The sequence below is a fragment of the Alosa alosa genome, chromosome 5 (assembly GCF_017589495.1).
Source record: "Alosa alosa isolate M-15738 ecotype Scorff River chromosome 5, AALO_Geno_1.1, whole genome shotgun sequence".
Taxonomy (NCBI): domain Eukaryota; kingdom Metazoa; phylum Chordata; class Actinopteri; order Clupeiformes; family Clupeidae; genus Alosa; species Alosa alosa.
Genome location: NC_063193.1, coordinates 19,974,512 through 20,035,459, shown reverse-complemented (window position 1 = coordinate 20,035,459; position 60,948 = coordinate 19,974,512). Strand labels below are relative to the sequence as shown.

Genomic DNA, 60,948 nt, shown 5'->3' with positions numbered 1-60,948 from the left:
AAGCTCTCAAGAACCTTTATCTACAACTCCATCTGAAACCACTCATGAATCTCCATCTTCAACTCCATCTAAAAGCACTCAAGAGCCTCCATCTGCAACTTCATCTGAAAGCACTCAAGAACCTCCATCTGCAAGCTCTCAAGAACCCTCATCTACAACTCAATCTGAAACCACTCAACAACTTCATTTGAAACCAACCACAAATCTGATTCTACTAATCCAACTGACACCACTCAAGAATCTGATTCTACAACTCCAAGTGAAAACATAAAAAAAATAGCTTCAACAACTTCAATGGACACCACTGAAGCATTTACCCCTACTCAAACCGAAAATACTCAAGAACCTGCATCTATAGCTCCACCTGAAAACACTGAACATTCTACTTCTACAACCATGCCTGAAACCCAAGATTCTACTTCTACATTTCCAACTGCAACCACCCAAGGCTCAATAATCTCCAAGGAAGGAAGAGATGTCCCTTCTGCCAATAGCACTTCAGCCACTGGTGATTAAAAGTTTAACAATGGCTAAGCATAATATGCTGGTATTTCCAAAAATAGATTTCAAGATGGATCACAATAAAGGTACCACATATATGTATGTATAGTACTGTGCAAAAATCTTGGGCACCTATTATATTAGTTTTTTTAGCAATGTTACACGATCACATATATTTATTTCTCTTTATGTCCAGAAGATACAGGAAACACAAAAATGCATACTTTTGGTTTTGGTTCCAGTCTCTACCATTAGATTTGTACTTTTTGCAGTGTTATAATGACTGATCACACATGGGGAAAAGTGTTAATGGAGCTGGTTGGTTCTGGGTCTAGCCGGGACACATTAGAATCATAATTAGGACGGAGATGATGACAGTTTGACACATCGAAGACCTTATCCCCTTGTCATTCTGTGGCACAAGCTGCAAGCTGCTCTCAACACCACAGGGTCAGCTTTTGGGTAAAGACTTTTGCACAGTATTTTATACATACATCCCATAAATTCCATTCCAACACAGAATGCGATTGAATACACTGTAAATATACCATGCAATTCAATACAATATTGCATAAAATCTTTATTTAATTTTAAAATCTTTCATTTGTTACATCTTCTAGTTGCTATCAAAACTGAATTCATGTTGGATGTTTTGCCATCTTTTATTAAGGCAAATACCTTCAGATTCAATAGCTCCTGTAGACACCAGGGGGAAAGCAGCAGAGACATTCTTCAATAAAGAAATTCAACTATAAACAACTGTCAACGGAAATGCATGATCACAAGTCCGGTTCCTTCATTATTGTTACTTTTAATTGTGACATCACTGTACTCTGTGACCACTTTCTTTATGATCAATATTTGCATTTTATACACTAAACCCTCTAAACAAACAGGAAATATGGACTGATGTTAACATTTTGTGATGGGGAGTACAAACATTTGAATAATTCAGACAAGGAGACATGTGCAGGTGCTTCCCTAGCAAGAGTACTGAAAATAATAAAATGCTGTCATTGTCAGTATGTTTCACAATAGTATTAGTGGTTTAGAGACTGGATTAAATTAGCCATCTTCTCACTTTTTACAGTCATCACTTCTAGCTGAATGTAGCTTGTTGGCATTTAATGAATGCTACAATTACTGATAGGTTTTTTTTTTAACATATAGAAGTATATTAACTAAGGGGGAAATGTTCTACTCACTTTTATCATGGGCATGAATTCTGATAAGTGTCCTGAGATTTTGATCACAGCAACTGGGTTTCTCTGCATCATCTCAAACTTTATATATGACTGTGAAGGGAGTGTGCATCCTTGCATTCAGAGTCTGACATGGGAGGTAATGAGGGAAATGGGTCAAGGATCGGGAGGTGCATCCTGCTGTTGAGGCTCTTGAGGCTCTGGTTGTGGAGGCTGGATCAGTCCCCCATCCTGTGCTGTGTTGTACGATCCACAACCGCTACACTTTAAACCCAGGACATGGAAGGGCACCGTGCAGTGAGCTTGGCAGTCATTGCAAATGATCTAAAATGGAACAAGAGAATCAGCCATTTTACATTGACAGTTTTTTTTGTCATTCTGATTAAACTATTCCGATTGAAAAATTTGTGCCATCTGTTTACATGGGGTACGTTCTATTCCAATCAGGTGCTCTCAAGCGCTTTCGAATCTTTGATCAGAATAGCCGTTGTTGTTACATTTCCTTAAGAAGATACAGCAGTAAATCCGAATGACCGTATACATGGGTGTTCATTTGGAATAGGAGCAGACTACACCACCTCTTTCATTCCAATTCAAATTCTGATCGGATCAGGAATTTTCATTCCAATTGAGGTGTTTATAAGACAATTTTCACTCCGATTGAGTCGTTATTCTGTTTCTAATCGGAATAGAAGTGTAAACGTATAGAAAAAAAGGGCCAGAAAGAGTTAAAAAAAAATCAAGTTTGTAATGAGCGACCGGATGAAATAAAGAAATGCAGCGTTTAACAAAATAGACTGGCCGTATACTATATTACGACTATATAGACCGACTATATTATGACCCGATAAGATAGATAAGATCAAATTGGAGTACAATGATTGTGACCTAGAGATTAGTGGAATTTCTAGTTGATCACGGGTCAGTGGTGTAAACAAAGCCTGAGCATTTTTTTCAGACTATCATGTGTATAGCAGTCAATCATTATATGAATATAAAATACCTTGACAGTAGCATCCTGGTACTCAGTAGGCATTGGTGACTGGGCAATTTCCTTGTCCCTCTCTTCCCAATAAGCCTGCATATCGCAAGCGGAGTGCATACAGAGTGGGCAGCGGTAGGCACTATATATAGGGCAATAGAGAAGTCATGACTACTTACCATTCACCTTTTATTGGCATGCACAAAGAACATAATACTTGTTAAACATATATACAACTAGAACGACAACTGCTACTGCTACTGAAGAACTGATAACAAGACACCACTTTTCATATTTTCAAAGAAATATCCATTACCCTGTTTTGCACATCTCTATGAAGCAAGTTCTGCAAATGAAAACAAATGTTGGTATTTTTTATGCTGCATGATGTTATATGATATGTTATGTTATATAAAATTGGCAAAACGTATAACACGTACTTATGAAGTAAATGACCACAAGGAAGCACATCAGCTCCTATCCTAGATGTATGAATGTCCTGAAAACAATGCAAGATCAAAAACACTTAATTCAAGAACAAATACCCAATAAAAAGTAAAATAAATAAGTCTCAAGAGCCAATATTTTATTACCGTATTTTCCGGACTATAAGTCGCACTTTTTTTCATAGTTTGGCTGGCCCTGCGACTTATAGTCAGGTGCGACTTATATATGAAATAATTAGTGCTGTCAGTTAAACGCATTATTAACGGTGTTAACGTAAACCTATTTTAACGGCGTCAATTTTTTCAATCGCGAGAACCTATTTTAACGGCGTCAATTTTTTCAATCGCGAGATTAATGTTCTTTTTGGTGTAACAAACTTTGTAGTTTTTTCACATGCTGTTGCAACAACTAGTAACGTTAGAACAACTACAACACCACACCGGATCTAGCTAGACCGGAAACTAAACAATACGCACTGACGAATGGAATGGAACGTTGTATGTGCTGCACGTACACACCCCCTTTTAGGGGAAAGATGACTGATATAATGGAAATCTATGCTGCATCAAAGTGGGGAGCGAAAAGGGCTTATAGTCAACTTACTAAATCTTTGTCTTACAACAAACGTGAATAAAATGCACAAAATAAGGTTGGTATAAGAGTTTATCTGTGTGTTTATGGGATTAATGTAACCATGTTCCTATGTTTTGCTCTTTCCAGTTTACTAACAGGAGTGTCACGAATGTATCAAAAGCCACAGTCAAACTGCCCGTGGCTGACTATAATTAAGTTCAGCAAGCTTAACTTTACATGTCATAACATCAACTAAACATAAGTCACACATTCATTCTATCACTTGTAATATGAACGTATTTCCTACAACTAGGTGAGATAATTGTGTTATACTGTTTTTAGAATTGATTTAGATTAAGTGTTAGTTAGTATAATTTGTATTTTTGTCATTTGTATTTTAGTATATTTTTATATATTGTATTAAGTGTTAGTTAGTATAATTTGTATTTTAGTATATTTAGCATATTCTTTATCTTCTACTGTCCTTATTAATTAGTTGTGTTTTTATATTATATACTTTAATTACTCTTTCTGCTGTTAAAGAATGTGTTTGTGTTGTATGTATGCTGCTGAGACCTTGAATTTCCCCTGGGGATCAATAAAGTATTTATCTATCTATCTACTGAAGTTCCACAGTTAGCTAGCCAGCAAGCTAACTGTTTTGCATGGAATATTATGGTAAGTGTAGCTACATGCTAAATGTGTACAATACATGGTGTATTGCAAACGAATTAGGTTGGTAATGTACATAGTTTCGACATGAGCAAGTTACATAAACATAATTCTTCATAACTGCCGTGTTAGTAAAATGATTGAATGTCCTGTGAATTTATAACTAGATGTAACGTCAACGTGTGATTACTAGCTATCTTTCCCATTGGATCAATAATATAATTGACACTTGCACACACTTGGTTGGGCTTACGAGCCGGCCAAAGAGTAGTAGCCTAGGCTGACGCATTAGTTGTGTGCCGCCAAAGATTTTATCACCGTCACTTGTTCTGTTATCAACATTCCTCTTTGGCTGCTACTATTTGCGATGCACTCTGCTTTCGACATTTATTTACATTAGATTCCATTCTTTTCAATACAACTCCGTACACCAGCATCGCACTTTGCCGCAGTGTAAATCACGATTCAGTTATATTTGGTCGACGCTGCTTCATAAAATCCATGGTTCATCCAGTGTTTGCCTGTTAAAAACTTTGGCGTTGATGTGTGTGGCAAGTGACAGTGCACCATAGACTGTAGGCCTATAAAATGGCAATGCACTCATGTTGAAAAGTTCCTTATTTTCAATTGAACTCAAAGATAATGAATATAGTATGAATATAATATTTTCTGTTTGTTATGCCCTTTATAATGTGTGTAGGCCTACATTTTGTGCATGTGTTATATCAGCTATATTTCTGAAGAATATATTGTGTTGCCTCAGGTCTGCTGCACATCTTTTGAAATTTGATTTGAAATAATCAAATAGACCTACGTCTTAAAGTTAAGTTAATAAAGTAACTTGCTTTGCTTACATTTGAATCCCAATCAAGATACACAATAATTGCTTTATTGTTAATATGGACTCCTGGAAAGTTCAGAAATGCAAAATAATAGAATTTTAATCATATGATAAAATATGTGATTAATCGTGATTAACTATAGGATTCAGCGATTAATTGTGATTAAAATTTTTAATCGTTTGACAGCACTAGAAAAAAATACATAATTTAACATTTAAATGTTTTTAAATGTTAATTCATATTAATTGACATGAACCCTACATGAAACATTATTGTCTAGCGCGAGAGAGCGCTCTCAAATGCACAAGTTCTGTGCACTTTCAGTCAGAGATTAGTGGTAGCGCTATGCCTGAAGCACACATGCATACCTAAATCATCAAATTATGGCCGGGATTCTATTTATAGCCGGGCCTCAGATTCGGACAAATAAAGGCTAGTAATAATTTTGTTTCAATTTAACTCATAAAAGAGCTCTTCTTAATATTTTATATTGTTGGTTGGTTTAATATTGTTGCCAATGAAAAGTCATTGTCTTACACCACGAGTCTCCAACACATTGCTCTCAAGCTATCAGTTGCATGCCGTAGTGTTAATTTCGTCAGACGAGACGAGAGGAAATATGTTCGTCAACAACCTTTTTTTTCATGACTAAGACGAGACGGCACTAATGTCCTGAAACACTAACTATCTTAAGATGCATTATTGTTGACGAAAAAAGACGAGACTAAAATGTTTTGCATTAAATAAAAACTAAGATAAAATCTCTCTTCATTTTCGTCTACAAAATGAGAAGACAGAATATCTAGCTGTTACGTTTTCAAAATATTCCGAATGAGTTCATGCTCCTGTAGGCTAGTCTACGTGCTGTTGCTGCAACCCTGTGGCTGCAACACGAAACTACATGGAACAAGAACACTGGAGATTTCTGCCAGAGTTAAGCTAACTACCTAGTTTTATGACACAATGCTACATACCCAGAAGTTGAAGCTTCTCTCATACAAACTAACATCCCCCAGAATGTCCGTACGAAAATGTTTAGCATGTAATGTCAACTATTTGACTAGTTACACTGATGATGCAAAGTTTGCTAGCAAGTAAGCTAATATGGAAAGTTCGCTAGCAAGTTAGCTATGGATAAGATGGAGAGTTTGTTTGGGGAATGTGTTGCCTTTGGGCGCATATCGCCATCTAGCGTGGCGGAGTAAAACATTAATACTTGGGTCTACGACAGTGTTTCTCAAACTTTTTCAGACGAAGGACCACTTAACTAACCCTAGCTAAAAAAAAAAAGAAAGATTAGACCTACTTCACCAGTATATTAGTCTACCCAATAGGCCTACTCACTGAACCACCTTGCTTATCGTCTTTGCACTTTGCTTATTGTGTCAGAGGATTCATATGATTTAAACTGGCATATCTTACATAGACAGTGTTGCAGAACTGTTTGGATTTACATACAAGTTGGTTCAATATTGCAAACCACTCATCTATATGATATTTTACCACGTCTGCTCGTGGACCACTTGGGATAGCTTGCGGACCACCACACTTTGAGAAACACTGGTCTACGAATATCATGACAATGGTCCAGTCAAATCTTTTACTGTCTATGGTCAAATCCCAGCCGAGCTATAATTGTAGCCTGACTTACCTGTGCATGTAAACATACTGACTGACAAAAAATCAGAATGAGTAATTATAACAGACGAGTAGCTCTGTGGACACAATATTGTTGGAAAATTGAGATGTGTGAAACACTATTTGACTCAAATGGTAATCAGAAATAATTTGTTATAAAAAAAAAAAAAGACTAAACTGTTTTGACTAAAACTGACTAAGACTAAGATACCTTTAGTTTTCATCTGACTAAAACTAGACTAAAATGACGAGACTTAGTCGACTAAAACTTGACTAACAAAAATCATATTTGAATGACTAAATATGACAAAGACTAAAAGGACATTTAGTCACAAGACTAAGACTAAGACTAAATTAAAAATAGGTGACAAAATTAACACTACTTTGGCTATACGGAATAAGGTTTCCATTTCAACACAACACATGTCCCATGAAAACCTTTCAAAGTTTTGTGTCTCCTGTGTCTGCGTCGCTCACGACCGCAACGGTTGTTAGAATGTCGAACTCCTACTGCTGCTCGTTGCCGATACGAAGTGTTCATTTCAAAGCGTTACTGACAGATAGACAGTTTACAATCGGATAACCCCGTCATTGTAATCAAAATATGTCTGAGTTTATTGGCAAAGCTTATGTTAGCGAACTAGTATGATGCTACTACCCACAGGTTGCTTGAAGCAGCCGGCTCAACACACAGGGCGAGTTGACCAATCATAGTTTTGTGAATAAAGTTAAAGCAAAAACAGCCTACATTTTCAAAATAGTTTTCTTTGTGCATGTTGATTAACTAATGACAGCCTACTATTGTCTGCTCCACATTTTCATAGTCTAATTCTGTATAGAGTTAATTTAATGATGGTAATGATTTAATATTGCTGAGTGTTGATGAAATGGTGGCACAGGCCGATGGTTGTACTGACTCCTTCACATTTTCATGGCCTATCTAATTATATTGATATTGTACTACTTTTTTATATCAGTCTTTGAAAAAAAAAAAAAATCATGTCAATGTCAAAAAATCATTTTCGAGAATGAGGATTAAATACTGGACATATATTAAATATTGCCGTTTTTCCTTTGTCTCCCTCACATTTTCATCTGTTCTTACGAGTAGTAATCAAAAACGATTTACTTAATGTTATACAAGAACAGAATAGAATTGAACAGAATTGAGTTCAGACTTGAGTAGGGTTGCAAAATTCCGGGAATTTTCAAAGTTGAAAACTTTCCATGGGAATTAACGGGAATATATGGGAATTAACAGGAATAAATGGGAATTAATGGGAATAAACTGGGAATTTTTAATATGTCAAGTTAGTCTATAACAGGGAACTTAAATGTAGTGGACAAAACCCCATCTTGCAGCATACTATTAGATAACAAACCTAATTTAATGCAATTTCAGTCAAATTTCTACCCTGCACATATGTCAATCACATGCACACAGCAATCGGCATAGACTGTTAGACATAAAGGAAATCTATGGTGCGTTCATATGCATGGGGAAAAAATGTTCCAACCAATCGGATTTTGTTGTTGAGTGGTGTAGTGTATCTTGGGCAGTTCAGTGTTGCTAGTTTAGAGAATGGGATCCCTGCTAGCATGCTAGCTAGCTTTGTATGCTAAGCTAAGCAAAAATCCGAACATACAAATCATATTGCTTATTACGAAACAAAATGTTAATGTTTGTATATGAAACAGTTTGTATGAATTACCCAAAATTCCATGTTAATTTCCGTAAATTCCCATTAATTCCCATAATTTCCTTTAATTCCATGAAAGTTTCCAATTTGGAATATTTCCAAAATTCCCCAGCTTAACTTCCCATGGTAAGTTACCGGAAAGTTTCCAGAAATTTACTGGAAATTTTCAGCCCCTTTGCAACCCTAGACTTGAGTTTGGTATTTTGGGGCCAGCCCCCCCCAAACAGTCCCAGTTTGTCATGTGGCCCCTTGGGGAAATTAGTTGCCCACCCCTGCGTTATCTAGACATGCATGAAAACATTTGAAAACAAAACTCACTGCAATGTAGGCTAATATTTGATCACTGTTTTGCTACTAATTATGACCGCCACTAGCGAAGCGGTCAAATAGGGATTGTCAAAGTTCCCCCCCCCCAAATACATGTACTGGGCTGGGACATTTAGCTCAAAGTCTCAAAAAGCATCTGAGTCAACGTTCATTCCCAAACACCCATAGGCTACTTCAATCCTCTGTTTTCAAAGGTGATTCAAGTAAGGAAGACTGTAACCTGCGTTGTGTTGAACCTGCGCGATTCAGGCCTGCACACGCCCGGACTCGAACCCGCGAACAGCAGCACCTCGGATCGGGAGGCGAGCGCGCTAACAATTGAGCCAATAGCCCAGGCTACTGGCTCGCATGCCAGCAGCACTCGAGGCGTCGGGGAGTGAGCTTTACCAATATTTCACAAGCACAGCTAAGCTAGCTGGCATCCGTTACACTCACCCCCCTAAACCTCACTCCCGATCCGGGTCACGGCACCAATGTAACCTGCGTTGTGTTGAACCTGCGCGATTCAGCCCTGCACACGCCGGACTCGAACCCGCGAACAGCAGCACCTCGGATCGGGAGATAGCCCAGGCTACTGGCTCGCATGCCAGCAGCACTCTTGAGGCGTCGGGGAGTGAGGTTTACCAACGTTCCACAAGCACAGCTAAGCTAGCTGGCATCCGTTACAAGAGCATGGCTCAAAGTAAAGTAACTAGGACTGAAACTACATAAATTCGTCAAAGTGAATAATTTGTGTCAACTCGCCGCAATGTAGATTTATTAACGCACCCGTGATCTACATCTCCATTTAAACCAACTGTTTTAGAGCGCACGTTGAGAGATGTATCCAGGGCAGGGCTGTAGCCCTACCTACACATATTTGTTACACGTGCTACAAAAATCACTCTTTGCGATGGATGATTTAGTACCAACGTTACACCGGTCCAATACAGTTTTGCCTATTGTCATGTACTGAATAGAGAGCTATCTCTTTAAGAGGAACTTTATGTTATGAAGTGTAATTGGGGAACCTGTTTAATGTTACACTTGCCTTTGGAATTGGGAGTAAAACGACAAGCAGTTGAAACCGGTGTCCGAGATTTAATTCTGTGAATGTGCAACTATTAACAGTTTAATAGTACAACATAAAATATAACATTGGCGACGAGAAGTGGGCGAGCACAAGTACGAGTGAAAACGTGAATTTTAATATGGATAAAGTGAGTATCCCGATGTTTGAGTGCTTCAAAGACCCGGCTACATTAGGTCGACGGTGGACTGGATGGCTAAATTCATTTGAACTTTTTGCCGACGGCAAAGGACTTTTAGTCAATAGAGATACACCTGCTGCAACTTTACAACGCAGGAGAGCTTACTCCTACACCATGCAGGGCCTGATGTACAGGACATTTTTACTACCTTGCCTAATACGGGTGGTGTGGCTGATTACGGAGCTGCAACGCAAGCCCTGAATGATTACTTTGTACCTCGTGTAAATACTGGAAGAGTAAACTAAACAAGGAGAGACAGTGCAACAGTTTACAACAAGGCTCAGGCAAGAGGCCAGAGATTGTGCATTTGGTGCCGATATGAACAATCAGTTTCGTGACGCAGTCGTGGCACGATGTTCCTCCAGCTACGTTTGCCGAAAACTTTTGGAAGAGGGACATGACCTCACTCTCGCACGTGCGTTGGACGTCGCATCACTCTGCGAGAGGATTGAGGAGCAGTTGTCTCTAACAACGGGAGGAGGAGCTGCAAGTGCAAATACAGAAACTGTGAATAGGGTAGGATCAAAGCACAATCAAGCTAAATTTAAGAGACTTCAAAATCCACAGAAAAGTAAGTCAGAACTTCACCAATGCTATAGATGTGGAAATATAGATCACTTCGGCAAAGATCCAAAATGCCCAGCTAGAGGACAGAAGTGCCATAAATGTAATGGAAATGACCACTTTTCCAAAGTATGCAGGACCAAAAAGAATAGGAAACAAACTGTAAATAATGTGGAAGAACAGACAGACTATGCATTTTTTGGTGACAGACAACTCCATGCAAAATAGGCTGAACGTGTGCCTGGGAGGAGTAAACCTGAAGATGCTCATAGACCTGCAATATAGTTGATGAGAACACATGGGGAAAACTGAAAAATGAACACATAAAATGCCATTCCTATCTCTCAGCAGACAGGAAGCTATATGCTTATTCGTCCAACCAGCCATTAACAGTAAATGGAGCTTTCAAGTGTGAAACTAAGATTGGAAATTCCAGTGAATATGCTGAGTTTATTGTCATCAAAGGACATGGAGAACCATTATTAGGAAAGGACACCGCAGCAAAGCCTGGAGTACTAAGAGTTGGAACGGATATAGCAGCAATAGCAGATCTAAAACAGTCTGTACTGGCACAGTATCCTGATGTGTGGACTTACATTAAATCCTGCAAAATGTGAGTTTAATATGGATCGCTTAGTCTTCATGGGAATCCTGCTGACAAACAAAGGAATTGGGCCTACTAAAGAGTGAGTTAGGGCAATAGTGGAAGCCAGAGAGCCAGAAAATGCCTCAGAGGTGAGAAGCTGTCTGGCTGCCTGTTACAGCAGCCAGTTCATTCCAGAATTTGCGACTCTGGCGGAGCCATTGAGACGTCTAATCAGAAAAGAGACTCAATTTGTGTTTGGTCCAGAGCAAAGAAAAGCATTTAATGCACTCAAAGATGGACTGGCGAAAGCTGGAACCCATGTACTCACGATAAGGATGCACCAACACGAGTGATAGCGGACGCCAGCCCAGTGGGACTCGGCGCTGTGCTTGTGCAACGCCAGCAGGGCGAGATGGTTCCTATCTGCTATGTGAGCAGAAGCTTGAGTGACTGCGAGAGAAGATACTCTCAAACAGAGAAGGAAGCCTTAGGTTTGGTGTGGGCCTGTGAAAGACTTCATCCCTATGTATATGGCAGACAGTTTGAGCTTGTCACTGACCACAAACCATTGGAGGCAATATACAGCCCGCGATCGAAACCCTGTGCCCGTGTGCGAACATCGCTGACCCATTGTCACGATACCAAAATGATGACTTCAATACGATACCTGCCATAAATATCACAATGCTCGATATTGAAACGATACTACGGCGAAATCCTAAGATATCTGGAAAAGAAAGGACTCATACCTCCTCCAAGTGTATTGAATCATTTGTGTTGAATTCGGTGCACTTTTGTAGTGTGCAGGTCAACTCTGGGTTCTAAACTTCCTACATAATTATCATTTTTTATAGTCAGTAAAATAGTAGGCCTACTTTGTGTGATTAAGTCATAGCCAAACTAGGCTAGATCAAGGTCAGTGTTGAAATTACTGCATGCAAATCACTGAATGCTATGCAGAGGGGCCTAATCTTTAGGCCATCTGATGTACAGTATAGGCTACCCTAGGCCTTCCCGTGTTCATGGGATTTCTTTGACATTTGCAAAGGTAAAAATGTGAGGATAGTCTTCTTTGCGCCCAGTGTACAAGTATGACATTCCAACCACTCAGGTCTTCGTCAGATAGGCCTACACCATTAGCCTACCTGTTGCAATATATCTGTGTGCATTCCTACATTACGTCTATTTCTTTGATAACATTTGCTACCACGTCACAATAAGCCGCTATTATTATTAGGACTCAACACGCTTTGGTGGTATTATATGCCATGGGCTTTAATTAGCGCATTTCGGGTATCCTATCTTACATCTGGCCAATAATTATTAAACAAATTGCAGTCTACATGCCATGACAAATATTACCAGTAGTACTGACCGAACATGAAATAGATTGTTTACAAGTTATGGTAATGTTATTCTGGCGTGAACATTGCGCTTTCATCATGTTAGCACCCTATGATTACAGCTCGTTATGTCTCGTCAAAATGCATTGATGAAGGAAGGTTCGCTTTATCCGAGAACCATATACTCGTTTCACTTAGGCTAGACTAAAACAGAAGAGAAGAACTTGGCACTAACCATGTAGTCGTGTTTTCTATAGCATATTCGTTAACCTGTCATTTTTTGAACTCTTTAAAAATGTTGGGATATGTCTGCCAGGTGTTTAGCCAAGTTCCATGCGTAGCCTACTGCTTTTAAATGACTTTAAAAAATATTTTACAAACGGGCCTCTGTGTACCTGATGGCTTGCCTTCACTATTCGCGATGTATCCGAAATAGTTGCAGATTTTACTTCACCTTTTGTTTTATCCACAAGGCCGAGGACTGTCGGCAAAGAACTAGGTTGACGTTGGCTGCGCACTCACTCACTCAGAGCTGCCTGCTTGACACGCCCACTTGCCTAGATGCGTGCAAGGAGCAGTGAGAGCAGCAGTTCACAAAAACACAGAACGTTATTATTTTAATAAAGTATCGATTCTAAAAACGTCGAAAATCGTATATCGTTTTTTGCGTGAAGGCATCGTGATACCTTTTTAGTATCGATACACCGTGCAACACTAATTGTCACGCATGTTAGGGAAGACCGCGATAAAAGAGCAACATTCACATGGATCTGAAGAATATGTGCGGTTCATTGCTGTGAATGCCACTCCTAAAGCTCTGACAACAAGAGAGGTGGAGGAAGCCTCAAGGAATGATCCGGAGCTGATAGAGGTGAGAAAAGCAATAGAGACTGGATGTTTTGAAAAATGCATGGCATACGCACCTACAGTCAATGAACTCTGTGTTATTGGCTACATTGTGCTACGCGGTACACGTATTGTGTTACCTAAAGCCTTTTGGCGAGAGCACTCATGTCGCATGATGAGGGACATTTGGGGATTGTTGGAACCAAACAACATCTGAGAAGCAAAGTGTGGTGGCCAGGTATAGACAAAGCTGCAGAAAGACATTGTAGAGCATGTCATGGGTGTCAGATAACATCAAGACCTGATGCACCAACCTCTATACAACGCCACTGCCAGATGGGCCGTGGAAATATTTAGCCGTGGACTTACTTGGACCACTACCATCAAAACACTCAATCCTAGTTGTGGTAGATTACTATAGCAGATACTATGAGTATGATGTACTCACTTCCACAACGACTGAAAAAGTGATTGACAGTCTTGAGTCGATATTCAGTCGACATGGACTACCGGTAACACTGAAATCCGATAATGGACCACAATTCAAGTCAGATGAATTCAGAAATGATTATACTGAGAACGGAATTACACATGTGAGAACAACGCCAAAGTGGGCTCAAGCAAACGGTGAAGTGGAGCGCCAGAATGCTTCAATCATGAAGCGCATCCGAATTGCACAGTCAGATGGACTTGACTGGCAGAAAGAACTTAGGCGATACGTCACTGTGTACAGAGGAATCACACACAAAACAACAGGGAAGAGTCCAGCGGAACTCTTGTTCAATAGGAAGATGGGAGGCAAGCTGCCGGAAATCACATCCGCTCAAATGGATCTGGAAGTAAGCGATAAAGATGCAGAACAAAAAAGGAAATATAAACTGTACGCTGACTTTTTCAGAATACTCTGATGTGGATGTTGGAGATCAAGTGCTGATGAGACAAGAGAAAGTGGATAAGTTCACTACAACATTCAGCAAAACACCACATACAGTAGTAAGCAAGTACGGGAACAAAGTAACTGTGGAATCACCTGCTGGAACTCAGTATAGCCGAAACACAACCAGTGTGAAGAAATACATTACAGACCTACAAGGAACAGAAGAAGTGGGAAATGGGGAGACTGGGTCAAACCCAGAGCAACAACCAGCTATGGACACTTCCAGTAATCCTGTTGTGCCAGCTTAATAGAGCAGCCCTCCTGCACTTCTCCCGCACTAGGCCTCAGCGCCACAGAAAACCACCTGAGAGACTAAAAGACTTTGTCATGACTTAAGTCACATGTTTTTATTGAGAAAAAAGAAAGAATTGACTGTTCTTTGTCAATGTAAATGTTTGCTGTACTAAAGCAGATGAGTTACATATGAGTTCTGATAACCAGTGTTTGAATGTTACAGATGATTTATGAGTAACCAGTTTAAATGCTGTGGGTAACTTTAAAATGAGAAACAACAGTAAGATTTGAGAAGACATTTTAGTTGTGTTTGTATTCATGACAGAGAACATTGCCCTGAAAGAAGACATGTTTATTTCGTAAGAATTTATGTAAAAGGGGGGATGTCATGTACTGAATAGAGAGCTATCTCTTTAAGATACTGACAGGGATTGTTTTGTTTAATAATAAATAAATAAATACATTATGCTGCTACCTTCTGCTTTTCCCAAATACAATGTAGCCTACAGGTGTACCTTTCATCAGTCCAGTTGCAAAGGATGGACTGTGATGAACTGCCCTACTTGTGATTGTTTAGATATTTTAAAGGTTTTAACAATGCTACAAATGTTTTGGCAAGTGCTACAAATCTATTTACCTTTGCAGCGCCAGTAGGCTACTTTGCGTGCGGCCCGCAAACACACATTCCAAACAAGCATACACAAAAGTTTCAAGAGTGGGGGATGGAGTAGAAGATGGAGACAAATTCATTAATATGATTTATTTTCGTGGAATGGATGTACAGGACTGAGCGGCGGTCATATTTTTTGACTAATGTGACTTACTCCGGAGCGACTTATAGTCCGGAAAATACGGTAATACTGAACTCTGTGGGATATAAAACACTGCTCTTTATATTTCTCTATGGCAAGTCAAATCATTGGAGCACAGAGGTCATGATGCAGTCAAATCTTGTATTCACTCAACATACACCCACCAACATTTAAGAGCATGTCTTCAACTCAATTGCCCTCCAGATGTTAACTAAAATCCCAAGACAGTCCCAAGATAGTAGTATTACAGTTTTAAAAGGTGTCACCTTACCTCCATGCAAACTGGGCAATTCTGTCTGGACACATTCTCCACACACTAAAATCCAAAGAAAGATCAAATATTACAGGTGCTCTAAGCGATGTTGCGCGGTTTCTAAGATAAAGCATTTTTGTCACATACAGCAAACATCCCCTTACAGAATTTTCAGGTCTCTGGCAAACAGTTGCTGCAAATTTGCGGCAAGGTCATATTTTCACATGCAAATTAGGTTTCTGGCAAACAGTTGTGGTTAACGTTTGGCAATGTTGCAGCAAATTTGCAGCAATGTAATATGCAAATTAGGTTTGTAACCAGAAGCTCACTGGAAGTTTGCCATTATTGGCTAAGTGTGGTGGCAAATCACTGGCGAACACGTTTGCCACTAGTGGCTTGGACATGAAGACCTCAATACCTTATGATTGCCTTGAAGATTACAGGCTAAACACAGATTGCACTTCTCACAGTGAAAGTACTTCTCCCTTGGTCCAATCCTGTGAAAGAAAAAATATGGTATGCTATGATGAGTCTCTAACAAAATCCAGGTTACACATCTGACTCAAAATCAGGTTTTATTGAACAAGTGTGTTAGCACACATGAGGAATGAATACGGAAAATGTCTATAGGCCAGATAGCTTAAATTATACACAATACAATACAGATAATATACTGACAGTGTCCAATATTATTACTGTACATATTATACTGTACAAGTAACATAGACCTCTACAAGCCAATTAATGCACAAAAAACCGCAATATGAAATCACGTATGGGGAATTAAATGTATGAGTGAATGGCATAGTAGACAATGCCATCAGATAATTATGAGTCTGATAACAAGAGGGAATAAGCTGCTATTGTCTAATGGCTCTGATATATTCTCTCTTTCTTTTGGTAGGCCTACTTATCTTAAGGACTACAGTGATGGTGTGTTCCATGATCACTTATACTAGCATGGACAAGCAGGATCACAATCACATCTCAATCAAACGTTACCTGCATATTCCACAAGGTTTGCAATGATACTGCTTCTTATCCTTGTCAAACAAATGGCAAATACCGCAATAATATTCCCCAAATTCCACGTTACACTCCTTGCAAGAATGTTGCGCCTGTAATGAAACAACATTGAGTAATTTACGTCCGATGTGTAATAAGACATAACCTTTTGGAAAGTAATACTAACAACAGCAAGTTACATGAACTTAGAATGAAGTTACCTCTTGTATGGCATTGCACACGATGCACTGGACCTCCTTAACCTGGAATCGATCCATTTGATGGTCTTCTTCTACAGCATCATGGCACAATCTACACACGTAGAACTTCCCACAGCAAGGTGCCTATGCCATGACATGATTTATTGATGAGAATGGTTGTGTAACAACATACAAACGGCACTGTAAACTGCAAACCCACACGTTAACCTCTTTAACACATTACATGCGCAACCAACCACTGAGAACCATTATGACAGTGAGGATAACTAGCTAGTTAGCTAGCTGACCCGTTGTCTTGCAGCTTCAAAGTCTGATGTTAAATCTCAATGACATTTCCCGGGCACATATCTATCGTTTTTCCGTTGTTATTAAGAATGTAAATGCAGATGAGTTTCCTTACGAACAACTTCAACTAGCTACTTTACAGGACTAATTTGGAACCTTGCTCATGCCGCTTTACTTGATTGTTAGCTTGTAGTGTTATCATTTCGCTGCAAGTTGACTGCTAGTAGCTAGCTAGCGATAGCACGTTTGTTTCCATTGCATGGTCACCTAACCCGATCATTGAGAAGTAATTTGGCATTAAACAGTGGGCACACACAATTGTCTGTTCAAAGGTTAATGTGTAACACTGTAGTTTTGGTAAGTAAATGAAATCTCACTTTCAGCCGACAGCTGCGCACGTAGTGTTCACACCCCACTTCGGTGGCAGCCATATTTTGTGTTGATAGGCTACGAGACTTAACTTTACGTCGGGACAAATTGAGGAACGGCAACACATCCCAGAGTGCGCAACAACTCTAAAAGAAAAAAAACGATATAGGCCCATGAAATTAAGAATAGCCTAGTCTTTCATACTTCTTTTCCTCATCTGATACCCTGAATCCCTGATACCATGGACACACCGGTGTAGCCTAAAAATATAGACTATGACTGATGCCAGAGATCAGTTAGATAGATAGATAGATACTTTATTGATCCCCAAGGGGAAAGTCACCGTCTCAGTAGCATACAGACATGAGACATCACACACAACATGAACTTACAGCAGAAAAAGTAATAAAAAAAAAAAACTCCACTGTAGGCTACAATAGAGACAGTAGAAGATAAACATGATACTAAAATACTAAATATAGGCTATTATATAAACTAAATCAAATATCAACACAGTGTACTTAAGGATGATCAAGCATGACAGGGCAGGATTGAGCCTGTAATTCAGTGTGCATTGTAACTCTATGAGAGTGAGTTGTCAGTTGTCAAGTAGCCTATAGGCTACAAGGTTCAGAGTATAGCCAGATTGTAGGCCTACAGTGCAGAAACATTTACACATAGGCTACCAATCTGTTGACATGATTTATTTATATCCACGTTGGCCCAATTTCTTTAGATTATTTTTCTCCCACACGCTAGCCTACACACAGGGGCCTATTCTCAGCCTCATCAGGTAGCCAGTGTTGGAATTGAATACCCTTTTGCACCTCCATGTGAACCCTCCCCCCTACAAGAACAAGCAGCATTTTAAGTTTGTCATATTTCATTTAATTTTCTGAAATGTGTAGGGCTATTTTCTCTGAACAATCCAGATTGACATTCAAAATAGGCCTAGAACAGATTTTGTTGCATTTTATAGTGTGTTTATAAATTCATATATGTTTAAGTAATTGTAGTAGCTAGTAGTTGTAATGTCCCTAATAAAACAATGTCCCTAATAGGCCTAAAACAAAACCCTGACCTTCTACAATCAATTACTAGACCATAACATCTATCTATAACTAAGGCACAACCTAAGCATGACATTTTACAATCACCAATATAGCAACAAGGGGAATGTACATCTGCCACACAGAGATTAGAAACATACATTGTTTCTGTTGTCCTAAAATGCTAACTGTCTCTAATCTGATCTATGGGAGGAGTTAATCTGTTAAGCATGCCTAAGCTGCACACAGGACAATGCTCTAGATTCACAAAATAGCTGAAAGTTTCAGGATCCGACTACGAGCATAAATGGACATTCTTTTGTTTTGCAGGTTGATTGATAGCTTATTAATATATGTGTGGCAGATCAAGACCATCCATATTAAAAGTGAACTAAGGAAGTTCTTTGAACCTGACTTGAAATCTAATCACACCCCACTGAGTTTCTGAACTACTAACACACATAGCTAAGACCTCCCCTGAAAGCCCAAATCATTTGGCAAGTTAAACTCATGTGCATTCTGATTCTGGTCATGGCATTTGCAGATGTATTATGTAACAGTTGTCTTATTTGTTATTAAGCTGTTAATATGATTTCTCCAATACCTTAATCCTATTTTAGTATTAATTTATGTCAGAGTCATGTACGAAAATGATTTTTTCATATCTCCTCTTTGACTTGTGGATTCCGTGACACATAAGACCTATTTTTCTGTGAAGAGATTTGTTTCTTCTTGAATGGAATTACTGTACATTATAAATGCCCCCTATCCTCAATACTCTCCATTTATTTGGGAAATATTCTCTTATAGTTATGACATGAGCTACATGGAAGTTATTTTTATGTTTAAGAAAATATTTAATAGCATTGTTATTACTTTTGAGGGCTGAATTTAGTGAAGCATTATATACAGTAGGGAACATTGTAAGCATGAACATTCATCAGTGTTTTAGCTAACAAAGGAAACGAATAATGAACTCCTGTGTTTTGTCATCAGCATATTATCTTTAAAATTGAACTTGGAATGAGCCTAAACTCTAACGTCAAGACCAAAGACATTCATGGCCACAAGACACAGCTAAGACGTCACAGCAACAGCATGAGCTTAGGGGGGGATAATGGTATTTAAAATGCTCTATAAGCACATGGGTCTTCCCAGAGAGCCCTGTTAGACATGCAACCCTGCATGAAACATCCTCAGTGCTTAAATAAAGGGTGTGTTCACATAGAACAGGCAGTGAGCTCGTTGTGTAGGGAGAAAACTAGTCGCAATGTTAGATCCAAAGGCCAGAAGACCGAGTCTCTTTCCAAATTACAAAGTTGGTGGACTTTCATATTCCGCCACTGATCCTGTGTACAGCCCACTACCATTTGTGAAGGACAACTTGATCAAACAGTGGAGCTCCTTGAATGACATAGAGGAAGATATTTATGATCCATATGCTGGTGAGGATGAAGAAGATGAGGTATTTTCACCACCACCAGTGTTCTCAACACCAGTCAAGAACTGTGTGCTGAACATCAACGTTGGTGGCAAGTCCTATCAGATTGCTCAGGGGGTGGTTGCCAGATATCCAAAGACTAGACTTGGCATGCTTGCTACCTTCAAGGACCACTGCAAGAAGCTAGATCTCTGTGATGATTACACTGTTACAAACAATGAGTATTTTTTCGACCGGGACCCAAAGCGTATTCAACAGCATCTTTAATTTTTACAGGACTGGAGTGCTCTGGATTAAAGATGAACTGTGTACGCGGAACTTTCTGGAGGAAATAAACTACTGGGGAGTTCGTATCAAGAACTCCCATCGCTGCTGCCGCATCATGTTCGAGGAAAGACAAGATGAGCTCAGTGAGCAGTTGAAAATCCAAAAGGAGCTTCTGGCTGAGGTAGATGTTGAGGAAAACGAAGAGGCATTTCAGGATATGATAATGGGATCCCTGCGGCAAAAGGTCTGGAATTTAATGGAGAAACCCTTCTCTTCAGTGGCTGCCAAACTCATTGCAGTAGCTTTAAGTATGTTTGTGCTGATGTCGCTAGTAGCAATGACATTGAACTCTGTGGAGGAGATGCAATACAGGAGCCCAGCAGGCCAACTAAGTGGGAAGACTCATTGTGAATACGTTGAGGGTGCCTGCCTTGTCGTTTTTACCATGGAATATCTTCTACGTCTAGTGTCAACACCAAACCTGAAACACTTTGCCAAAAGTATACTGAACACAGTGGATCTGATCGCCATACTACCACATTACCTGCAAATTGCCCTGGAATGCTTTGACAGTCAGGACCTGGTCAAACCTGGCACTGACCTGAAGACAGTGGGTCAGGTGGGCAAGTTAGGTCAGGTTCTGCGGATTATGCGGCTAATGCGCATATTCAGGATCCTCAAACTTGCTCGCCACTCAACAGGGCTGCGAGCTTTTGGCTTCACCCTGAGGCAGAGCTATCAGCAGGTTGGGTGCTTGCTCCTCTTTATCGCCATGGGCATCTTTACCTTCTCCGCTATGGTCTACTCCGTTGAGCATGATGTCCCTCGGACTAACTTCACCAGCATTCCACATGCATGGTGGTGGGCTGCAGTAAGTATGCAAATACAAGCGGATAGTGTAACAGTATCAAGAATTTAAGTATGGCTTTTAGCTCTAAGATATACAAAAACACAAAGCAGCGCACATGAGAAAAGAACTTATGTTGAAGTCTGTTGACTGTGTGTGAGTACACTTAAAATAGTTCAAATTTTAGTTCAAATGTATTTATATAACACAATATTATACCAATATCAATATCATGCTTTACAACTTATGCATATGACACGAGATCTATCAATATAATAATACATATATTAACACAGCACTACAAAGACAAAATTATATTAAAAACAATTTTATGATAGGCATTATTCATACTCATGTAAATTACATCTTTCTTATAAATAAATAATTGAGATGCCATACACGTGGAATGTGAAGAGAATTTCACATTTGCTTACTGGTGCTCCTGTATGAAACTAAATGTCTTTCTCTATTGCAGGTTAGTATTTCAACTGTAGGATATGGAGATGTATACCCAGAGACTGTGTTTGGGCGGATCTTTGCTTTCGGCTGCATTTCTTTAGGAATAATATTGAATGGTATGCCAATATCTATGCTTTTCAACAAGTTTTCAGACTACTATTCAAAGCTCAAGTCCCACGAATACACCACAAATGAAAGGAACAGAGGGAAACTGAGGTTTGCCAAAAGGGCAAGAAGAAGAAAGGCTGAAATATGTAAAAACAGCATTTCCTATAACACCATCTAAGACATGGCCTCACAAAACTAGGCTACTTTACCTTGAAATCACTCTCTGACAGAGTGTCATGTTGCTGCATAGCCTATTTTGCTGATATGCAGTATTAAACAGGAACTCCAACTCTTGCAACTATTGATGCTAATGGAAAATCCACACGAAAAAAGGCCTATGCTTTTGTAAACATGTGCTGACAATGATGATATTGTTTCCTTTATTCCATTCATTCCATGTGTTCTTTCTTTCCCTATTTCGTTTTTTGATATATTGTGTTGTACATTTGTGGTAAAAAAAAACATGTTTACATTTATGATATTAGGCCATATTGCCTTTTTCAAGTACAATTTAACACAGGATCCCAAAATAATATTACTTGTACCAGTGTTTGACCAAACGTGTTGCCTACATCCACCATTTTGTGAATACATGTGACTTAATAAAATGCAGTGAAAAATGTGAGGTGTTCTGTGATACAATAAAGCTATATCTATCTGATCATTCTGCCTACCTTGTGATAGTGCGTCCATCCCTGAGCTATACCTTCAGTCCTGTAGGTGGCACTGGCAATTTCTAGCTATATATATTTCCATAATGCCTCAACACCACAAAAGAAGACAGCTGCCTACTGGCTCAGTGTGCTGTTTGACTGCTGTACTGGGCTTCTCTTGACCTCTACTGAGCGTTAGCTGGATAACGTTAAAGGGTACAATGGTGCCTCCAGTACAAGTTTCACCACTCATCAAGGTTAGTAAATTGTGAACGCATTAGAATTCATCGCTGACCTTTTTTGACAAATATCGTTTTCGGCATTGCAATATCTTTGCGAAAGCTTAGCCCATCAGTTGTCTCAAGCTAATGTTGCGCACACGAACCTGATGAACGTAACGTACCCGAATGAATAATTTAACGTTACACACTTGAATGGTGGAGATAATGTAGCAGTAAATACATTGCAAAATAAACTATCCATTACTATAATACACAGATTTAAAATTGCGATCTGTGATGCATTTCATACTCAAGTAAACACACGTTAGAGTTAGCTATGGATGTTACGGTATGGCTAGCTCAGGATGAAGTGGTGTTTACACGTCGAAAATGTGTATCGTTATGTACTTGCCTTACAGACAGCCCGGTGGTCTGCATTACTCGTAGGAATCATCTACGGAAAGAGGCGATATGGTGAGTCGCTGTTCTCGTTTCAAGAAGTAACCATAGTGTCCACAGGCCCACGGATAGTTACGCTAACTAGCTGCTGCCATTGCCAGCGACATTTGAGACCTTGACTTGAAGGGCTCAGTTAACTTGCATAATTTAATGTAGATCTACATTCTATAGAATATTGAAGTGGACAAATAGGATAATGTGGTTTCATCAGTTCTTCATCCTACTCCTTAAACTGCCATAAACTTGACGTGTAGAAATGTTAAGATATCCTGAAAACAAGATTGTAGTGTTACATTTCGGATAGTACTCAGTATATTCCCAGTATAAATTTGCATGGCATGCTATGAGTTTTGATAAATGCATTTTAAGTGAATGTAAAGGTAATATGGGCAATACGAACCCTCAGGGAGATCCAAGAGAAACGTGTATAATGCGTAAGGCTATAAATGAGGCCTACCTGATCTCTCAAAATCGGTCTCAATTATGTGATGGATAGGGTAAATGCAGTCATGGTTTCTAGTCATTAGGGTAACACCTTCAAATGTATTGTTCTACAGATCATCTAAAGCCAATTGCTGCAGAAGAGAGGAGAGTTGAGGAGGAGGAGAAGAAGATCCGTGAGGAGAAGGAACGCATTGCAAAAGAACTTGCAGAAGGTAAACATTTAAATCTTTGCAATATGTTGCATACATTTTTCTGAGGCATATTGTGTATGTACAAGATCTGACATTTGGTAGACTAACCTACTACATGTGATTACAATGCCTCCACTATTAAGAGGGTAAAAGTTATACACCCATGTTAAACAAGTTGAAAGTTACACTGTTTACCTGTCTGTGGATGCACTATAGAGACATATGCATGTGAGTGCATTTGGATTCCCCTTGTTGATAATTCCATGTTCTTTTTGTTGTTTTTACAGCAAGTCAAGAGACCATTCTGAAATGAAGTGCCCCAAGGGAATCTAAACCTCTTCTTTCACCATCTATTGTGGTGGTCTTCTACACACCGGCTAGAACAGATGTATTCCAGAATGATGGATATATTTAATTTCATACACTTTTCTCTGTGGATATAGACAGAAGTTAACAGATTTCTGCGCTTTAATGTTTTTCCATATTTTTTTCCTGTTGTGTACCCACCATGTGGAACTTTTCGCATACATTGAACCTGCCTTTGTATTCAACAATAATCCAGCCCCTGAATAATTCATAGGGCATAAAGAAAAAAAATGTAAATGACATATTAAAAATAATTTGAAATCCTAGATATCTATTTGTTTGTTATCTACTTTGAAGTCTATTTAGCAATACTTGGTACAACATATATTAGGAGGTCAGTGTTTTGGGGTAAACTGATTTGTATTTATATTCTGTGGCGAATTGTCCAAGTTACAGTAGAGAAATAATTGACTTTGTGAGGTTTTGGTGTCCCTTTAAGACCACATTCATGATTTCCATGGCTACAGGTCAAGGTTAACTGCCTATCTAGTTGTACATTTCAGTTGATATTGAAATATATGCATTTTTAAGTGCCAACACTGTCAAAAACGTAAAGGAATTTTGGCATGTATTATACTTGTACACCATGGTCCGAAGACTCCAAACAAGTCTCTTTTACCTGTAAGAGCTTATGGTAATCCCAAACATAACATGGCTACAAACTCGATTGAGCATCATCTGTTTTTACTGGCACTGGATTTAAAACTTCTCATGATTAATTCCCTTGTTACTATCCTAATCTAAAATTGTTGTGCAAATACATACAGTACATCATGTGTGCAATTGGTAGAAAAATACATTCAAGTTCTAATCAGTAACCAAAAATAAATGCAGCAGCAATGATTACAGTTGTGGTCACTGGTCCTCCACATATTTCTCTGTTAGTGAAAACTCCCCAGATCTTTCCCAGTAGTCCACTGCTCGTACTCGGTAGAAACCAGACACGTTCATGTTTTCTGTAACAGAAAAAGGAAGCAAGGTAAGATGGTTTGATGGATGGATCTAATTATGCACTCATTTGTAGTATGCATTACAACCGGTAACATTTTCTTGTGCTGGTTTCTTATGAATGTCATATAATAATTGACATTTCAATAGAAGATGTATATATTCTACTCATCTTTACTGAAATAATGTGGTTACCTGGTGAATACACATACGAAGTAAAGATGGTATTGTGATCATTTATCCTTTGGAATTTGACCAGGTCCCTGGAGAACTCTATCTCATAGGATTTAATGCACCTAGGAATGAAAGCAAAATAGTTTTAACAGGATGAGGCAGTTCAATGGTTTGGAGACGGCACAATGATCAGCTAATCAAATTTTTTCGGACAGACATTCTACATCCATCCAGAATCCATTTATGAAGTCCTGGGGGGCATCCAAGTATGTGGTTAAGTGACAAACATGGGTAAGTTACCTACTGTAGTGGTAAACCTCCTACAATAAGAGCCCTGTGCCATTGTTTTGTTAGAATTAAGCCATACAGCTCTTCTATTAGGAGGTTTACCACTTACTCTTACCCAGGTTCGTCACTTAACCACATACTTGGAATACCCCCTGGACACTTCTACTCAAAACTGCATGATACAACTTACTTGGAAGTAATACAGTGGTCCTTCCACACAATAAGAACCTGGCCTTTGGTGATGGAAATGAAACGCAAGCCATTTACCTAGGAAAAAAAACCTCAGAATAAAAGAGTTTCTCACGATTACCACAACAGAGCAAAATAATGCATAAATGCAGATACTTTTGGAACCATATTTTCCATACTGTAAATGACACTTGCTATTCATTCATAATCTGTCAATGTTGTAGGCAAAAGTATGAATGACAAGTGTACAAATTGGACTCAGTTTGGCAGCCAGAGACTGGTGTAACAGACACAGACCTGGCCTGGAACAGCGCTGGTTTTGGCACACACATGGATCAGGAGGACAGATGGGATGGGCAGATTTGCCTTCAGGGTTAGACCTCCCCCATCAGGAAAAGGTAGGGGCCCTTGAATCACTGGGTCCTTATAATCAACAAAGCGACAAAGCAAAACATCATCAGAACCCTTATCAAATGACTGCCAAGGTAAAGTTGAACATTTCACATTTCTAAAGATAAGCAACATGCCTCTAGAAGCCTCAGTTGCCTGAACTGCTCCGCTGTGGGGAAATCCGGGCTTCCCATGCTTTGCCACAGCTGGTGAGGATTTGTTGAATTATTGTCCAGGTAGTATGTGACATACATAAGTCCTGTAATTAGAATTAGCCAACTTTATATATCACTATATCACCATCATGAATCCATTATTTCAGCCAAAATCTAAGTACAGACCTTGCTGAATGGGGAAACCTTTGAGCTGAATTTGGATCTGATCTACATCAGAAGAGGTAATGTTGTCCTTGCTGCTGTAGATGACAATGGTGGACTGCCAGCTGTCAGAGGTCCCAGGAATCGAGGGTTTATGGATGCTTGCAAGGACTCCAACAGTATTATTCTCAGATGCATCATCTGACAGTTGAGCTAGTACTTGAGTTTCTCCTGAAGCCAAAATAATTTTTGTGTCATACATTTGAAGGAACCTATAAACCATTTGAAAGATACAATCATGGGAAAGGACAGGTACATTGATCCACCACTATGCTACATTTAAATATCGGAAAAGACTAAAGTACCTAACAATGCCAGCAATCCCATAACAGTCAAAACAGGTTTCCTTAGCAACTGCACATGTGGTGGCTTGGTGTTGTTGACCTGGAAACGGGCTGTGAGCGTGCGCTGCGTGAATGGGTAGGGGTGGTAACTAAGGAAGGCGTTGTCGTTGCTCAGGAGAGTGTAATTGATGTTGTTGTCGGGGTCGGCTATGAGCATGTCCTGATGCTGACCGATCACCTATGTGACAAAGTTTCCCATAGTTCTTCACAGGTAACGTCAGTGTATTACTGGATTAAAACTATTAGGGATACTCAATCTCACAGTATGTGTGTACATACTACCCATAGTTTAACATTCCAAAAAATCTGTAAATTTAACATTAATTTAGTTTAACTGGACAATTTTGAATCTCTTCCTCTACCTTTATCACCATGGCAGCATAGGTCACATCCGCTCTCCATAACTGTGGTTTTGACCAGCCCACAAGAGGATCAGCCTCATCATTATATATAGGTTTTGATTGAAATAATGGGAAATGTTGCTGAATTTCTTTCACTGTATCAATCTCCTGTTGCAATATTGGTAAAGAGCATCCCCCACCCTGTAAAAAAAGGTAATACATTAAGCTCTTAGTAGGCTATTCACTTTTGACCACAAATGTAGACAATTAAAAATGTAGATGGTATATGGGTCTGCAACAAATTATTTGTTAATTATTATTATTATTATTATTATTATTAGTTGTTTAGTCTATCAATAGAATGTCAGAACATATTGATCAGTGGTTCTTAAGAGCCTAAGATGACATGCTAAATTGTCAAAGATACAGTCTGAGAGAAAATAAATCAGAAAACATATGTTTTAATTATTAATTTAATTGTTACAGTTCTGGTGGTAGACACATTTCAAATTGGCAAGACCAAATTCTACCTTTTTGTGCAGGGCGATGTAATCAAGACGAACCCCCCTCTCACCAGTGAAATAGTTTGTCCCATTATGACAGTGCTCCAGCATGGCCCAGCAGTACGGGGAGTGGGGAGGGGAGTGGCAGGAGTCTCCAGGACCCCCAAACTTTAAGGCAGGGCTGGCCGCCCGGAGGCCCTCAGAACAGGCATCATAATAATTCAGGAACCCTGGATAATTAAAACAATTAAAACAGTATGTTTTAGAACATAAAAACTTTTACATATATATACATTTCATATATAAAAGAATACAGCATAACTACATGAAGGAATATATAAATATAAATATATTGAAGTGTAAGAACAAGTTATTGTATAAGCTGCGGGAGGAGCACCATCACATGGATGCCTCACACATTTACCTTGTATGGAAACCGTGACATTGTCAAAATCATGATTGTTGGGCTCATTCCATGTCTCAAAATTCCACTGTGAGACATATCCCATGCCATACTTCCCTGTAAAATACAGAAAAGATTACTCACAGGCAATCAAGTAGAAACACTTGAAGTCAAATGTTACCTAGTGTCTGGAAGGCACAAATGTATTATCTAACTCACCGATGTACCTCATAGCTGTATGATAGACCAGGTTACGCCATTCCATTACTTGCCGTTTGTCCTCAAAGTCATGAAAAAAGTTGGACACACTTCCCATCAACTCAAATCCTGTAATAAACATAACACTCTGTTTGAGATTATGTTTGGATTAACAATTTCTTGACATTAACTTGACCAAAGAAAGACAATTTCCAATGTCTTAACCTGGTTTAAGACCATTCTGCCACAGCTGATCCATTAGTTTATCCAGATTTGTGAAATTGTACTTTGCCTCTCCATCCACAACACTATTGAATAACACAAGAACAGATCATGAGAACGATAATAGACAACGTTTCATCAAGAAAAGTTCAGATAAGAAATGATTCTATCCACACCCCTGACACTCACTGTGCTGTAACAAGCTCCAGGAGCCAGTGGATCCGCACCTGCTGAATTCCACTGTGGGGAACTGAGCCAACATAGGCCAAATTCAACTCCTCATCCCTGCTCAGGTCATACACATCTGCCTCGGTATGAGGAAAAGGTGGGCTAAGAGTGAAGGGTGTGTGGAAAAGGTAAAGTAGAAGTTAAGAATACCTGAACAATTTCAAGAGTGAGAAAATATACTGGCTGAAATGCAGACAAGATTGTTTGCACTTTCACACTTCTGAGTAGCCTATACTGGTTGTGCTATTTAGGCCTAGGAGTTCTCATAATATCGTGAAATGAAAAACATTGTAATACCTACATACGATGTTATATCTGTTCTGTCATCTTTCAAGATAAATTGTAACCTCGTGTGCCTGATGTTGCTGTCTCTGTGCTGGCACCATCCTGATCATCTCTGTAGTCATAAGCATAACAGTGTAGTGTTAGAACACTACAGATAGAAAAGCCCTTCCGCTTACCAGTACCCGGTGCTCCTCCAAAAATGTTTTAAATTCCTCAGCGGTGTTTGGACATCCACAGCTATGTTAACATATTTACACAGAACATCCTGACTCATTACAAGAACTACACAAAACTTCCACAAAGTAAACTTATGAGGCGCGACTTTCATTTTGAGGGCATTGCAGCCAAAACAGTGAAACAGTCAGTTACAAATAGTTAAAACTGAGCATTTTTGTCGTGATAGACATTGCTCAGACGCTCAGACCGTTGTTTGGTCCAATTTGAAATAAGAGTCAACTAGTTAGCCCTAAAGTGAGTTCACTTCCGCTCGCCAAACCTATAGTGGCCTGGAATGACAGTCGTCTACAGGTTACATATGTGCTAATTAAATCTGCGTGTGTCGAGTTAATTGTATCGTTCTTTTATTAGGTATTTACGTAAATGCATTTTTAAACTGTGTGAACCGTTTACTTTAAATTAATGCGACATGGACTTTTAATTTGACTATGTCTCATCTTTGTCGCTAATGTAGCCTATTGTCGCTGAAATCATACTGCATATGGACATTGGGTAAAATCTCTCGAGGCTCTAAGTTTGACGGTATCAAGGTGTGTGTGTGTAGACAACCCTATACCTGCAGAGGTCTATGTAGACGGTTAACTAAATGCATCATCTATTCATTTTATAACCGGAATATTATTGACACATAGGCAATATGCAGCCTACTTAATATACACTATCTGCAAACATGATGTTGTGTTTTTAAAAATATGCAGTTAAGTCAAACTGAAATAGCTCAAGCAGAAATCAATACTTTCACACCATTTGGAGTAGAGCTGTAATTTTAATGTGCATTCAATAGTAACCAAACATTACAAGCCATAGCCTTGGCTAGACCTATGTATAACTATCATAACATGCAAGATGATGGACTAAAATAATACAACACCCTCTAAGATCTCTCCACATTGCTTGCTGTTATTGGGCTCTTGCTGGACCCTCTCTAAAAATGATCGGGGGGGTTATGCTCAGATTTGGGGTCATGCCCTGATTATGCCCAGCATAGGGTTTAAATTGGCTATAGGGGTTGTAGGGGTTAACCTGTGGATTTATGGGAGAAACACCATAATTGTACCCAGCTCCTCCAGTGTTGAGGAAAGTTGGGGAATTTAAAGGATTCATGAAAGAGCCGAATGGAGAAGAGGGGTATGTAGGATAAGGATAGTACTGGGAATATGGTCCAAGTCCTGGTTGCTGCAGACCATAGGGAAGATAGCATGGCGTAGCCTGGGCATTTGGCTGATTTTGTCCACATGGTCCAACAACCAAGGTGTTGGGATCGCTCGTGGCCTGAAACAGATGGGTAATTGGTTGGTCCTGTTGCGGTCTCTGTAGGATGTCCGGCTGTGGCAGTGGCTCTGGCTGCTGTGGCTGGGTAGAGATGACCAGGTTAATGGTGGCCGGGCCTGCTGCAGGATTGGCCTGTGGGTCGTTCATGGGAGGAGGGGGTTCCTGAATGGTAATACCTGGAGCGGGCTGCTGCGGGGCTATTGGGTTTTGGTTACGGTTGGCAAGGGTATCTCTCACTTCGGTCAGCAAGGTCCGCAGGCCCTATAGGGATATGGACATTTGAGGATATGGGTAGAATCTTGACAATATACACTGATGATTAGAGGGCAACATAAACTTGTTTGTATTTTTGGGAGGAATTCTCGAGTTGCAACCTAACTGAAAAGTGCTGACTCACCGTTTCCTCACTGCCACTCAATGCTGATCTGGCCACTCTCTCATGATGTTCTTCAACCTGTAACAAAATAGAACAAATGGATCAAAAAATTCTTCGAGCAAAGGAAACATACAGGGTTATAGAAATTAAATATAAATAAATACTGGATGAAAACTTACTGGTGCTGCAAGGCAAACACAAAGACTTCCTAACAACAAGGTGATTGCCTTCATCTCTACTTTGAACCTATATAAATATGATGAATAAATACAAGGCTATATTGGTTATAGGATGAAGATAAATACACAGTCAAAAAATATGCCATTTTTTAGTAACTGACAGTCAAACTCACTGATGGTTGTTCATTCTCAATTCTCTAAAACAAAGCACGATTTAGGGTTGAAATGGAGTTCCCACGGTTTGATTTGATTATGGAGTTTCTATGGTTTGGTTTGTCTGTGAAAAAGCAGGCTTCTTCCGTTTTGCTTTTGGAACAGAAAAGATCTCATTATAAAGTCTGAGCCTGGCCAATAGCACCCAATCAGAGAGGTGCACAACCACGTCTAGAACTTAATTACATACTTAATTGTTTGGAGAAGATTTCAAAAACAGGGTCAAATTATCAAATACCACTACATAATTTCAGAAACCCTTTATGTAACATGTAGGTAATGTGATCTCTGTCAACAATAATGCCGCAGACACATTTGATTATTGCTTGTAATGTTATAATGATGTTTACTGAGGATTCAGGATATTTATTAACCATTAAATAAGATAGGTAGGGCTCTCTATAAAAACTGAGAAACCACCATATTTCCCAGAAAGAAGATTGGCATAGAAATCTGTGCTAACCTATATTCAAGCTGATTACAACACCATCACTATAATACATTTATCTAGTGCTTTATCAAGGCACCCAAAGTGCTTTACAGTGAATGGGGAATTTCACTAACCAACACCAATATGTAACATCCACTTGGGAGCACACAGTGAAATTAACCACATACTGTGTCACTCTTTGCATTTGACCGACAGTATAACATACAGTTTAATTACGTTGTTGCACTGATATAACATTACTCAGTGCCAGAGCCTTATATAGCAGAGCCATTGTATACCTACAGTGATACTGTCATGAATATGTCATAAACATTATAAACAAGTCCTAAACGTTTATGAACGTTTATGACACAATGCTTCTGTCATTCGGTTTTTGTCATGACATTAGGATTAGGGTTGGGTTAGAGTTAGGGTTAGGGTTATGACAGTGTCATGTCACTCTTATGTAGATACCTTCAAGTAAAGTGTTACCGAATAATGTTCAAAATCACTAACAACGACTGCAATCCCTAAGACACATATATGCTAGATGTATCGCATAGCGGTACAAAATATGACCGCCGCTCAGTCCTGTACATCCGTTCCGCAAAAATAAATCACACTCCAATTTGTCTCCATCTTTTACTCCATCCCCCACTCTTGAAACTTTTGTGTATGCTTGTTTGGCATGCCTGAGTGTGTGTGTGCAGCTGCACAGAAAGTAGCCTACTGGTGCTGAAAAGGTGAATAGATTGTAGAATAGCCAAAGAAGATGTAGCATTGTTATAAAACCTTTAAAATCTCTAAACAATCACAAGTAGGGCCGTTCATTACAGTTCATCCATTGCAACTGGATTGATGAAAGGTCACTTACACCTGTAGGCTACATTGTATTTGGGAAAAGCAAAAGGTATCAGCATAATGTTATTTATTTATTTATTTATTTATTTATTTATAAACAAAAACATCTCTGTCAGTTCCATGCCGTTTTCAACAGCTATCAAAAACAAAGGTCATTTTTGGATGGATGGATTTTTTGTGAATGTTTCTTCTTCTACATAAGATTTTAGTAATCTTTAGTTCATGTGATACTTTATTGTCAATGCACAATTTAAGTAACAGTAGTCTGAAACGTTATTGTTAATGCACAAATTAAGTAACAGTAGTCTGAAACGAAATGCTGTTTTACATCGAACAAGTGGTGCAAATAACTGACATGTCCAAATGTGCCTTGATGAAATGCGTCGCTAGACTGTTCATACACATTTTAACGGGCCAAAGTTGAAGAGCTGTTGTCCGTTATTGTTCGTGCAAATATAGGCTGATTCATGTTCCCTTGCATTGTGTAACTGAGGTCCATGGCTAGTCTGGCTTTCACCAGACCAAGCTCAATCTTTCAAGAAATCAAAAAAATAAATAGCGGGCAGATCAGGCTGGGGTTCACCCAGCCTAGTCCATAGGCACCGATATTGTTTAATTTTTCCGATTGAGATATCCACGCTCTGGCTATTCTAAATGCAAAAGGCATCAGGGAGTTATGACAAAACTGTAACTAACAAACTAGATCCTAATAGAAAGCTGTTAGCTTCCCTAAGCTACAGGTAGGCTTATAAGGTAGGCCTATTTACAACATAAATTGTCAATAGGCTATGCTGGCGACACAAATAAAATCTCCTTTGGAAACCAATGGCTTACGCCTTTACAGTATCAAGTGGACTTAAACTGCCATATCGCGGGCGAAAAGTTGTAATAAAATTCACGCAGCTCGAGTCAAGGAAAGCGTGAATGAAGTAGCCACTTCTAAATGGGACCCACTACACAGTAGCTTAAGGTGTGTTGCTAAAGCAGCCATAATGAAATGAAGGTGTCATTGTTTGGATACTTCACACACACGTGCTTTTTTAATTTCACAGACTACAACTACCAAGCTGGAATCAAAGCACATCGATTCCCCTCTCACACCCTGCACGACTTAACACAAAATAAACAGGCGTCTCAGTCTCGCGATGTATAGGCAAAACTGTATCAGACCCCGGTAACGTTGGTAAATCTTCCATTGCACAGAATGATTTTGTAGCACGTGCAACAAATGACAGTCGAAAGATACAATTACAGTGCTGCTATCAATTTGCTTGGTATGACCGCATTTATAGTTTTCTACAAATGCAATCAATCAAATTGAATCCTCCATCACTCAACCAACGCTAACGGTAGGTAACACCTAGGTCCTTATTGATATTATAAGATTAACATACCTGCAGCATGTCCGATAAACATCCTCAGATTTATTTCGGCTTCAAGAAGAAATGGGAATTACATTTCATGTGAACATCGTCCTATCCTTATTAGACGTTCTGTGAGGTAAACTACTGTCCTTGTAGGAAGCGTCCATTGTTTTTCCAACCCACTTTTAACTTCCAACAAAATTACGTCTCACTGCAATGATGCGCCATCTAGTGGACAAACGACTACTTATCGCCAATACTGGAAATGCAGCCATGATGATGATGAATATTTATTTCGGCTTTTATGTATCGGCTGTTCTAATACCGATAGTATGTGGGTGCCTGTGTGTGTGTGCATGTGTATATGTGTGCACCGCCATCTACAGGCCAATGAGTGTACAGTCACTAAATGTACACATAACCTATTTTTTTTTAGACCCCCCCATGGATGAAATTCTACGAAACTTGGCATACCCCCATAGCCTGGGTGTTCCCATGCTGCCTTGCGCGCGATTTGATTCACGCTGCTAAGGCAGCCTGGAGACCATGGAGCAAATTTTCGCAAGAGATAGGGAACCAATCACAGAACAGGGGGGAAAGCAAGACGATGATGAGCTATGCACAGACGCATTTGATAGACATCCGTGGCACCCAATAAACGGATCTGGGCATTTTTTTCAAATACGAGAAAATGAACGTTTGGTTCCCAGACGTCTCATTGAGAAGTGGTGGCGCTAGCCAGGCTAATACCCCCAGAGAATGCCAGGTCAATCATACACATAAAATTTGGTGCAGTTCTGAACATCTTAACTGAAGATAGGGGCGATTAAAGCAGAATAATATTGCATTTTCATTTTTTACCGGGGGGGGGTGCAAATCACAAATGAGTGATTATGGGCCAGGTTGATGTGGGCCCTTGAGACCAACATACCATAACAGATTCTTCATCCTCAGTGCCATGGTTCAGGTAGTTATTTAGGAAAAACTGCTTTTTTTGCGGTTCGGGGGGCCCAGCACAGGGGGGGGGGGGGAGTGGCCCCCGGGGACGAAACAAAATTTTTCCGTAAAAGTCTAGTGGGGCTACATACCCACCAAATTTCATGTGCACCAGTGTTTCGGTGTCCCGAGTATTAAAAAAATTCAGGAAGTAGATGACGAAAAAAAAAAAACTTTGACAATCATTATATGATCGCCGCTTCGCTAGCAGCGGTCATAAATATATTTATTTATATATATATATAGGCCTAGTTTTTTGCTTTTTTGGCCATTATGACAGTGAAGAGGCAGACAGGAAGTGAGTGGGAGAGAGAGATGGGGTGGGATCGTGAAATGACCGCAGGTCGAACTCAAATCTGGGTCCCCGTGGGCACTTGGACGTGTATGGTATGATCATTGTATTGGTCTCAATTTCAGTTATGAACAGGACAGGAAAACAATAACTTCACAAAACTCCTTGTGCTATTGGGTGGGGCCTTTCCCCAACAGACAGACTTAACAGCACCACACACAAGTAATTATTCTGTAACAACGTAAAGTAACATAACACATCACTCCTCAGCTATTAAACAAACTCTTAACAATGCTTAACAGCATCACAAACTTGTGACCCTGGTCTGATTAATCATGGGGACCACGACTCAGCAAGACCTCCATCAGACCTCAACCATCAGGGGAATCATGATTTTGCATCTGACAACTGGAACTGATAAAAGTCAGTTACAAGCTGAACCCAGTGACTAACGTCTGTTGCCATGGGTGGAAACTTGTCTCAATGAGGGACTGCCAGACCACAAACTGCATAAAGTGCAATGCAACAAATTATGTTGTATAATTGGCAATGTCGCTGATTGCGCTTGGCTTGTGCAACACAAAGCATGACGCACAGTAGTCATCACACAACATCCATGTTCAGAAGAGAATCACATATCACACTAATCACAAGAATCATCACTTCGAATCAATATGTAACAGTGCCACCTGCTGGCAGATGATACACAAGGCTGTACTACTAGCCGTGCAAAAAGCCACTTCACAGTCAGCTATTTTAGTAGGTTTTAGTCCAGCCTTTAATCTAACAAATCAGCTATTTCTGTTGCCCTTAGGTTAAGTGATTATACAGGTGCTGGTCATATAATTGGAATATCATCAAAAAGTTGATTTATGTCAGTAATTCCATTCATGCTATCCATGAAACTTGTATAGGCCTATTATATTCATTCATTACACACAGACTGATATATTTCAAATGTTTATTTCTTTTAATGTTGATGATTATAACTGACAGCTAATGAAAATCCCAAATTCAGTATCTCAGCAATTTAGAATATTGTGAAAAGGTTCAATATTGAATATCTCAGAAAATTAGAAGATTAAGACAAATACAACATTTTTTTTTTAGAAATATTGGCCAACTGAGAAGTATGAACATGAAAAGTATGAGCATGTACAACACTTAATACTTAGTTGGGGCTCCTTTTGCCTGAATTACTGCAGCAATGCGGCATGACATGGAGTCGATCAGTCTGTGACACTGCTCAGGTGTTATGAGAGCCCAGGTTGCTCTGATATAGTGGCCTTCAGCTCTTCTGCATTGTTGGGTCTGGCGTATCGCATCTTCTTCTTCACAATACCCTGGTTAAGGTCAGGCGAGTTTGCTGGCCAATTAAGAACAGGGATACCATGGTCCTTAAACCAGGTACTTTGACACTGTGTGCAGGTGCCAAGTCCTGTTGGAAAATGAAATCCGCATCCCCATAAAGTTGGTCAGCAGCAGGAAGCATGAAGTGCTCTAAAACTTCCTGGTAGATGGCTGCGTTGACCTTGGACCTCAGCAAACACAGTGGACCAACACCAGCAGATGACATGGCACACCAAACCATCACTGACTGTGGAAACTTAACACTGGGCTTCAAGCAACGTGGATTCTGTGCCTCTCCTATCTTCCTCCAGACTCTGGGACCTTGATTTCCAAAGGAAATGCAAAATTTACTTTCATCAGAGAACATAACTTTGGCCCACTCAGCAGCAGTCCAGTCTTTTTTGTCTTTAGCCCAGGCGAGATGCTTCTGACGCTGTCTCTTGTTAATCTTGCTCTTGTGGCTTGACACAAGGAATGCGACAGCTGAAAACCATGTCTTGCATACGTTTGTGCGTGGTGGTTCTTTAAGCACTGACTCCAGCTGTAGTCCACTCTTTGTAAATCTCCCCCACATTTTTTCAATGGGTTTTGTTTCACAATCCTCTCCAGGGTGCGGTTATCCCTATGTACTTTTCTACTACTTCTATCTATCTTTTCCTTCCCTTTGCCTCTATAATAATGTGTTTGGACACAGAGCTCTGTGAACAGCCAGCCTCTTCAGCAATGACCTTTTGTGTCTTGCCCTCCTTGTGCAAGGTGTCAATGGACATTTTTTGGACAACTGTCAAGTCAGCAGTCTTCCCCATGATTGTGTAGCCTACAGAACTATACTGAGAGACCATGTAAAGGCCTTTGCAGGTGTTTTGAGTTAATTAGCTGATTAGAGTGTGGCACCAGGTGTCTTCAATTTCGAACCTTTTTACAATATTCTAATTTTCTGAGATACTGAATTTGGGGTTTTCATTAGTTGTCAGTTATAATCATCAAAATTAAAAGAAATAAACACTTGAAATATATCAGTCTGTGTGGAATGAATGTATACATTATACAAGTTTCACTTTTTGGATGGAATTACTGAAATAAATCAACTTTTTCATGATATTCTAATTATATGACCAGCACCTGTATGTCAGAGAATGACACTGAAAGCATTTTACCGTGGATTGAGCCCCCTAGAGCAGTGGTTCCCAAACATCTCATGGCAGGCCCCACTTTGACAAGGAGGGAAAAAAGTGTGATTAAAAAGTCAGTGCTGTGCATGATACTGTTCAAACTTGCAATCCCATAAAACATATGTATTATTCTTAAGAATCTATCCCTGTGTGGTTTTATTTAATGACGATTGAAGAGTGTAATGCATTTTGCAATTAAGTGGTGTATTTGAGGTGTGGATGCACAGCTATTTACTGGCAATGATTGTGAAATTAGGCACTTTGTGTCAATAAACATGCACTGATACAAGTTGAGATGCCTGTTTGTGGTAATTCCATTTTGATGAGGTGAAACTCTTTCAGGTATTGGATGGAATGTAAACACATCATGAAAACACTATTATTATACACACATTAAACACTTACCACACAATTATTAAACTAAACCACGAACCACAGTAACTTTTGCCAGCGATTCACAACCAACCTATTTTAGAGAGGAGCATTCCCATAGGATGTGGTCATCATGGGTAGTCTTAAGAGATTGCACTGGGGAGACATACAATAAGGGTACAGGACTGCTTACGGGACAGAATTGCTCACAAACAAGATTTTGGAACAGGTGAGTCAGCAACATTTGGATAGATATTGGTAAATACTTTTGTTCATTATGTCTTAATTGGGAATTCAGTTTTTCAAAGGATCTCATCTTTGAAGCAGAGATAAAGGGAAAAGGGGAAGTTTTAGGAAAGATAGACTAAGGGGAATTTTAGGAAAATAGTAAATAATTGACATTGTGTAATGCATCTGAATGCATTCAAACTGTAAGGTGCTGTGCTGAACACTGAATATGAGGGTGCTGCTCTTCACTCTGGGTCTTCTGGGACTTGGTCTATCAGCTCCAGTAAGTCCATAGTTGCAATTTATTTTTAGTGTTTGTGTGTAGTTATAGTTATATCTGGTCTGATTTTTTAAATATTTTTTTATGGCATGTATCATGCATGTTATTCTCAATTTTAGGTTGGGCCGTTTGATAATAACCTAAGTGCTGAGGTAAGATACATCTCTTTCTTCCTGATGATTTCAAAGCAACAACTTTTAAACAAACCCAAACATACAGATAACTTCAACAAATGTCGGTATTTTTACCTTGTTCAAATAAGCTGTATTTCTTGCAACTATGTTCTACAATGTAGCACATTCCTAATGATTCTTGAAGCATTTGTAGAACATTTACAAAAAAGGATCCAAGAAATTGGAAAAGATAGACATTTGTCATCTGCCTTAATCTGGAGCTGGAAAGGTTGTAATTTTCGTTATTGCCCTTAATGCAACGCAATTGAATTATTTTACCTTAAAAAAACGGCTTCAATAATTGTTTTTTGGCAATGTGTGCCCAGACTGCCTGCTATTGCGCTATGTACCATTGTTGTTGCGGCTAGGAGCATGACCCTTTTTGTTGGTTTCAGATGTTTGTCCTTAGTACTAAATGGGCACACACATTAAAAATGATTTCCCACATTGTTACTTTAAAGGTGCAGTCATCAATTGCACAGGAGGTCGAGTTTGTTTATGTTTAGGTTTATATTTAAATTTATTAGCAGACGCTTTTGTCCAAAATAATGTACATTACATTTTAACCAAGGACCAAACAAAACAACCAAAAAAGTCATCCCTCCCTTCAGTATTCCCAGAAAAACCCCATGGGTTCGTTTTTATTTGGGGGATAGGCTGTCCCCAATTTAATTGTTTCCTGTTTTTTGGAGCCTGGACTGCCTATAGAGACACTTTTTTACAGTGATAGCCTACTCACGGAATGGGCAGCTTGGGGTCGTGAGTAGGTGATTGCTGAATGTGACAAAAAAAAATTGTATGGACTTGAAGTATTGTATGGGATTCTGTGAAGTAGTTGCCCTGTCTACCAGGTTTCTCTGAAACTTTAAGTGTTAACTATTTGGGTGTTATTACTCCACAAGGGGGACTATTGAGCCCTATGGTCAGGCATTTTGGCCCTGAAAGGAAACATATGTGTGCACGCACAGTTCGGTACTACTTCAAGGAGAAAGAGTGCTGCTGTTGTGAACTTTTAATCGTTTGTGACCCATGGGTTATGTGTATGAGTCACATCATCCTGGATGTGATTTTGTACTGCTTTGTGATTGTCTGTTAAAGGCAATCTTTGTAACATGTCTAAGTGCAGTTTGTGGTAAGATCCTTATTACTCAGTTCACAGAGCACTCTTCGGGGTGAGTACTATTGTTCCTTGTAGTACTATTGCTGGCATTAGGTAAGCAAAGGGAGATTCTGTTAAGTATTTGTCCTGTCATTCTAACAGAATAGACATATTGGGCATAGTCAGAGTGTAACAGCCCATTCTTTACAGCTCGTTAGTTACAGCTCTGCAGCTTGAGTGTTAACTAATTGGGTGTTAATACTCCACGAGAGGGACTATCAAGGCCTGTGGTTGGGCCCTGAAAGGAAATATGTGTGTGCGTACTGTTTGGGACTGCTTCAAGAATCTCCATAGAGTGTTGCTGTTCAGTTGGTGCTTGACTAGTATAATCATTCTATGTTGTTTTTTTATGTTTTATTTATTACTTTTAAAACACTTTTAAACCATTCCCCCTTTATGCTTGTATGTACTATTCCTGTTTGCTTTTGTTTATGTAAAGCACATTGAATGACCTCTGTGTATGAAATTGCGTACAATCGCTGACAGCACCTTTAACCTGGAACTCAAAAGCAAAGGGGTATGAATAATTAAATTAGTAGCACAATATCTCTCAGGGTCTTTCATAATTGTCGAACTGCTCTCCTAAACCCTTTTTTAAATGTAGCTTTGCTCAAATTTGATGTGCATTGTGCTCATTCAACCAGTGGTTAAAAAAAAGAAGTAAGCTAAGTTTTCAGTCCAAACCATCTGGCATTCAGTCCAAAGGAACAAATGCAATATCCAGACTTTACAGAAAAACAAACAAGTAAAACTAAGCTGCTCTAAATAAGCAAGTATACAGATGGTATATAAATTGTGAGAAGGAGCATGAAGTCAACTTATTGCCAACTGTTGCTAAATTTCACTAAATTCTGCATAAAATGTTGTGTTTTTATGTCTTTTGTCACAGGACCTGCTCCTACAGTACTTGATGCAAAGCAATAATGTTAACCCCAATCCAACTTACAGATTTAATATAAGCCCCTACCAAAATCCAATGTATGGATTTAACATGTTTAGCTTTCAACAGCCAACTTTGTACCAGCCACTGACTCGGCCTATGTTTCCCTATGCAATGGCAAATTACCCTAGATACCCACCAGTTCCACCACCTATGCCCATGCCCCATAGATTTGGTATACAGCCCCATATTGTATTTGTACCACTACCAGATCCAAATACAGCTAGGCCTACAACTAGACCCACAGCTAGGCCTACAACTAGACCCACAGCTAGGCCTACAACTAGACCCACAACTTAATCTCCAGCTTCAACTCACATGCCGTTGATTATGGTCACACCATTACAACATGAACAGCTGGACAACGGCAACTCTCAGCACAGGCTTGACCAACACCCTACAGCCCTCCTAAGAGGAGTGGATACACCTACTGTGGATTAATGTGTTAAAATATGATACATCGGTGTTCTGTCACATAGTTCCATTTTAATCAATATGAACTTCTACACTGTAGTCTTTGTATACTTCATTTAGTTAAAGGTTTAAGGGATTTGTGCTCTCTTAAATATGTTTTTTAAGTATCAAATAAGGTTAAAATAATTATGAATTTCATTTAACCAGTATTTTAGCTGTTACTGTGAAATCAGCTGATTTGTTCCATTTAATTTCTATATATTGAAATAAAAATGCTGCAGTACACAAGACAATTTTGATCTGATAGTTGTGTGGACTCACAAAACAAGGTTTATTCAAAAAAAAAAAAATCTGAGAAATTATTAGAACCAAAAGAATTAGATTCTTCTTTTAAAATACAATTCAAATGATAAATGTTAAACACAAGACATTTTACACTTTACATGAAATGTACATTAAATGTCAGCAATTACTTTCCAATGACTTAAATAACTATCGTTCAAAAGTGCAAATTCTTAATGCATACATGGGGGATATCCATGAATAAGACAAATGTCAATTGAGTTTGTGAAGGTCACATACTTTTCTTGTGCAACAAACGAGACTGAATGGTTGTACTGTGCTGTACTGCATGACCGTTAGAGACTAGGACTTCTGCTCCGCCCCGGTTGGCGGCTGAGGGGTGCTGTCCGGCTTCAGGATCTGATACGTGATCAAATACTCTGGGTAGGCCTGCAAACAAACACACACATTGAGATTCCTTATAGACCCTTTCAAGAGAGTTCCATTATCAGCATCATAGTTGGCCCCACAAGACTTCCTTTTTAACATTCCATATGTTATCTTAATGCAGAGGAAGTAGATTGGGGCCCAAATAGAACGTTCAAGCATTGTTTTTGTTTTTATTGTTGAAAGAGTCTATAAAGGTGAGCAGACGAGAGATGATCATTACCGACCGAATGGTAAAATATGTATGTATGTATATATGTATGGTAATGACCGAATGGTAAAATACGTATGTATGTATATATGTATGGTAACGACCAAATGGTAAAATATGTATGGTAACGACCGAATGGTAAAATATGTATGTATGTATATATGTATCCGTATAAACACTGACAGTGCAAAAGTTACCAAACAAAATAATACATGCCTGATGACAGCATAATCAGAGGGAATTCACTGTTAGTATAACTATTCAGTGTATTCACTAATCCTGCATAAGTTGATCATAAATAAACCAAATCTTATCAAATACTAAATTGAATGTAAAGAATTTGAGGGCATAGTTATTGAATGAACACAATTTTGTACAGTTCGGTCCTTAAAAACATCCATCTCACACACACACACACACTACTGACAGCACTAGTGTTACTCACCTGTTCTCCCCTGTAGATGACGTACTCGGCGTAGGCAAGGCCATTGACGCTGGGCCGGCCGATGACGGAGTGGTGGCCGGGTGGAGCGTGGGCCATCTTCATGGCACTGAACTGCAGGAAGGACTTCCCCAGGGTCACCCGGCAGAACAGCATCTGCCTGTTCCACAGGAAACACACACAAACACACGGTTGGATAACATCTAGACAGACAAGGTTGGATAACATCTAGACACAGATGCAGAGCTTTAGAGTGCAGGTACAGGTGAGGCCGGCGGCATTACCTATGGCACACGTAGCAGGAACGGTCTTTGTGTGTGGGGCAGCCAGTTCCTCCACCGATACCGTACACGTACTGGTTACTTTTAGAGGAGTTCTCCGCAAAATAGATCCCAGCGCCAAACATTCCTCCGATGTAAGCATGGCGCTCATCAAAACCTTTGTGAATGATGGCATTTATGAAAGGAGATCCTACAAGACAAAAAAAAAAGATTCATCAATAAGTGTCCTTATTGTCAGAGTGAATCAATATTGTGTGATGTATAATATATATGTACATACATATACATAAATGCACATGCATATATTATATACACACAGTGCGCGATCATACCAATAAATATAAATGTAAACATCTCTTACCATGGAAGAGCATGCGCTCATTGTGATGGTTGTGGTTCTCATCAGCAATCTCCTTCTGCCTGTGAGTGTATCGCTCTCTCAGCTTCTTGTTGACCACCTTTTGGATCTACAGACGGAGCAAGAACAAAGGCATCTCAATACTAATGCCAAAACCATCATTTCCACAAACAAAAGTGAGCGCATTGGTAGAGGAATATGTGGAGACAGGGCGCAGGCCTGGCGGGTTGTACCTTGAGGATGTTGTATCTGCTGAAGACACCCCCGGCGTTCCCCCCGTCTCTGTGCTCGCGGATTGTGCTCTGCATCTGCAAAAGAGCACATGGGCCTCAGTGAGGCTCCACGCCTTGCTGTTGGTCTTCCACTGAGGACTTTCCTGTGCTATTAAAAGGTGGAGTTTGCGATTCCGATTTCCGAAAATACAGCAGACAATCAAAAACACTCCTGCCTTTCTTGCTCCTGTAGTAGTGTCAGGAGCAATTTGCTGTATTTGACAAAAAGTGTTTTGGACTGAACCTTTAAGTGTGTGCTAATCACTTGATTGCTGCCAACTGACAACATGCTTGGTGTGCACATGAACAAACCGATGAACACTGAGACATGATTTATCTCAAGTGACAACAGCCCTGGGGACTGAACAACTTTTAAGGCCCGATTACAGCTCTGCCACTGACCAACAGTGGGTGGAGATCTTTAGATTCAGCAAGTCATTGTTTGAAGAATTATGCCAAATGATAGACCCGGCTGTTGCCCTGAGTACTCGTTGTCGGACGCCTATCCCAACAAACAAGCCATCGCATCTATCCATAAATTGCAGGAACGTCTGTCTGCGTATGGTTTGTCCATTCAATTTCAAACTTGACAGGTGTCTTTCTACTGGCATGAGTAAGTGCAGCGCATAGTTTGACGTTGCTTGGATGAGAAAAGCAAAACATATTGTTATATATTGCTAAAAGAAGCACACGTTGGCTTTCTCCACTCTATCATAGCCACCCCTCTCACACAGCACTGCGCAGAGAGAGGATAAGCAGAGATTTGGCAGCACTGAATCACGGTTAAAATGCAAGATGTTTGATTATCATGTCTGACCTCAACAATAAAGACTCCCTGCATGTTTGCTTGCATAAAATTACGCGGATTTTGCAACAACACGCCAACAAACACGGGTAGGTAGTGGCTATTCAAAATTACATAAAAAGTATGTGCAATAAACTGACGCTTTGAATACCCCAGGCTACATTGGACATGAGACTTTGAATAAACAAACTACAATTCCGACGGCAAGGTCCCAAAATGAAACAAGCGATAGGCTAATAGTCCCGAATTTAACGTTTCAGAAGACGTGCCACACAGCTAGACAACAAGTGGCAGACAGAGCAACTTATGCTACCAAACACTGCTTTTGAGTCACATCGTTGCAAATGTCAAACAATCACAAAATGGCTTGTCTTCACTATCAGGAAAGTTATTCAATAAGCTATAGGCCTAGCCTTAACTCAAAACATTTGTTATGCCATTCTGATCAGAAATGTCACATGCAGTCATGCCTAAATTCTGCTTACTGCACATTAATTATAGGCTAATATATTATGATATGATATATTATGACAACTATTCATTATTGAATGCTTAGCTGGAATGATGTTTTTCCCTATCATCCTATAAACCTGCGGGCATGTAGTAGGCTAATTGGGCTACAGGTTTTCTACAGGAATGCCATGTTTGAACGGGCACTGCACTAGTTGTATAAACTTGCGACATGTGCCGAATACAGAGTTGTTGGCGAAAATTTTAGCGTCAGCAAAACAACTGTGCACCGATGTGTGTATTCAGTTTGTTTTATTCCACGGAAACAAGAAAGAGAGCCTAATGTTAGGGAAGCGCCAGAGATTGCTGAGATTCTCTGAAGGTTACGTCACACGATGCGAATAAACCTTTTCCATCAACTTTATTCGCATTATACCTTATGCGCATCGAGAGTTAATCCACCCCCCTCTAGCGAATCAAATATAGATGCGCATTAGGATTTTTGATGCGCATTTCACGTGTTTCCAACCGGGATTTCTTATTCAAATAGATTAAATGCGCATTAGGAAGTTGGATGGAAACATGCTAATTGTCTGCTGGAAAGAGATAGTGGTGGGGTGGGGTGTCAGTTTCATTGCGATTGAGGGGAAATACAAACCTCCTCCTCGACCGACTGGAACTCCTTGTCATCGACAGCCAGGTCGATGAGCACCGTGCCCTGGTTAGTGCAGTGGAACGTCAGGTACGGGTTGGCACCTGCAGAAAATAATTAAAAAGAAAAAAAGAAAACATGACTATAACGTTAAAAAGCATGATCTTAAGAATGCTAATGTACAGTACAGACAATTATGAAATAGCAACCGTGAAAACCATACACACGTCCCTTAATCATCTGAAATGCAACTCATGAATACTAAGGTACAACTAGATAGTCAGCACATGTATGGTTATGTATGGTATGTATGTACATACTATCTGATAAAACCACACTTTCCATACACAACAGACACATTTACGGTGCCTGGAGTCCCTGGTCAGCCCTTTACCTTGCTGACCCCCCAGTAGTCTCTCGATGCCCTTGATGAGCTTGTGCCGATGACCATAGGCATTGATGCCAATCTCCTTCAGCTCCTCGTGACCCATGTCTGCCAACACATCCAGTGTGATCTAAGGGGGGAGGAGGCGTTAAGACACAAGATGTCATGCAAGGACGAGTTAAGTGTCCAGAATAAACAGTCTGGGGATAGAAATCGTATCTGGAAATGTTAAGACATTGAGACTGATACATATCACAATCTTGTTGGACTTAAATGTGTCGACTTTTGACCTAAGCCAATGAGATGGACAAGGACATGCTCAAAAAGCCATATCATAACATAAGATAAAACAACAGAAAAAAAATTCTGGTGGAAACTGGACCCCTCACCTGCTCCCTCTCAAAAATGTCTCTCAGCTGTTCCAGCCCCAGGCTCTTCAGGAACTGACTGATGTTCATGTCCAGCATAGCCACTGAGGAAGCAATGAAACAACAGATTTAACAACCTTAACTGTGAGAGAATAGCATTCTCTATCAATATTCTATTTGTATTAATGCTTTAAAAGGTCAGATAAACGAGTCCACCAAATTCCACACCATAATAATATAATAGCATAGTAGTATCATACTCCACAATATAATAGATAGGTTTCCTATACATGGATTAAGCCTAGTCCAAAACAAAAAGAAAACTTCAATAAAATTCCCCATGGTAAAGAAGCTTTTAGTCTAGGATTGTACTGGAATGTACTGGATGTACTGGAAACTGTCTGAATAACATAATACTCCCTTACTGAGGTAAAACATATATTCCTATTAAATAATACCATTTAACCCTCTCTCCTTTCCAGTCAAATAATACCCTTTAACCAGCCAAACACTGGCTCTCTCTCTCTGGTCACTCACCCTCTCCCTCCTTTCGGTCAGATCCGCTGGCCCCGTCTGCTGGTCCCGAGCCGCAGGCCCCAGCCAGCTCGGTAAGCGGCCCAGCCAGGTTGTCGATGCTGCTGGCGGCCGACAGACAGGAGGGTGTGGACGCCGGCGAGATGATTGAGGCGCTGACCACTGTGGCCTGCGGCTTAAAGCAGCTGGGTAGCGCATCCGGAGGCATGGCGTCGATCAGAAGGGCCCTGATGTCATCAGCCTGAGACGGGATATCAGAGCAATTAGTTTCTTTGTTTGTGTGTGTAAGAGAGACAGCGCAAGAGAGAGAGAGACAGAGAGAGAGTGTGAGAGTGTATGTGTCAACATACATTAAGTGAGAGGTTGAGCACAGTGTGTGAGTGGTTGAATGAGTGAATATTTATCTATGGAAATAAACTTTTAGTCAGTAAATCCTTAACGTGATTCACGCTGTAAATAAATAAATTAATAAATAAATCATTGAGCAACCAATGCGGAAACCATGAGTAAGGCACATTATGTGTACGTGAGCAAGTTCCCTCGTACTAGTACCAGTTTCCTGTTGAGCAGAGCAGGCTAACAATAACTCCACAGTCTCATCAGGCAGAGTGTTGTGGCTGTATTGTATTTTGGTTCTGAGCGAGCTCATGTTACCGTGGCCAGGTCCAGCGCTGTCTGGCCCTCCTGGTTCTTCATGGTGGGGTCAGCGCCGTGGGCCAGGAGCAGAGCACACAGCTGGGTGCGGCCCTTCTGCGCCGCCTCGTGCAGGGGGGTAAAGGCCCACTTGTCCGTGGCGTTCACACAGGTGTTGTACTTAATGAGCAGGGCGGCAATGTCCACGTGCTGCAGGAGACACGAGAGAAGAACATTAGAAAGAACATTAATGTTAAAGCTTGTGATTGTGTTAGCTTCTCTTACTGAGCAAAAATGCAAACAGTGGTGGAACAAATGTGATATGTTTTGCAAAGAAAACTATTTCATTGTGTCGACCATTCCCTTTGTACAGATCAGAGTACATTTAGCAAACACCTGCAGACATAAGAAATTTACACTAACTTACAAGAGAAATAAACAATAGATGAACATTTTATGCATGCAGTCCACTGCACATACAGTGTTTCTGAATGTGCTAGCCTCTGCACTTACCCCGTAGGATGCAGCGTTATGCAGTGGAATGAGTCCTCCTTTGTCCTGTGCATTCACATCTGCACCATGCTCCAGAAGGTACTCGGCCACCTCCAGGTTATTATAGCCAGCTGCAAAGAGAATTAGCCAAGTTAAGTTGAGTCAACTATTCAACCAAGAAATCCATACCATTCAACCCAGATGGATGGATAGATAGATAGCTAGATAGATAGCTAGATACTTTATTTATCCTGAGGGAAATTTTATAAATACCGGTATATCCCAAACAATTCACAAAATGATGCAAAAAAAACACAATATCAAATCAAAAATGTGTGCATGTGTGTGTGCCCGTGTGTCGTGTGCCCGTGTGTGTGTGTCTCAGGTGTTTGCAGGTATCTCTCTTACCTGCGAGGTGCAGCGGTGTGGAGTTGCGCCCCTGCGTGTCTCTGCAGTTGATGTTCTCAGGGCTGCAGAGCTTCTGCACGCGGGCCAGGCAGCCCTTCTTAGCGGCGTCCAGCAGGGCGGCGTCACCGCGCAGCAGGTCCTGGATGTCCGTGTCCCCATCCTTCACCATGTCCAGGGGCATGTTTCCGTCCCGGTTCTTCTTGGACGGGTCTGCCCCATGCTGAACGTGATCAAAAGAGAGATATCATCAGAGTGCTCTAAAGTCAAATACATTGAAACATACTGAAGACAGCACAGTAATGACACAACAAATTTCATTAAGGATATTACTTTGAATACAATGTTAAATGTGCAATATAGTAAAGGTGAACAGGAGCATTAAAAGATAAAAAACAACAACATTAACATGAGGAGCCAACCTTGAGCAGCAGTTTGCAGATCTCATATTTGCCTTTGGCTGCGGCCTCGTGCAATGGAGTGAACTTCCACAGGTCGGCCACATTTACAGACGCGCCGTGCCTGACCAGGAGCTCCGCCACCTCATAGTGACCATAGGAGCAGGCGTTATGCAGCGGGACCAGACCACTGGGGGAAAATCATAAATCAATACTTAAACTGCATTATTATAAGGTTATATCAGCCAATCATACTACAAATAATGCATTCAAATGATATTCAGCTAATAATATTCAAAAAATATTACTATTATTATTTATTATTTTTGGCATTATTTTCCATAGTCATATGTTTGACTTTAAGCCAGGGAATGCAAGAATATGAGGAACTGCCATTAAATATTTAACTTGATTAAATTACTGTAAAGCTAAGTCATTTAAAATGTGTGGATATCAATACCAAGTCATCAAAGTCCACAAGCCTCAACATGGATTATCAATCTAGCAGTCATTAACAGTCATATGAGAGCTGTACTTCATGACAGAGCACAACACGGCTCCTCAGCCAGGAGCACTGAGTATGCGAGGCTCACCCTTTGTCTTTAGCGTGGACGTCGGCCCCGTGTTGGAGCAAGTACTCCACCACCGCCACCCGGTTGTAGCCAGCAGCAAAGTGTAGGGGGGTGGAGTGGCGTCCCTCCAGATCGCGGCAGTTGACGTTCTGGGGGGAGCACAGTTGCTGCAGGTGGAGAGGAAAGAGGCATAGGGAACTTCTGTGTAGTCATGATTCAGCGTAGTTTACGCAGTCAAAGAGCTATGCTTAATGAACACTGGACAATGCGTGCCATCATTTATATGTGTTATTAATGAGAACCTTCTGTTTATAACAAACAAAAATCTTACTTTCACAGTATCCAAATCTCCAGCTTTAGCCGCTTCCAGGAACCGGTAGTCAACATCAGAGTTACGAGTGGGAATGTTTTCTGCAAAAAAACCCCAATTATAACAATACAGAAATGAAATACAACATCTTGATAACATAAAATATTGATAAGTAAATACACACAGTACAATGTAGGCTACTGATAATGCAAGTCTGATATTAATATTACTGATGTTGAGAGAATCTACAGATCTATTAACGGTCCTGACAACACACAAATATAAATGCCATTTGGATTCAAAGCTTAGATAAAATAATGATAAGATCAAATTAGTGTTCTGAGCTCAGACTCTGCCAAGTAGAATCTTTGTGGGTAAAAGAAACAGTATCACTTCCAAATGGCTGCCCATGACCGTTAATAGACCAATATCTTATAATAACAGCCACGCACGCACGCACACACACACACAGACACACAGACACACAGACAAACACACACACAGGTTACCATTGAGGATCTGCTGTACGGCCTCGTTGCCCATCTGGGCGGCAGTGAAGCCCTGCAGGGACACGATGGCGGGGTCGGCCCCGTAGCTGAGCAACAGCCGGCACGTCTGCAGGTGGCCAGCCAGAGCCGCGCGGTGTAGCGCCGTCTGGCCCAGAGTGTCCAGGGCATTCACCTAAACACACACACACGCACACACACACATACACATAGACACACGCACACGCACACGCACACACACACACACACGCACGCGAGATGGGGAAAATGAGGATGGATGTGCAGACAATACCAACACCATTTTGGCAACACCACAACAGCATTACACAGCCACAATGCTACACTCTTAGTCATAAGGAATAGTGCTTAAAGGGTATATCTCCTTGCATATGATGGATCCATTTTCCACAATTCATTTGGTGTTGTTTCATATGCACTAGCATGTCAGACTGATGGGTGGTACCTTAGCAGCGTGTTTCTGCAGAACCTCCAGAACATCGTTGTGAGCCCTCTCAGCGGCCACGTGGAACGGGGTCATGAAGCTGAGAGCGCAGCAGGACAGAGGAGAGATGCAGCAGGACAGAGGAGAGATGCAGCAGGACAGAGGAGAGATGCAGCAGGACAGAGGAGAGAGGAGAGATGCAGGAGGACAGAGGAGAGAAGAGAGATGCAGCAGGACAGAGGAGAGATGCAGCGGTTAGTGCCTCATTACAAGAGAGGAGACCAAAACAACAGTACACAGTATTTGTGATTGTCGGTCATGGTGTGACTTACTCTTTGTTCTTCTCGTTGACGTTGGCACCTTTGCGCAGGAGCAACTCTGTGACCTGCTTTCGTTTGGGGTGTGGGGACGCCACGGCACAATGCTGCAACACAACACAACACGACAACACCACCACCCCCAGAAAACAGTGAATGAGTGAAGGAAAAGTCCACACCCAAATACATTGGAGTGTCAAAAAAAAGCACTTGAGAGGGGAGATGGGAGGCAAAGCTCACCAGCGCCGTCTCGTGCGTCTGCGGGTGTTTGAAGCTGATGATCTCCAAGGCAAGAGTCTTCTTCACCTTGGCTACATCCGCCTCGCGGGCAGCTTGGAGCAGTGAATGACCTTTGAACTCATCTGGAATTGTGGAAGAAGAAAAAAAAAAACATCCAATCCATCTATTCTTATACATGGTAAAAACAACAACAATGCAATGCATTGATTTTTTATTCAATGCAACACTGGATTTCAACTTTGACTGCATTCAGGGCTTAAAGCAATAAAAATGTCTGTGCATGAAGTTATCAGACATTTATGAGGACGTCATATATACTGTAGTCTCATTGCTTATTTTCAAATCTTAAGCATACCAGCTCACGCCTGAATTCAGACATGGTGCCTGAACACTTTAAGCCCTGTGTATTAAAGAGAGTGCGAAAGTATAAATATACTGAAATAACAGTGAGATGTGTGCGGTCGCTCTCACTCACAGGTGAGCCTCTCTTTGAGCTCGGCGGTGGGGGCCATGTCCACAGCGCTCTTGCTGTGGCAGTTGGCCAGCGTGGGGTCGGCACCATGGCTAAGCAGCAAGGAGCACACCTCCACGCGGTTCTTGGAGGCTGCCTCGTGCAGAGGGGTGAACTGCCACAGGTCCATGGCGTTCACGCAAGCGCCATGCTGAAGAGACACAACACCATCAAACATCAGGGGTGAGAGCAAGGACACTGGGTATGGTAACATTGCATGCTAAAAATATGGATTTAACACTTAAAACAGGCAACTCTCACAATGAAGTACTAAGACTACTGGTATTGGACTACTGGACAAAATGATCGATATAATGCAAAAAAAGTCTTTTACCTTCAGAAGAAGCTCTGTCACCTCGTAGTGGCCATAGGAGCAGGCATTATGAAGGGGAACCAGGCCACTACGGTGAAAAAGAATTTTTGATGTAAATAATTTAGCCCCGTTTCAGTGGAGCAACACAATTGGAACATAAGTGAATCTGAAATTCCTAAACTCAACAGCCCCCCCACCCTCCTCAAGTCTACACACACACACACACCTCCCCACAGGAGACAAGTCTGCCTTTCTAATTTATGGTGTTTTTTCGCCCTCCCCCCTCTTCAAAGCAGTCTCATTTTTAATACGTTTGTTCTGTGTATGAACGCTGGAAAAGTCAGTGCCCTCTATCCAAGTCCAAATGATTTCATAAAAGTGCAACTATGATAAATACATTTACTTCCTATTATTTGTTTAATTACAGAAATAAGATAAAGGCACAATATTTATAATATGCATATATTTAAGGCATTTAAATAATCAATACAATTTATTTAATGCTTGAGTCACTCTATGGCTGAAAGAAGCAGCATCTGACATTTTGACACATATGACAATGGTAGTGCCAGAAGTATCAGCACCCACACACACAGACACCCACCCCTTATCCTTGGCATGGACGTCTGCACCGTACTGCAGCAGGAGCTGAACGATCCGCACGCGGTTGTAGCCTGCCGCCAGGTGGAGGGGGGTGGACTGAGGGAGAGAGAGAGAGAAAGAGGGAGGGAGAAAGAGGGAGGGAGGGAGAGGTTGGTGGGCAGGGGAGGGGGTCGGGAGAGGAAGGGCAGGAAGAGAGAGAGAGGCACAATCATCAGACTTGAATATTCATGATCCTTGTGATGCTCACTGGCTGAGGGCAACTAAGGCAGCTCGCTGTGAATACGCATCTAACGATGGCCCTGGAGAGAGGGAGGGAGGGTGTGTGTGTGTGTGTGTGTGTGTGTGTGTGTGTGTGTGTGTGTGGGAGTGTAGCAGAATGAGGGAGGGCGCCAAGCTTTCTCAATTGTTCCTTTCTGGCAACCAGCCAGCGTCCTCAATCCGCCTTGAAGTGAGACGCCCATTATTTTAAGACCCGAGTGCAGACATGCTTGTGCTGCTTCGAGGGCACTCTGGTTCATCTGCAACTAACGGACAATTGTCTGCAGCCCGCTTTAAGACAAAACCACACTGTAAAAGGCCAACGTTAACCCGTTAAAGAGCTCCACCACTGTCTGCAGCTAAACGACATGTGATTAAGTGATGTGAGTCACTCTGAGCTCTATGCATCTTCAGTAGAAGACTTCTTTACCAAACCTATCTTGGTGCTGCACGAATAAATGAGTCTGGGGAGCTGTACAGTACACTTCAGCCAAACACAGTGTTAGAGAAAATGCAGTTCCACAATTTAAAAAAGGGGCAAAGTTTAGTACATACTGCACAAGAAAGAGAGTGTCAGGCATTCACCCACACATAAGATTCCACTTATCGCATGCAAAGAGACATGACCAGAGTGGACAGAAATCAAAACACAATGCAGAATCTCATGGTTTAGTGGCATGAGACTGTAGTTACACAAGCAGAATATGATTCAGCACCAAAATGCAAATGGTCATTATCACATACGGATGATGGTCCAAGCAAATAGGTGATGACATTTCCTATTGTGAGAATTGCAGTTGTCACTGGATACACATTTCCATGCCATGAGGAATGAAAGTCAAATGGTAGCAGCCGAGAAGAGATTGGAAATACTCAAGAGAGAGTGCAGGTGCAGAACTTAAAGCATGCATCCATTTAATCACAGAGAACAGACTCATAGGAGTGAAAAAAACATTAACAGTGGTTAAAAAAGGGGGGATTTGAAGGGTGAACGGCGCAAAGAGGACGGAGCGCTGTCAAAAAGCAGGAAACAGAACATTCCGGACGCCGGTATAAATAGGACATCTCAAATTCAGCACCTGCCCATCTCAACCATGATCTCAACCAGACAGACATCAAAATGGGGACCCTGGCAGAGACATGGACAGTGACTAGGAATGGGGGGAAAAAAGGCCCAGGATTCTGTGCAATTAAATGTGATAGCTCAGGGAGGGGGGCAAATTTAGAAAAAAAAAAAAAAAAAAAAAACACAATCAGTGCATCAATCTAAAAGCTGTTTTCAAAATACAACTTACCAGCATTTTTTGTGATGTTGACTGATCGACAATTTCGCCACAATAAGAGACACAAAACAAAAATTACAAAATGACATTTGCCCCATCAACTGTGAGGATTCCTATAATGTTTGTCTTAACAGTTTCAGTATTTCATAGAAACAACAAAATATATTACTTATAACCATCAGCTATCATTTGTTAATCAGTCATTTCAATTGAAATAAAAAAAAAGGCCATGAACCACCAAAACCTTTAATGGGTAACATTTGTACTATCATCACTATTAAAAGCTGCCTAATGCTAAGTATTAATCTAGCCATTGGCATTTCTTCAGGGAGCTTCATGTAAACACATCAACCACATGTTAAGTAGGCTAGTTTCCCTCTATCTATCTCTGTGTGAGGAGGACTGGGGATAACATGCTCAGTGAAAGAACGCAACCACTTAGAGCAATAGCCTTGGCTAAAGCATCTGAGAAAAGATATGATGGTAACTATTACAGAGATCAGACTATAATGAGCAGAAATGTAAAGTCTGACCCAAATCAAAACAAGCATGGTCTAGAAGCCTAACCTCAACTAGGCCATGGCTGCTATATGTCCCAGTCCACATTTTACATCAGTGGAATATCTAACCTTGCATAAATTAAATGAACAGCCGCAGGGCAACCCTGATATTAAAGGCAAACATCTAAACCTTAACACAGCCACATACTTTTCAAAATTACTCATGAGTGATGCTATTGTTTAGGTGTACTGATGGAAATATCCCTGAAGATAATGGCATTAAACTGCTATCTGCAGAGAAAGGGTTTACAGAGGGCTGTGTCTTTTCAATCCTGAACAACTGGATTATTTGTTTGGTGCAGAAGAAACATAGTCTACAAAGTTCACGCGGCTGTTCTGCAGTCAGTGTGCGGATGCACGGCTTAATTAGGGTCTTACCTTGCGCCCGTCGCTGGCATGGCAGTTGACATTTAGCGGTGTGAGCAAAGCCATTAGCTTCTCCTCGTTTCCACTCCTGAACAAAAGCAGGACATGCATCACCGATCAGGAAAGCGGATGACCAGCGCAACCACAGTAATCCACAACTCACTCAGAGATCATGAAGCCACTGATCGAGATTAAGCATCGCTTTTCTCTCAGTATTGTCTTCAAAATAACCAGTGATTTTTTTTTTTTTTTCAGTTATGAACCTAACAGCTTTAGTAGAGATGTTTTGCTTGAATGTTTTGTGAGGTGTGCATGTCAAATGGTGGCAAATGCAAAGCCCCTTTCAGTGTATTACAAAATACAGGCCCATCAACAATCAGCTAGTGTACACCTGAGCAGGGTTAATAACATAACCTTCCTTCAGTACTAATCTCGTGCCAACTTTCATAGCCACGACTGTGAGTCCCTGTCTGTAAAGGTCAGGTCCCAAACCTTCTGCTTGGCGCACACAGCTCTGCCAACACAGAGAACTTACAGGATTAGTATCTGCACTCACCTTGCAGCTTCTAGAAGCTCATCCTTCTTGTATTCCCCTAGATCAGGACAGAACACAAAAAATCAAATCAGACAACTAGCAAGTAATTATGAGCAGAAGCATGTTTTTCACTAGAGATGGAATATTGTAGGCACAAATAACTATAAAATGACCTAAAATGTGACACTCCCTGTTGCACTGAGTGGGATTTTACAGAACCAATGCTTCACAGTATTTCTACCTAGAGATGTAGTCTGCAACCTGTTTTTTAAGAAAAGGTTGTTGACATTTAAGCTCAACAGAAAAACAAATTAGCCTCCATCCCTCCCTTTGCATTGATCGGCTGGGACTGTTTATGGCTCGGCCCGGGCCACTTCTTGGTTCCCCATTTAAAGAGTTAAGCAAACATTGTACAAACATTAGAACACAAAACACACTGAATGGAATTGACAGCAAGAGGGCCATGATTGGCAATTCATTGAATTTGACAAAAAGATTACCGGTAAAATCACAGACTGCTCCTTAACTGCTACTGTGTGTTTCTAGTCTAAGTAATTTTTACACCTGCACTACCTCTGCATCATATACCTCCCCTCACCAACACTTAATTCTTGACCACTTTATGGCATGCTTTTTATAATCATACATTAAACAACACACTTGATTTCTTGCTTGTATCAGACAACAGTGTGTTTAGGCAGAAAAAAAAACTGCACTCACCAGTGAGCACGGCCTTAGCAGAGGGGTCAGCCAGATCCAGGGCAGACTTCCCGTCAGTGTTGCGGATGTTGGGATCAGCTCCATGCTGAAGCAGGACTGTGAGAGAAACACAAGCAGGCGCCTCAATGCAGCGGACCGACACAGAACCGCTACCTCAGCAAAGGGAGGGGGTGGAAAAGCCTCAAAGCAGACTCAGTACAAGAGAGCATGCGAAAAGGCAGTGTCGCAAAAGGGGCTGCTGCTGCAGTAACAACGCCACACTCATGCACAGAAGTGCAAAATATGTCATGTTACTTTTGTTGAAAGTGTCACCCTATAATGTTTATATTTTGTCAAATAATAACGTATATTCTGTCAAAAAATAACGTTTATATTATGTCAGTTTAAAATGAATGAAGGAATTAAAGCATTTAATCATCAGTGGTATGTATCCATATAGTCATACAGCTGTACTGTGTGCCAAACCCTACCGATGCAAACATCTATCTTGCCCTTGATGGCTGCCTCGTGTAGAGGGGTATAGTTCCAGTTGTCCCGGGCATTTGGGTCTGCGCCTTGGCACAAAAGCAGGCTGACGACTTCAGCATGACCGAAAGAGCAAGCATTGTGAAGGGGGATCAGACCACCGTCGTCACGGGAATGCACGTTGGCACCCGTCTGTAAGAGGTGTTCCACCACGTCCTTTCTGCCAAAGCCTGTGGGAGGACCAGAAGCCAGCCATTAGAATAACAATGGCATTCACGCTTGAAAAAATCTGACAAAAACAAACGCATTAAATCTTACAAACGCATAAAATCGGAAAATACTATTTAACACAATTATTCTATGAGCTTCTTCGTATGAATATCAAAATGTTGCTGTGGGCAAACCAATATTAGCTTAGCCCATTAGCTGGTCACCTCGCACCGCAGATATTTACAAACATGAAAGAACGCGTTCATGCCAAACCTGCAGCGAAATGTAACGGCGTAGATTTCCTCCCAGCCATGTCCTTGGCATTCACATTCACAGAGTCCACAAGTCTCTTAACCCGAGAGACATCACCATTGCGGCAGGCCTCGAAGAGTTCTCGGAAGGCTCCACCGGTAGCGCAGACGCCCTCCCCCGGGCTGGTGGCTCCTGAGCCCGGGCTCGTACTGCAGCTGCTAGCCCCGCCGATGTTTGTGTGGGAACTGCTACTGCTGCAGAGGGGGCTAGCGAGGGCCGTCGTTGTGGTAGTGGGCATTTCAGGAGAGGCTGGCGTTGGCTCCATACTGCCGCTGCATTCCTGACTACCGTCAGTCGAAACCAAACTCGATGATCCTACTACGGTTAAGGGAGAATCCGGAGGGGTTGAAATAACAGCATTTCTCGGCGGAGATTGTAGCGTAGTTTGCTGTTGTTGTGATGATCTACGGGACACGGCCATTTTGCCCCGTAAAATCTGCGTGTCAGCGATAAGCGGAAGAATACAGAACCGGAAATACGTAACAGCTTATATAAACACGAAAGCCTTTGGCACACTACTGGATCAGTATCGTGCATTGTTATCCTGCGCTTGACATCAAATATCAAAAAGGAAAATATTCATAATCGTTATTATCATGACATGCCCTGTTTTTTAAGAAAAGTGTGCAGCATAGTTGTCTAGCATGAATCTCTCTCTAATTATAAAAGATATTCTATTTCTAAAGTGTAAAAGTAGCCTAGACTCTCCCTCTCTCATGTGTCCTATCATGCAGCAACATTATCAGTAGGAAATCACTTCATATTTTGAAATGCACTGTCCCATCCTTGTCCATGGTTTTGTTGTGGGGTGTGTCCTTGAGAACCCAGGGCATAGGCATGACATGTTGAATGGTCATATCAAGTGACTCAGAGCAGACAAAACATTTTGTTTAAACCTACAACAGACATTACTGCCTGTGGGGGTTAGGCTTTAAATTTCCTATTGCTCATCTTCTATTGGAATTAAATTGCATTTGATGTGGTAGAACCATGTGAAGGCCAAAGTGTGTTAAAACTTTGAGTGACCTTTAGAAGTGATGATTTCCTATGCCATACCGCTCAATCATACCAAGATATGGCCATCTCAGTTCCAAGTCACACACTGTCAACCCAATAATTGTATAGGCTACATGAGGGTCATGCCAGTTCTAGACTATGTGATATATAGAAATGCTACTGCTTGTTCATTTAAAGCCCTGGCCTCAGTCCCTTCCTCCTCTATAATGTTATGTAGGTTATCTTATTATCTTATCTTCATCTCGGCTTCACTGAAAATGAGGACCTTTATTTATTCTCAGAGGTTCATTGAGGGTAGTCCTCATGAATGCCTCATGTCATACAGATTAAAGTCAAACGCTGAACAAAGCCCATGAATGAAACCAATCTACTTGCACTTGCATTATAGAACATTTCATGAACAGTATGTTGGAGTGCTTTAGAGAGTAATGACATTTCAAAAACAAGATCCTGTAAACATAATCATTAACCAGTGCACTGTGTCAAGGCAGGTTGTGCTCTGAAAGACTGGCAGCTTAGAATGAACCATTGTCTTTGTATTCCTGGTTGCTAGGGTGACAACAACAAACCAGCACAGGAAAACAGCACAGGACAGCCAAACTGTGACACATTGCCTGAGCGGAGAAGTGAGAAACAGGAGAAGTGACTCTGACAAAAGTTTTTTTTTTTTTTTTTTTTTTTTTTTTTTTTGTCTCCTCTGACATTACTCCTCGACCTCTGCTTTCTTTGATGTTGGTATGTAGCAGTCCCTAGAGGGCAGAAATGCCAATATCCTCAGGGGCATCAGGGAAAATCGGAGCTGATTCTTATTTGAAAATGTAAGTGGCTCAAGACAAGATACATATATTTGATTCTGGGTGTGTTATGTGTGTTTATTTCTGCAATTAAACATCTGTTTATTTTCTGGAAGACAAAAAAAACTTGTGTGAATTTAACATATTTAGAGCCTAAAGTGTGCCTGTCACAGCATAGAAAATGTCAGAATTTTGTGCTGTAACTTTAGTGTAAGTTGTTCTATCATCTACATTGCTATGATAACACCCTTGTTTCTGCAAACCAAATCTGAAACCAAACTGGGAAGTTATGGTTTTACTGGCTTGTGGTGGTGGTGATGATGATGATGATCATGATAAAATAAAATGATGATTATGATGATGATTTTGGATGGAAATGATTTCTTTTAAAAAACAGATACTTGGAAACCCTTCCAAAAACAAGGAGGAAGGACATTTTGGACACTTTAGTGGTAAGAAGTATAGGCTACAAATGGATGACAAATTATTTTGTCTAGCTGATTTACAATTGATTTCAATATGTAATTATGTAATTATTTTTTTATATATACTTATATTATACATTTATATATGTTTTTATTTATATATATAAATAACAACAGGGTCATCAAAACCAATCATGTCTCTCAGGTCCAGATGGAGACAACATGAATACACTTTCAAAAGGTAAATGCTAACACCTACCCTAAAATAGGTTATTTTACTGCATCTGTACAGCGATACCGTGCTATTGTTCTGTTTTGAAAGATAGGCCTCTTCTTTGGTATGTTTGCAGTATGGCATGTAAAAATGACATGAAAGCTGTAATTAAAACACAATAACTAAATGACAATGTAAATGAAAAGCCAACTATCAGTTGGTTATAACAATAGCATGTGTTTAATTCTAGCATTGACAGAGGAGACTGCTCTGCACCATCGTGGGAGCAAAGAGGAAGTTGAGGTTGGCAGGAAGTCTGGCAAAGAAGGCTCCAAGAAATCTCCCATGTGTGCCATTCTTTAGACTTGGACAAGGACACTTTTCAAATGTCCCCATACCCATTTTATGTTTCATGACTGCAACAAATAATTCTAAATGCCTCTTTCTCTCTCCCTCTCTCTGTTTCACACACACACACACACACACACACACACACACACACACACACACACACACACACACACACACACACACACACACACACACACACAAACCAGAAACAGTATTAACTTCACTCTGGAATAACAAATGAAAGTAAATAATATGTGTGCCAATTCTTGAAAATGTCTAGCCTATCCTCAAACTTAGAATAATGTCATTATTCTAACTGTGAATTCTATTGTGAATAATGTCATTATTCTAACTGCATGCACTTCATGCAGTGCCGTACACATCTGGCTGAACATGATACTTTCTGGACTTTTGCACAATAAAAACATGCATTGTGTTAAATCCAGCATCACATTCAGCCAGACTTGTGCAGCGCTGCATGAAGTCAAATGAGCCCATTCACTCATTCAAGTGGTGGGTTATGGAACTTTATGTAAATGTCATCATAACCTTTGGATGCCATCTACTGGGCAGTTGGAATTACTACAAAACAAAAAACAATATACTGTATCTTTTCATTGGACTTCAGGGTGGTGTTTGATAAACCAAATGATATACTCACATAACCATGTTCTGTACCAAGGCCAGCTATTGTGCCTTTAAAGGAAGCAAAAAAAATAGCTCTGTATTGTGTGAACTGACATTAAACCAAAAGAAAAATTTTGAGTAAAGTGATCTCATTTTCAGTATCTCATTCAGTGATCACTAGAAAGTGATCTCATTTTCATTATCTTATTCAGTGATCTCATTATTTTCACTTGAAAATACAACTGCAACTGCTTTGCGGTTCCTCTGACTTCCTCTGCACATTCAGCTGC

The 60,948-nt window shown here is 40.4% G+C and overlaps 5 protein-coding genes across 9 annotated transcripts; 1 reads left to right on the top strand and 4 right to left on the bottom strand.

Annotated features, from left to right (window-relative positions):
- Nucleotides 1-1,068: 1,068 nt before the first annotated feature.
- On the bottom strand, nucleotides 1,069-17,823 carry rchy1 (ring finger and CHY zinc finger domain containing 1). The gene is made up of 9 exons (XM_048244506.1): nucleotides 17,598-17,823; nucleotides 16,936-17,058; nucleotides 16,712-16,827; nucleotides 16,128-16,206; nucleotides 15,728-15,772; nucleotides 3,126-3,184; nucleotides 3,002-3,031; nucleotides 2,707-2,827; nucleotides 1,069-2,027 (listed from the first exon to the last, which is right to left on the bottom strand). Exons 1-9 carry the CDS (start codon nucleotides 17,649-17,651, stop codon nucleotides 1,860-1,862), a joined length of 795 nt encoding a protein of 264 aa, XP_048100463.1. The 5' UTR covers nucleotides 17,652-17,823; the 3' UTR covers nucleotides 1,069-1,859.
- Nucleotides 17,824-19,627: 1,804 nt separating this feature from the next.
- On the top strand, nucleotides 19,628-24,360 carry kcnv2b (potassium channel, subfamily V, member 2b). Its single transcript, XM_048244039.1, is given in 6 exon segments — nucleotides 19,628-20,325; nucleotides 20,327-21,217; nucleotides 21,669-22,670; nucleotides 23,054-23,108; nucleotides 23,651-23,749; nucleotides 24,016-24,360. Coding segments are annotated over 3 exon segments (1,578 nt in total). The 5' UTR covers nucleotides 19,628-19,908; the 3' UTR covers nucleotides 21,939-22,670; nucleotides 23,054-23,108; nucleotides 23,651-23,749; nucleotides 24,016-24,360.
- Nucleotides 24,361-24,761: 401 nt separating this feature from the next.
- Nucleotides 24,762-29,411, bottom strand: idua (alpha-L-iduronidase). 4 transcript variants are annotated; one of them, XM_048244036.1, is made up of 14 exons: nucleotides 28,997-29,411; nucleotides 28,699-28,801; nucleotides 28,475-28,557; nucleotides 28,271-28,378; nucleotides 28,073-28,168; nucleotides 27,676-27,878; nucleotides 27,167-27,346; nucleotides 26,766-26,982; nucleotides 26,425-26,631; nucleotides 26,221-26,342; nucleotides 25,991-26,116; nucleotides 25,695-25,771; nucleotides 25,238-25,338; nucleotides 24,762-25,050 (listed from the first exon to the last, which is right to left on the bottom strand). In XM_048244036.1, exons 2-14 carry the CDS (start codon nucleotides 28,731-28,733, stop codon nucleotides 24,950-24,952), a joined length of 1,656 nt encoding a protein of 551 aa, XP_048099993.1. In that variant the 5' UTR covers nucleotides 28,734-28,801; nucleotides 28,997-29,411; the 3' UTR covers nucleotides 24,762-24,949. The 4 variants fall into 4 exon arrangements, with proteins under 4 accessions (XP_048099993.1, XP_048099994.1, XP_048099991.1 ...); XM_048244037.1 differs by having other exon boundaries at nucleotides 29,001-29,411; XM_048244034.1 differs by having other exon boundaries at nucleotides 28,661-28,801; nucleotides 29,161-29,411.
- Nucleotides 29,412-30,121: 710 nt separating this feature from the next.
- Nucleotides 30,122-31,102, bottom strand: si:ch211-155m12.1 (uncharacterized protein LOC567653 homolog). Its single transcript, XM_048243498.1, has 3 exons — nucleotides 31,097-31,102; nucleotides 30,891-30,947; nucleotides 30,122-30,754 (listed from the first exon to the last, which is right to left on the bottom strand). The coding sequence occupies exons 1-3, from the start codon at nucleotides 31,100-31,102 to the stop codon at nucleotides 30,122-30,124; spliced, it is 696 nt and encodes a 231-aa protein (XP_048099455.1).
- Nucleotides 31,103-41,599: 10,497 nt separating this feature from the next.
- On the bottom strand, nucleotides 41,600-57,698 carry tnksb (tankyrase, TRF1-interacting ankyrin-related ADP-ribose polymerase b). 2 transcript variants are annotated; one of them, XM_048243570.1, is made up of 28 exons: nucleotides 57,192-57,698; nucleotides 56,714-56,938; nucleotides 56,244-56,339; nucleotides 55,545-55,581; nucleotides 55,001-55,076; nucleotides 54,075-54,095; nucleotides 52,523-52,617; nucleotides 51,940-52,006; nucleotides 51,570-51,756; nucleotides 51,095-51,216; nucleotides 50,870-50,961; nucleotides 50,559-50,637; nucleotides 50,099-50,270; nucleotides 49,611-49,690; nucleotides 49,301-49,446; nucleotides 48,732-48,897; nucleotides 48,313-48,532; nucleotides 47,926-48,035; nucleotides 47,434-47,622; nucleotides 46,783-47,020; nucleotides 46,267-46,349; nucleotides 45,887-46,007; nucleotides 45,499-45,596; nucleotides 43,547-43,621; nucleotides 43,317-43,422; nucleotides 42,959-43,145; nucleotides 42,678-42,834; nucleotides 41,600-42,024 (listed from the first exon to the last, which is right to left on the bottom strand). In XM_048243570.1, the coding sequence occupies exons 1-28, from the start codon at nucleotides 57,649-57,651 to the stop codon at nucleotides 41,938-41,940; spliced, it is 3,792 nt and encodes a 1,263-aa protein (XP_048099527.1). In that variant the 5' UTR covers nucleotides 57,652-57,698; the 3' UTR covers nucleotides 41,600-41,937. The 2 variants fall into 2 exon arrangements, with proteins under 2 accessions (XP_048099527.1, XP_048099528.1); XM_048243571.1 differs by lacking the exon at nucleotides 54,075-54,095.
- Nucleotides 57,699-60,948: the final 3,250 nt, after the last annotated feature.

What these genes read in the sequence shown, in the direction of transcription:
- rchy1 (XM_048244506.1), bottom strand. Translation starts at nt 17,651, where the DNA reads ATGGCTGCCACCGAAGTGGGGTGTGAACACTACGTGCGCAGCTGTCGG. An exon ending in TGCGCAGCTGTCGGCTGAAA is followed by an intron (nt 17,059 to 17,597) that starts GTGAGATTTCAT and finishes GTCATGGCATAG; the next exon opens with GCACCTTGCTGTGGGAAGTT. An exon ending in TGTGCAATGCCATACAAGAG is followed by an intron (nt 16,828 to 16,935) that starts GTAACTTCATTC and finishes GTTTCATTACAG; the next exon opens with GCGCAACATTCTTGCAAGGA.
- idua (XM_048244034.1), bottom strand. Translation starts at nt 29,312, where the DNA reads ATGAAAGTCGCGCCTCATAAGTTTACTTTGTGGAAGTTTTGTGTAGTT. An exon ending in CTGGAGCTTGTTACAGCACA is followed by an intron (nt 28,558 to 28,660) that starts GTGAGTGTCAGG and finishes GTTATTCAATAG; the next exon opens with TGTTGTGGATGGAGAGGCAA. An exon ending in TGTCACGGTTTCCATACAAG is followed by an intron (nt 27,879 to 28,072) that starts GTAAATGTGTGA and finishes TTAATTATCCAG; the next exon opens with GGTTCCTGAATTATTATGAT.
- si:ch211-155m12.1 (XM_048243498.1), bottom strand. An exon ending in TGAGTGGCAGTGAGGAAACG is followed by an intron (nt 30,755 to 30,890) that starts GTGAGTCAGCAC and finishes ATATCCCTATAG; the next exon opens with GGCCTGCGGACCTTGCTGAC.
- tnksb (XM_048243570.1), bottom strand. Translation starts at nt 57,651, where the DNA reads ATGGCCGTGTCCCGTAGATCATCACAACAACAGCAAACTACGCTACAA. An exon ending in TGCTAAGGCCGTGCTCACTG is followed by an intron (nt 55,582 to 56,243) that starts GTGAGTGCAGTT and finishes GTCCTGATCTAG; the next exon opens with GGGAATACAAGAAGGATGAG. An exon ending in GCAGATACAACATCCTCAAG is followed by an intron (nt 43,423 to 43,546) that starts GTACAACCCGCC and finishes CTCCGTCTGTAG; the next exon opens with ATCCAAAAGGTGGTCAACAA.